Source organism: Coregonus clupeaformis, chromosome 18 (genome assembly GCF_020615455.1).
Source record: "Coregonus clupeaformis isolate EN_2021a chromosome 18, ASM2061545v1, whole genome shotgun sequence".
NCBI classification, from domain to species: domain Eukaryota; kingdom Metazoa; phylum Chordata; class Actinopteri; order Salmoniformes; family Salmonidae; genus Coregonus; species Coregonus clupeaformis.
Window position 1 is genome coordinate 52,206,815 of NC_059209.1, and position 70,387 is coordinate 52,277,201.

Below are 70,387 nucleotides of genomic sequence, written 5' to 3' on the forward strand. Positions count from 1 at the left end.
ACCTTACCGTGAAATGCTTACTTACAAGCCCTTAACCAACAATGCAGTTTTAAGGAAACAGAGTTAAGAAAATATTTATTAAATAAACTAAGGTAAAAATATAAAAATAAAAAGTAACACTATAAAATAACAATAATGAAGCTATATACAGGGGGTACCGGTACCGAGTCAATGTGCGGGGGTACAGGTTAGTCGAGGTAATTTGTACATGTAGGTACAGTGAGGAAAAAAGTATTTGATCCCCTACTGATTTTGTACATTTGCCCACTGACAAAGAAATGATCAGTTTATAATTTTAATGGTAGGTTTATTTGAACAGTGAGAGACAGAATAACAATAACAAAAATCCAGAAAAACGCATGTCAAAAATGTTATAAACTGATTTACATTTTAATGAGGGAAATAAGTATTTGACTCCCTCTCAATCAGAAAGATTTCTGGCTCCCAGGTGTCTTTTATACAGGTAACGAGCTGAGATTAGGAGCACACTCTTAAAGGGAGTGCTCCTAATCTCAGTTTGTTACCTGTATAAAAGACACCTGTCCACAGAAGCAATCAATCAATCAGATTCCAAACTCTCCACCATGGCCAAGACCAAAGAGCTCTCCAAGGATGTCAGGGACAAGATTGTAGACCTACACAAGGCTGGAATGTGAGAAGGTGACAACAGTTGGTGCGATTATTCGCAAATGGAAGAAACACAAAATAACAGTCAATCTCCCTCGGTCTGGGGCTCCATGCAAGATCTCACCTCGTGGAGTTGCAATGATCATGAGAACGGTGAGGAATCAGCCCAGAACTACACGGGAGGATCTTGTCAATGATCTCAAGGCAGCTGGGACCATAGTCATCAAAAAAACAATTGGTAACACACTACGCCGTGAAGGACTGAAATCCTGCAGCGCCCGCAAGGTCCCCCTGCTCAAGAAAGCACATATACAGGCCCGTCTGAAGTTTGCCAATGAACATCTGAATGATTCAGAGTAGAACTGGGTGAAAGTGTTGTGGTCAGATGAGACCAAAATGGAGCTCTTTGGCATCAACTCAACTCGCCGTGTTTGGAGGAGGAGGAATGCTGCCTATGACCCCAAGAACAACAACAAATACTTTTTTCCCCTCACTGTAGGGGTAAAGTAACTATGCATAGATAATAAACAGCGAGTAGGAGCAGTGTAAAAAAAAAGGGGGGGGTCAATGCAAATTATCTGGGTGGCCATTTTGATTAATTGTTCAGCAGTCTTATGGCTTGGGGGTAGAAGCTGTTAAGGAGCCTTTTGGACCTAGACTTGGCGCTTCGGTACCGCTTGCCATGCGGCAGCAGAGAGCACAGTCTATGACTTGGGTGACTGAAGTCTTTGACAATTATTTGGGCCTTCCTCTGACACCGCCTAGTATATAGGTCCTGGATGGCAGGAAGCTTGGCCCCAGTGATGTACTGGGCTGTACACACTACCCTCTGTAGCGCCTTACGGTCGGATACCAAGCAGTTGCCATACCAGGCAGTGATGCAACAGGTCAGGATGCTCTCGATGGTGCAGCTGTAGAACTTTGTGAGGATCTGGGGACCCATGCCAAATCTTTTCAGTCTCCTGAGGGGGAAAAGGCGTTGTTGTGCCCTCTTCACGACTTTCTTGGTGTGTTTGGACCGTGATAGTTTGTTGGTGATGTGGACACCAAGGAACTTGAAACTCTCGACCCGCTCCACTACAGCCATATTGATGTGAATGGGGGCGTGTTCGGCCCTCCTTTTCCTGTAGTCCACGATCATCTCCTTTGTCTTGCTCACGTTGAGGGAGAGGTTGTAGTCCTGGCACTACACTGCCAGGTCTCTGACCTCCTCCCTATAGGCTGTCTCATCGTTGTCGGTGTTCAGGCCTACCACTGTTGTGTCATCAGCAAACTTAATGATGGTGTTGGACTCCTGCTTGGCCACGCAGTCATGGGTGAACAGGGAGTACAGGAGGGGACTAAGCACGCACCCCTGAAGGGCCCCAGTGTTGAGGATCAGCGTGGCAGATGTGTTGTTGCCTACCCTTACAACCTGGGGGCGGCCCGTCAGGAAGTCCAGGATCCAGTTGTAGAGGGAGGTGTTAAGTCCCAGGGTTCTTAGCTTAGTGATGAGCTTTGTGGGCACTATGATATTGAACGCTGAGCTGTAGTCAATGAACAGCATTCTCACATAGGTGTTGCTTTTGTCCAGGTGGGAAAGGGCAGTGTGGAGTGCGATTGAGATTGCGTCATCTGTGGATCTGTTGGGGCGGTATGGGAATTGGAGTGGGTCTAGGGTTTCCGGGATGATGGTGTTGATGTGAGCCATGACCAGCCTTTCAAAGCACTTCATGGCTACTGACGTGAGTGCTACGAGGCAATAGTCATTTAGGCAGGTTACCTTCGCTTTCTTGGGCACAGGGACTATGGTGGTCTGCTTGAAACATGTAGGTATTACAGACTTAGTCAGGGAGAGGTTGAAAATGTCAGTGAAGACACCTGCCAACTGGTCAGCACATGCTCTGAGTACACGTCCTGGTAATCCGTCTGGCCCAGAACAGAACACAACTTGAGTGAGATAAAAAAATGGTAGATTAATAATATTATATTGTATTGTATTACACACTCTAAACTTACTCCACAGACCCCTTGGCCGAAATGTGTTTAATCTGTTGTTGTTAGTAATATTCATTAAAAAAAGTGAGATCTGGCCACGGACCCCCTGCAGTACCTTCGCGGGGACCCCACTTTGAGAACCCCTTTAATTAGGCATGTGGTCTGTTTTCGACACTGTCTCTCTTTCTCTCTCTCTACTTCTATGTATAGCCTACCTGCATATCTATAGTAGGATCTATATCTTTAGACTATATTTCTCACTACACAGAACCACTCCAGATAGCCTCAGAGGTGTGTGTGTGCGCATCAGTGGAGGCTGCTGAGGGGAGGACGGCTCATAATAATGACTGGAATGGAGTCAATGGAATGGTATCAAACACATCAAACACGTGGTTTCCATATGGTTGAGACCACTCCATTGACTCCATTCCAGACATTATTATGAGCCGTCCTCCCCTCAGCAGCCTCTACTGGTGTGCTTGCGTGCATTCATGTGTGCATTTGTGTGTGTGTGTGTGTGTGTGTGTGTGTGTGTTTATTTCTCCCATCTGACTAATGTCTGCTAACAAAGAGAGAAAAGTGTAATCTCGTGACTTGAAGCTGTAATATCACACTTGATATCACACATTTATCTGGGGACTGTGACACAGCTAATACAGGTAGGCGTGTTAAGTAACTATAACTGATCCTCACTGACTAGTCGCTACCTGTGATCCAGAGGGCAGTGTCATCTTCAGACTGCAGACAGTAAACAGCTCAGTGGTCACCTTGTTAGACTACATTACAACATCACAGGTGACAGATGGGACTGTTATTAACAGTCTTCTAATGTTGCTAATGGAAATACAGTGTACTGATCATATTGTGTTGAAGATGGTGAGACAGACGAGAGCAGAGCAGCAGGACCAGGAAAATGCATCTACAAATGCAAATGTGACACACACACACACACACATTGCCGTGAGCCAGATCCATTGGAGGGGAATAATAACAACACAGCAATGAAGGAAAGAGGAAGAAGGGTTGCAGCTGTATGTATTTTTGATGAGTGGATCGCATGCTAGAAACACACAGGCCACTCATGCATGGCGATGCCACACACTCGTACAGACACACCCACACACACATGCATACACACAAAGTTATTAATACTAATGTGGCTATGCTATTAGAATAAATGTGTGTTATCGAGGGTGACAGTATGAGGATGTGGAGATGGGGACTTCACACCCATTTAAACTCCACCAGACCTTTTACCAGCTGATGAATATTTGAAGGCATCCTCCATGTTCCTGACTCTCTGATTATCTGTGATTGTTTGTCGTTTCCTGTTCCATCCATCCCTGGGTCTCCCTCTGTCACTCTGCTGTCCCTTGGGAGAGGAGAGGAGGGGCAGACACCAGCACACATACACATCAACCTCAGCTTTCAGAGACACACATCACACATCTCAACCCCAGCTAGTGTGATGGCTGCACAAACACAATGTCTAAATCTGCAGTAACTAACGGAAAGTGTTGAAAAATAAAACAATGTTAAAAAAGATGCCTCACATGCTCCCCCTATCTCTCTCTCTCTCTCCACCCCTCACGCTCTCTCTCTCTCTCCATCCCTCACGCTCTCTCTCTCTCTCCATCCTTCTCTCCCCTACTGAGGGCAGGTGATAAACATTTAGATATCCATTATTAAAGGTCAACAGGACAGCCCAAACAGAGTGAGTACCTTCCTGATAGGAAGTCTGTGTTTATGGTAATGATGCTCTTTGGGCTCATCGATTAGTGATGAGAGACTATATTTGAGTGATGCCTGAAGTGTATGTGTGTGTGTGTGTGTGTTTGGGGAGGGGGGAGTAGGTGGAAAACAATTCGCTCCATGGCCAACAAAACGGGCGGTAAAGGGGAGGGTGTGTGTGTGCAGTGGGGGATGTGTGTATGGATGTGTGTAGAGGTGTGTGTATGCATTTATTTGTTTATTGATGTTTGTGTTGTGTATTAGTGTCTCTGCAGGGGTCTTGTTGGGCTGTTTGCCAACATCATGGAACACGGGTAACAACAAACCTGCAGGGAATACTGGGGGAACACTGGGGGAGGAGCCTTCTGCTGAAGGAGGGCCTGAGGCCTGGACGTTAAAGTCTCATCTGACATTGCTTTTAAACTTTAAACTTGCTTGACATGAGACGATATAACATAATTATAAAATTATATTAAGTCGCCCTCACTGATTTTTTAGATAATAGCAGTTTTGGTATAAACGTCTTTGGAATTTCAACAGATTTCAGTAGAACAAAATGCTTTCCACCCCACCCACCTTGTTTAAATGTAGAAATCAGGAGCTTTCTGAATAAGGAGTTGCTAATTCTTACTACAACCACGCCTTTTAAATATCCCAAATGTATGACACTTTACTACAGCTAGCTAAACAGTAACTCTGCAGGTGGTGAAAGGGGCTTGTGTGTGTGTGTGTGTGTGCGCGCGCGTGTGTGTGTATTGGTGGAAGGGGGTGGGTGGATTAGCGTGCCTCTCATCTCTCCTGTCTGTAATGAGACTGGACACTGGCTCCACGTCGACCCCCAACCCTCTAACTACTCACTGGGGGGTGCGTCTCTATTCCCGTTTCATGTGTGTATGCGCCTCGTTTGTGTGTGTGTGTGTGTGTGCATGTGTCTGTCTCTGTGTCTGTCTGTGCATTTGTTCCTGTGTGTATGAGAGGGGAGGGTGGGTTTCCTGGGTCTAGTAATAGTTGGTGTGAGTTTCTGGGCTGGTGAACAGGGCATGACTCTATTAGGTGGTTTGTCTTTTTGTGCAGCAGGGGGCCTCCTCACGGAGCTCCGCACTGGAGACATTCAGGCTAGTCACCGAGCCTCCTCACGGAGCTCCATACTGGAGACAGGCAGTCTGGTTACTGGGCCCCCTCACGGAGGTCCATGCTGCAGACGGACGGGGAGGTCAGGGAGGATCTCTGCCACCCACTTGAACAGCCTCTGACCCTCTCTGAACCTGCAGGATTAGGGTTGTTTAACGTATACAGGGATCTATACTGCAGACTGTATGGACTATATACAGCACTAGACCAGTGTTGAGGTAGGACGACAGCATTTCCAGATCCTCTAATCAGGTTAGTCTGACCTCTCTGACCTGTCTGCTGGTAGCTTGACCTACAACCCCTCCCATTGTCTTTGTGCTGCAGCCCACTGACCCGCTCACCAGTGTGTGTGTGTATGTGTGTGTGTGTGTGTTTTCATGTGAGTGATGAGGAAGACTAATGATGAGTTCAGAGCAATGATGATCTGTATTTATCTATCCCTTGCCCAATTTACCAGATCTTACCCCCACTGGTTTTTGTGTGTGTGGGATCCTGCTCACAAAACTCACACAGATAAGAGCTAGTGTATCAGCATCATGTAATGGAGCTAAAGCTTTGTTCACTCTGCACGTGACTGCAGCACTTAATGCTCAAATCAGATTTGTTTTCTAATTTGTTCTGGGAAGGCTGAGTATGCAAACAGTGACGAGATCAGATTCATAGAAATGGGTTATATTTCTATGATTGAACGTGTGTGTTCAGACAATAGGATTTGATAGGATTTGAGTCACTTCAAACTATCAGTCTGAACAGCTTTTTTAGTCTTAAAATTAAGTCCTGTTTCCCTGCTTCAGTCCACCTGCAGCATCAGTACAGGCTAACACTACGACTACAACACACATATGCCTGCTTGTACACTGCCAACTGCTCGTACGTACACCCACCCCTGTGCTCTTTGCCCTCTCTTATCCCTGACAGCCTTGTGTCCATATTAAGATCTACTCCAGAACAACCAAGACTATTTCAGCCATAAAGTCTCATTTGGGGTTATTAGCCTGAGTCTGGGGCTCATTACTGTGAACAGCTTAATGACATTACCACTCTTAGGGCTTTTAAACCATAGAATTAGAATTTATAGAACATACATTATCCTTCTAATCTTCCCTGGTGGGTGTACTGGCAGCCATATTTGATACATACCATTTGGAATGTTGAATCAAATAAAGAGGAACTGCCGTGGTCATGGTAAGTAAGCTATCATTGTTGCAGGCACCAGCTGTTGTAACTAACTGTAAATATGCGTAGCCATAGCTACTAGCTAACTAACTAGCCTAGTTTACAAAACTAGAGTGGCTAGAAGAGCATCAGACCACTCCACTGCTGTAAGTGACTGACTCCTAGGCCCTGCTTCTGTAAGTGGAACATAAACAGCTTTTTCAATCACACTTAATTTCTGATTGCTTATTTCCTCCAAATTATGTATGACCAAACATCACACAAATGCCTCACTGTGTTCTTAAAGGGGATGGGTAAAACTGTGGATATTTATGTCAGATTATAATTAGATCTAATACTTGTCTATTACCAAAACCAAGGAAGGAGGGAGAGGGGAGGGAGAGGGGAGGGAGAGGGGACGAAAGAGAGGAATGGAGGGAGGGAGAGAAGGGAAGACAGAGAGGGATGGAGGAGGGAGGGAGAGGGGAAGAAAGAGAGGGAGTGGAGGAGGGGGAGAGAGGGGAAGAAAGAGAGGGAGTGGAGGAGGGGGAGAGAGGGGAAGCAAGAGAGGGAGTGGAGGAGGGGGGAGAGGGGAAGAAAGAGAGGGAGTGGAGGAGGGAGGGGGTAGGGAGGCAGAGATAACAATAAGCACCACTTAGGCTCTTTGATCATATGGTTCATCCATCTCCCAGTTAGACCAGTGTGTTTAAGACAGTCTCCAGACTGAACACTCAGCTTTTGCAATGCACACACAAGCGCACGCGCACGTGCACACACACACACACACACACACACACACACACACACACACACACACACACACACACACACACAATATCCCCAGTCTGTTTGATAGTCTCAACCGTTACAGAGAGACATTTGTCATTCATAACCTGATTGTGTCATTTCTCTGTCTGAAGAACCCTGTTATATTATTACAGTAGTGTAACTGAACATTCCTCTAGGAGCGTGTGATTTATCTCCACTTTGTTTGTGTGACAGACGGATCAGGGGCCTCTCCCTCTCTCCTCTCCTCTTCGCTTCCCCTCTCCTCCTTTCAGTGCTCTCTAACACAGGAGAGAAAGGGTTAAGGAGAAACGGACCCTCAAAGGCACTGTCTGCTTAACCCCCGACCCCAGACACAGAGAGAGAGAGAGATACAGAGAGAAAAAAAGAGAGATAGAGGGAGAAAGAGGGACAGAGATGTAGAGAGTAAGAGTGTGTTTACATTTTGTCTGTGGCAAAGTCTTGGAGAGAAAGCTGGGGAAAGTCAAGCTGACACACACACACATGCACGCACACACACATTTCTCTACAAAGCACTGTGTCTGTCTGAGTGTCTGTGTGTGTGTCGTAACGGTCTCGTCTCTTCCCTGAGCTGTGAGCAGGTGTGCGTGTGAGGAGTCCTTAACCCCACTGAGGTGCAGAAACATGACACCTTAACGAGAAACACTACAGAGGAAAGAGAGAGGGAGAGTGAGATAGGGGACCACCAACAGTCATCATGGAGATGCCCGCTACACTCCAGCACAGCCAACCCCACTCTTCTCTGGGCAGTAGGTCATCTGTGTGATGGGGTCCAGCTGGAGGAGACTCGAGAGGCCAAACAACCTGTCACAGATAAACACACACACACACACACAGCTGCACTCGAACCCCAGTACTAGACTACTCTGTTTAACTTAAGCTCCTTTATCAACACTGACAGCTCAGGTCACCTCATAGGTGTTCTTTAACCTGCACTGTAGGAGTAACCCCCTACTCAACCTTAGTGTGCATATGTGCATGTTCATGTGTATGCGTGTGTGTTCTCATCCTGCTGTGGTCCATGGCCAGCAGCACACTCTTAGAAAAAAGGGTTCCAAAAGGTTTATTTGGCCAAATGGAACCAAAAAGGGTTCTACCTGGAACCAAAAATGGTTATTCAAAGGGTTCTCCTATGGGGACAACCGAAGAACCCTTTTAGGTTCTAGATAGTTTAAAAAAATTATACGAGTGTACTCCCTGTAGAGAGATGAGTAAGGAGAGTCTTCTTGAGAGTCTTCTACAGTATGTTGAAGTATATGATGCATGTCTCTTCAGAAGGAACATAAATATGACAACAAATATATTCCAAATTCTCTTCAAATTTATTTCAGTTCTGTATATAAATGTGTGTATATTTACATCAGAAGAACAGAAAAAGTAACAAGCCATTTATTACAACCATGTTAAACATTGTCTTCATAAGGAAATGACAGGAGATAGAAGACAGGAGGGAAAGCAACAAACAAATCTTCAATGAGAAACAAACAACTTGAACAATTCAACCAATAATGTGTCATTTCACGAACTTACAACAAAACCAGACAAAATCTCTATACCAATAAATACTATAGACAATTACAATACAATAAAGCAAAAACACTTCCCACTTGATCACAGGACGGCTCTTTTGAACTTATTTCTCAACTCTTACACACACTAACACACACACACACACACACACACACACAGGAATGACTCTCCCTCAGCACATACAGAGGGTACCTACTGATCCTCTGTGAACCAATAGGAACTATTCCTATGTTAGTGCAAATCACCTGGCCATCACCCAGTTCAAAATAATGCACCCACTGACTCATATGATGTTTATGTTTTAGTTGACCTTGTTGGCAAAACGTTGTAGTGGCCCCCCTCTTGAAGGCAGAGAGAACCTTTTTAAGTTTTAAAGTTCATTTCCTGCAATTCTACAAATTTTGCCATGGGGTGGAGAGAAATGTTGCAATTTTATAACACATTTCATGCAGTTTTACTAGTTTTGCCATGGGGCGGAGAGAAAAATGTGCAGTTTACCGCAAATTTCCTGAAATTCTACACATTTTGCCATGACATGCCATGATAATATGAAATCTTAGTGAGAGTGACTCACAATATCAATGAGGGCCCCCTGGAGTTCATGGCCCCTGTGCACGTGCCCTTCATGCCCGGTCGGTAATTCGGCCATGATTACTACAAGTTTAGATATCTGGATAGACTAACTTACCAATCAAAAATGTTTTTGCTGACATGGGCTTATTGAGTGACTGACATAACAAGAGGAATGATGCACAACTAGTTTTGATTGGTCAGTTCGGGGGAACAGAGTGTTGTTTGGTCATTTTGGGAGTAAAGGACATGGCAGCAGTGACAGCAGCATGATGATGAGATGTGTGAATACCCAAAATGCAATGGGAGTGTGTACAGGTCTTCTGCCCTGCGGCTGCCTCTAAACAAGATCTCTGTTTGTGTCAGCGTGTGTTCGAGTGTGTGTGTGTGTGTGTGTGTGTGTGTGTGCAGGCACGTGCACAGTACAGGAGGCTGCTGAGGGGAGGATGGCTCATAATAATGGCTGGAACGGAGCGAATGGAATGGCATCAAACACATGGAAACCATTTGTTTGATGTAATTGTTACTATTCAACTTATTCCACTCCAGCCATTACCACGAGCCCATCTTCCCCAATTAAGGTGCCAACAACCTCCTGTGGTGCACAGATAGAGCCCTAGGGGTGCTGGAGCACCTGCCATTTTGCCCTCCTATGAAAAAAGTGCCCTTTTGATTGGTGCCGTTTTTTAAAACAAATTATATTTAATTGCAGTAATTTTCTCTCTTCTAACTTCCAATGCAACACATTGTCCATCAAACTATATCATTTCTCTTAAACCTTGCAAAATGTCCCCTCCGCCACCCTTCTGCCACTGCGAGTGTGGCAGTGCGCTGCTGCAATCATCCTACATGCATGAGCTACCTACCAGTGCCGGGTGGTGAATTTGAAATGAATACTGCCAGTAGTAGGTTACTTTGGAGTTGCAAGCATGTGTTGTTTCACGGTCAGGGACATGGAAGGGGGCATCTGCAGTTTGACTGTTTGTCAGTAGCAGAACAAATTCAAATCAGGTAAACACTAGTTAGCTTGTTTTGACAGCATAGCCTTGCTAACTTGCTGATTCATAACCTACATTCTAGATGATCAGCTGATATAGCCCACCCCGGTAGTGGTTCTAGCAAAGATAGGCTACTTTTAACTAAATCCCTTTCATCTGTGGTTCTAGCTTTAATAGCCTACAATGTGTGATGAGTGAGTGTGTTTTTGCAGAGAATTAAGGCCTATGTAAAAAAAAAAAAAAAAAATACATGAGAATTTGGCTACAGGAGCAGTAGAAAACTATGAATGGATTTAAGTTAGAATGTTTTTTTTTGGGGGGGGGGGGGGTTATTTCACTTTGAGCACCTGCCCCACCAAAGATCTGTGCATGCCCCTGTGTGTGTGTGCGTGTGTATGTGTGTGTGTCCATGTGTGTCACGTCTTACTCCCTGCAGCCTGGTCTAAACTAACTGTTTATCTCTCTTCTGCTCTGCCTGTGGCCACTGCAGCCCCTCTCAGCCGACATTAACTCACAGCAGCTCTGATCTGAGCTGACACAAACACACACCAACTGGAAACCACGGCCACAGAGACACAGTCTCACTTCTTCAGGGGACTGATAGTTTACATAGTGCATTATTAAAAACAGTCTCAGGGATGATGCTCGGAACGCTGTAGTTGATGGTGTCATCTTCCTTCCTGTCCCTCCAGTTAGAGTGCTTATCCACCCGGTTCCGCTAACATCAGTTCCTTCCAGAGCGGTCCCAGTCAGAGGGGGATAGAATTCAATGTAACACAAAGACAATCCAAGGCTCAATCCACAGTACAGGGAAAGACACAATTGGCAAATTAAATCTCTTCACACATCAAAGGACAACACCTCACATAAATAGAACCCCCAGCCACCAATCAGAGTCTTTCCCCTACACCTGTGGTCCAATCAGGTGGGCTCGCTCCACTCTGGGACACCTCCCCTGATCTGTGTGTGTAGGGTGTGGTATTGGGGAGGAGATAGGGAGGAGGGGTAGCAGTGGTACTCTCTGAGGGGTGGGCTGGTGTGTTGGGGTGTCTGTGGTGGTCTGGAGTTCTGGGTCTGGTAGGGGCAGTGAGAGAGACAGTCCCCCAGAGGAGGAGAGCCCTGGTGGGCTACGGAGCTCAGCTGAGAGTAGGGCTGGTGGGGGAAGGTCATGTAGGGGTCAGTAGGGGTCATGGGGGTCATGGCAGGAGTCAAAGGGCAGCTGTAGGACCAGGATGTACAGCTGAGGTCATCCAGTCTGGGCTCAGATCCAGCAAACATACACGCCTGCCGCTGCCCCGTCTCTGACCTGTAGGGGGAGTCAGAGAGACCAGGGGCATGGGGATGGACAGCGGGAGGGAGAGGAGGTGGAGGGTAAGCAGATGGGTGATAGTAAGACTCAACATCGCTGGGAGAACTGTTGATGTAGGACTTCCTGTACTGGTGATGCTCTGTTGTAGGACAGCTATCATCCACTGTAGAGAGAGAGAGAGAGAGAGAGAGAGAGAGAGAGAGAGAGAGAGAGAGAGAGAGAGAGAGAGAGAGAGAGAGAGAGAGAGAGAGAGAGAGAGAGAGATGGAGAAGGAGGTGTAAGATTGAGGAATACACTATGAAAGGGACTGCCCAGCAAGCACATTTGGTTCCTTGGAAGTTGTGGGAACGTACATTTTTGGTTCCCCGTTGGTTCTAGTAATGAAGCCTTAAGTTCCCTGACTGACAAAACTGAATGTTTTTTTTAAACATTCTGAGAACGGAAGTGAAAATGTCTCCTGTTCTGGGAAAGATCATTTTTAGGTTGCAGGGAGGTTCTGAGAGCGTTTTACTGTGGTTCCCTGAAAGTTTTCCTGGAAGGTTTTATTAACATTCTGAGAACAGAAATTTTAGGTTATTTTGAGGTTTGTTAATCTTCCTTAAAACATTCACTGAATGTTTCAATAAGTATTTTAATAACAATGATAGCTTGCATTAACTGTTTTGAATTCGAAGCACAGATAGGACACATGGAAATTAATTTGCTTAGGCATTAATCAAGCAAATACATTAATTTTTTTATTGTGGCACGGCGTCAGTGAGATTCAAACCTATGATCTTCTGGTCTATATCCATGGAATTAGTCCACTGCGCCACCAGGATGTAGCTAGCATGCCATGTTTTTTAAAGCTCATACAAAGCTGTTCAATTTAGTCTATTCAAACAGATCCCATTTCAAAGGAAACAAGCACTCATTAAGATCAGGTGTGGCCAATAAGTGGGCGTGACACTTAATAAGATAGAAAAGAGAGTTTTGTTGATGCTGAGACGGAATGTAAACATTTTTCAATAACATTACTAATGTGTTTATGGAAAGTTTTCTTGAAATAGAATCTTGAGAAAACCTGCAGAAAACGTTATGCTTAAATACTGAAATTCCTACAAAAGAACGTTGTTTCTTAACGTTCTGAGAACGTTACTTTAAATAGAATCACAAGGAAACCTGTAGGAAACGTTATGCTGAAGTATTGAAATTCCCACAGGAGAACGTTGTTTCTTAATGTTCTCTGAACTATTTGAGAACATTCCCAATGTCAAACTAGTTGGAGAATGTTCCTAGAATTAATTGTAACCATGTTTGAACCTTTAGGAAACGTTCTGTTAAAGTAATGAAATATCAAGAAAATAACATTATTTTGTCAAGTTCCTTAAATGTGATGAGAATATTCCAAAGCCAAGCAACTATCCTGCACCATTCTTAGAACGTTGTGGGTAGGTTGTATGCAAAATAACCATAGGACAAACAAGCTCTCATTAAGCTCTAAGAAACATATGGTTCTGAGAATGCTATGTGCTAGCTGGGTGGTCTTCCACTAGCAACGACAATCACAGAAACAAAACATGCCAGAGACAAGGAGGCACAACAAACTGATCCAGTGTCTAGAGCAGGGGTGTCAAACTAATTTTGCCATGGGGGTCTTCAACAAGGTCTTTTCGATGCTCCCTGATCTGTCTAGCTTTCATTTAGGTGATTATTCAACAAGTTCTGAATGACATCAGAATGAGACGTTCATTCATGTTTCTCATTCGACAATTTCGAGGTTGTTCCAAAGTCAAATTTCAAAGTGTTTAAGGGTAAGTTTAGGCATTAACTCCAAATTCTTAAGGTTAGGCATTAACTCCGAATGGTTAAGGTAACGGTTAAAGTTTGGGATAAGCTTAAAACAAAAATATTATTACAACTTTCTATTATTGGATTTGAACTTGCAGATGATTACGCCCATCCGCCATCCTAGCAAAACCAAAACCTACTTGAAGGTAACAGCGCTCACTGTTGTCCCTAGTGGCTGGCTTCCACGTCAACTCCCAACGTCCTCAGACATGAATGGATGTCGAATAATGACTTGTATAAAGGGTTATCTGGCTGGATTATTAACGAGCTGGACACAGTCAGGAAACTGTATGAATGTAAGTCCATTATAATTTCTACACAGTTTTGATTTGGTTTTAGTCATTTGAAAGTATATTGAAAAAAACTAAAAAACAAATCTAAAATCTAAAAAGAAATACTCAAACCACCCGTGGGCCGGATGTTTGACACCCCTGGTCTAGAGTGAATTGTTAGCGGACAAATGCAGCGTTGCGTACCTTTGCTCTTGTTGCAGTGGTACACCTGCATGTGTTTTTGTGGGTCTGGTTGGGGGAAGGTGTAGGGGGCTGGAGGGGGGTGAGGAGGTCCTGGGTGGTGCTGCTCACCCCATTCTCACAGGAATAGGGGTGTGAACCCAACCCCCCCGCTTCCCCCCCAAACGGACTCACACTAGGACACACCCTCTGACGCACTGAGCTACGAGGAACCACCGGATACTCCTTACTGAGAGAGAGAGAGAGAGAGAGAGAGAGAGAGAGAGAGAGAGAGAGAGAGAGAGTCCAAACACAGTAATGAGACAGACCTCCAGTCACTGCAGATATATGAGTATATTTTAGGCCAAACCATCTAATTAACATACAGTACAGTGGGGAAAAAAAGTATTTAGTCAGCCACCAATTGTGCAAGTTCTCCCACTTAAAAAGATGAGAGAGGCCTGTAATTTTCATCATAGGTACATGTCAACTATGACAGACAAAATGAGGAAAGAAATTCCAGAAAATCACATTGTAGGATTTTTTATGAATTTATTTGCAAATAATGGTGGAAAATACGTATTTGGTCAATAACAAAAGTTTCTCAATACTTTGTTATATACCCCTTGTTGGCAATGACACAGGTCAAACGTTTTCTGTAAGTCTTCACAAGGTTTTCACACACTGTTGCTGGTATTTTGGCCCATTCCTCCATGCAGATCTCCTCTAGAGCAGTGATGTTTTGGGGCTGTCCATGGGCAACACGGACTTTCAACTCCCTTCAAAGATTTTCTATGGGGTTGAGATCTGGAGACTGGCTAGGCCACTCCAGGACTTTGAAATGCTTCTTACGAAGCCACTCCTTTGTTGCCCGGGCGGTGTGTTTGGGATCATTGTCATGCTGAAAGACCCAGCCACGTTTCATCTTCAATGCCCTTGCTGATGGAAGGAGGTTTTCACTCAAAATCTCACGATACATGGCCCCATTCATTCTTTCCTTTACACGGATCAGTCGTCCTGGTCCCTTTGCAGAAAAACAGCCCCAAAGCATGAAGTTTCCACCGCCATGCTTCACAGTAGGTATGGTGTTCTTTGGATGCAACTCAGCATTCTTTGTCCTCCAAACACAATGAGTTGAGTTTTTACCAAAAAGTTATATTTTGGTTTCATCTGACCATATGACATTCTCCCAATCCTCTTCTGGATCATCAAAATGCACTCTAGCAAACTTCAGACGGGCCTGGACATGTACTGGCTTAAGCAGGGGGACACGTCTGGCAATGCAGGATTTGAGTCCCTGGCGGAGTAGTGTGTTACTGATGGTAGGCTTTGTTACTTTGGTCCCAGCTCTCTGCAGGTCATTCACTAGGTCCCCCCGTGTGGTTCTGGGATTTTTGCTCACCGTTCTTGTGATCATTTTGACCCCACAGGGTGAGATCTTGCGTGGAGCCCCAGATCGAGGGAGATTATCAGTGGTCTTGTATGTCTTCCATTTCCTAATAATTGCTCCCACAGTTGATTTCTTCAAACCAAGCTGCTTACCAATTGCAGATTCAGTCTTCCCAGCCTGGTGCAGGTCTACAATTTTGTTTCTGGTGTCCTTTGACAGCTCTTTGGTCTTGACCATAGTGGAGTTTGGAGTGTGACTGTTTGAGGTTGTGGACAGGTGTCTTTTATACTGATAACAAGTTCAAACAGGTGCCATTAATACAGGTAACGAGTGGAGGACAGAGGAGCCTCTTAAAGAAGAAGTTACAGGTCTGTGAGAGCCAGAAATCTTGCTTGTTTGTAGGTGACCAAATACTTATTTTCCACCATAATTTGCAAATAAATTCATAAAAAATCCTACAATGTGATTTTCTGGATTTTTTTTCCTCAATTTGTCTGTCATAGTTGACGTGTACCTATGATGAAAATGACAGGCCTCTCTCATCTTTTTAAGTGGGAGAACTTGCACAATTGGTGGCTGACTAAATACTTTTTTCCCCCACTGTATATGTGAAAATATTGTCTAAGCTGCTTGCATTACACAAGAATTTACTTCAATCTGTTCTTAGATTTACTGTATATTTCCATACTTGTGTCTACCCCTTCAGAATCAAACAACTCAATTACACACTCAGTATTTGATTCTTTTTGTACTCTCACTCCCAGTTTCATCATTCTTTTTCTATTATAGACTTGCATTTTATGAAGTATTTGCCTGCTGTACAGCAAATATCCACTGTGAAAAACTACATATTTTATTCTCTCTAATCACTTTTCCTCCACTCTCTCTCCCTCTCTCTCACTTTCTTTTTACAAAATCTTGCCTGCAATATTATCACTTAAGTTAAAGGAAAACGCTTGTCGGTCTCATACATTTTGTTTCTGATTCATTGAGGGGACTTATAGTGAAGATGTGAATGCATAGCCCTGTCTCTCTCTGGTTTTAATTTAATAATTTCTGATTGTTTCCGAGAGGGGGGAAAAAACGGTATTTTTATGTATTTTAAGTTAGTTCAATTTATTTTACACAGGCCTCTCAGCGACCTCAGTGTTATGTAGGGGACAGTGGGCTGTGTCTCTCTACCTCTCATCCTGCTGTGACACACACACAAACACACACATACGTATGCACACACACACTGTGCTGAGAGATAATATACTTCTCTAAAAATAAACTCTCAGCCACATGCCACTTCAGATTCTCTCCTCTCACCCTCGTCTCTCCCTCTCTCTAACACCCCAGTCCACCCCCTTTCTTCTTTCCCCCTCCCTTTCTCCTCACCTAGAGCAGTCTAGTGACTAAGGAAACACCTTTTCAGTCCTCCCTCCTCATCCTCTCTCCCGCTCTCCTCCTTCTCCTAATCTACAGTCTCTCTCTCTGAGAGGACATAGAACATTTAACCCCTTAAACTGCTGACACAAAACAGACTGTCCCTTTCAGACATCTGAGGCTATGTACTTCAGCACTTTGGATTTGAAATGATACAATTACTCCGAGGTTAAAGGGTAGACTGTCAGCTTGAATTTGAGGGTATTTTCATTCATATTGGGTGAACCGTTTAGAAATTATAGCACTTTCTGTACATAGTCCACCCGTTTTAGGGGACCAAAAGTATTGGGACAAATTCACTTATATGTGTATTAAAGTAGTCAAAAGTGTAGTATTTGGTCCCATATTCCTAGAACGCAATGATTACATCAAGCTTGTGACTCTACAAACTTGTTGGATGCATTTGCTGATTGTTTTGGTTGTGTTTCAGATTATTTTGTTCCCAATAGAAATGAATGGTAAATAATGTATTGTGTCATTTTGGAGTCACTTTATTGTAAAAAAGAATAGAATATGTTTCTAAACACTTCTACATTAATGTGGATATTACCATGACTACAGAGAGTACTGAATTAATCGTAAATAATATTAAGTGAGAAAGTTACAGATGCACATATACAGTGGCAAGAAAAAGTATGTGAACCCTTTGGAATTACCTGGATTTCTGCAAAATTGGTAATATAATGTGATCTGATCTTCATCTAAATCACAACAATAGACAAACACAGTCTGCTTAAACTAATAACATACAAATTATTGTATTTTTCTTGTCTATATTGAATACATCATTTAAACATTCACAGTGTAGGTTGGAAAAAGTATGTGAACCCCTAGGCTAATGACTTCTCCAAAAGCTAATTGGAGTCAGGAGTCAGCTAACCTGGAGTCCAATCAATGAGACGAGATTGGAGATGTTGGTTAGAGCTGCCCTGCCCTATAAAACAATGTGAGTTTGCTATTCACAAGAAGCATTGCCTGATGTGAACCATGCCTCGATACGAAAGAGATCTCAGAAGACCTAAGATTAACAATTGTTGACTTGCATAAAGCTGGAAAGGGATACAAAAGTATCTCTACAAGCCTTGATGTTCATCAGTCCACAGTAAGACAAATAGTCTATAAATGGAGAAAGTTCAGCACTGTTGCTACTCTCCCTAGGAGTGGCCGTCCTGCAAAGATGACTGCAAGAGGCCTCCTGTAGCTCAGTTGGTAGAGCATGGCGCTTGCAATGCCAGGGTTGTGGGTTCGTTTCCCATGGGGGGCCAGTATGAAAAAAAATTTATGCACTCACTACCTGTAAGTCGCTCTGGATAAGAGCGTCTGCTAAATTACTAAAATGTAAAAATGTAAAAAAAGAGCACAGCGCAGAATGCTCAATGAGGTTAAGAAGAATCCTAGAGTGTCAGCTAAAGACTTATAGAAATCTCTGGAACATGTTAACATCTCTGTGGACTAGTCTACGATACGTAAAACACTAAACAAGAATGGTGTTCATGGGAGGACACCACGGAAGAAGCCACTGCTGTCCAAAAAAAACATTGCTGCACATCTGAAGTTTGCAAAAGAGCACCTGGATGTTCCACAGTGCTACTGGCAAAATATTCTGTGGACAGACTAAAGTTGAGTTGTTTGTCAGTTCCCGAGGGAGATTGCAGAACGGCGCAAAGTTCTGTACCCAATCTTCAAGGAAAATAGATTAAAAGGGAAGCGTGTTGCTCTCGTAGTCGATAACTGTATATTGACAACCAAATGTTCCGCAACACAAAGACTACTCCATGGCTATTCTGAAAGTTCTAATAGAGGAATCGAATAATGGAACACCCAATACTAGCCATGGTAGGGATTGTAATAATAAAACACATTTATAGTATTTTATAAAGGGATAAGACGGCATTACAAGAAAGAATAACAAGTGAATTAATACATTTTCAAATATTACTAATTAGAACACAAGTACTCAATCAACATAGTGGAGATAAAAACATAGCAAACAGAAGACATAGAAGGCACAGTATGTGGGTATGTGTGGATGTATTGTGATGGAAGGTGTGGTGTGCGTTTTTGTGTTTGGAAAAGTGTGGCGTTAAGTGAGTGAGAAAGGAAATGGTTGCATATCCTAGAACCAATATATGTCTGTGAGCAGGGGTTGTGAGAGAGAGCTTTCAATTTTGTGCAGATGAGGGATATACATTTTAAAATAAAGTATACATCTAATTAATTTTTTATTGTCCAATCAGGATGGAACGGTCCCCAACCCTATAGCCTAGACATCCACCTGAGCGACCCATACACCAAAGACAAGTCCCCATCTGTTTTATGGCCCTGCTGTGAGTTGCCTATCTGCAGCCAAAACAGAAAGATAAATGCGGTCAGAGACCTACTAGAGCAGCACTGCCCCCTCAAGATTCTGAGCCTGCCTGGCAGGGTTGGTCCTACAAAGCCAGAGCCCCCTGATGGGAGAGCATAATATACAAGGAAATTCTCAAAGCTGCTAATGAGAACCTTGACAACCTTGTACCTAGCCGGTGGGGATTCCAGTGGGGTAACCCCACCCAGGTAGTGGTAGTTCTGGCAACACTGGCTGCAGTAACCCATGGGGAGGGGGTCACACTCGGACAATCAGAGAGGGGGCATATTATTGTGGCCCTGGTGGCACAAAATAATCAAAGGTCTGACTGCACGGAGATGCTTGGGGAAAATGGTTACAACGGGGGACCAGAGTGTTTGTGTTTCAGGGGAAGAGGTTGGATCTGATCTCCATCACCTAGGACTTGACATAGGTTAATCAAATTTCAAATTTTGCATTCTTTCTCAAACAGCTGTAACTGTATATGCATTCGTAAATCAGGTCCTTTCTTGACTTGGGCTCTGGGATGTAACAACCGTTGAGCATCTGAGTTTATGGTTGATTGTGGAGGAAAGGGGTTGAGTGTGTAAGAGTATGTGTGTATGTGTGTGTGTGTGTGTATCCCACATCTGTTGCAAGGATGTTAGGGAGAATATAGGATGAACTACAATAATTGTTTGCTAAAATAATAATTGCTTGACAAAAATGTAATGTAATACAATGGTAATCCGGGTTATAGGTAACAATCCTCTGCATGAACTGCCTACATTATTACGCATATTAATTGCTAATGATGGAAATTAAGATATGCAAGATATTTGAATAGGTATATATTTTTAATAGCTATACAGTGGGGAGAACAAGTATTTGATACACTGCCAATTTTGCAGGTTTTCCTACTTACAAAGCATGTAGAGGTCTGTAATTTTTTATCATAGGTACACTTCAACTGTGAGAGACGAAATATAAAACAAAAATCCAGAAAATCACATTGCATGATTTTTAAGTAATTAACTTGCATTTTATTGCATGACATAAGTATTTGATACATCAGAAAAGCAGAACTTAATATTTGGTACAGAAACCTTTGTTTGCAATTACAGAGATCATACGTTTCCTGTAGGTCTTGACCAGGTTTGCACACAATGCAGCAGGGATTTTGGCCCACTCCTCCATACAGACCTTCTCCAGATCCTTCAGGTTTCGGGCTGTCGCTGGGCAATATGGCATTCAGCTCCCTCCAAATATTTTCTATTGGGTTCAGGTCTGGAGACTGGCTAGGCCACTCCAGGACCTTGAGATGCTTCTTACGGAGCCACTCCTTAGTTGCCCTGGCTGTGTGTTTCGGGTCGTTGTCATCTTCAATGCTCTTACTGAGGGAAGGGGGTTGTTGGCCAAGATCACGCGATACATGGCCCCATCCATCCTCCCCTCAATACGGTGCAGTCGTCCTGTCCCCTTTGCAGAAAAGCATCCCCAAAGAATGATGTTTCCACCTCCATGCTTCACATTGGGATGGTGTTCTTGGGGTTGTACTCATCCTTTTTCTTCCTCCAAACACGGCGAGTGGAGTTTAGACCAAAAAGCTCTATTGATCTCTGTAATTGCAAACAAAGGTTTCTGTACCAAATATTAAGTTCTGCTTTTCTGATGTATCAAACACCTATGTCATGCAATAAAATGCAAGTTAATTACTTAAAAATCATGCAATGTGATTTTCTTGATGTTTGTTTTAGATTCCGTCTCTCACAGTTGAAGTGTACCTATGATACAAATTACAGACCTCCACATGCTTTGTAAGTAGGAAAACCTGAAAAATGGGCAGTGTATCAAATACTTGTTCTCCCCACTGTATACAGTGGGGAAAGAAAGTATTTAGTCAGCCACCAATTGTGCAAGTTCTCCCACTTAAAAAGATGAGAGAGGCCTGTAATTTTCATCATAGGTACACGTCAACTATGACAGACAAAATGAGCATTTTTTTCCCAGAAAATCACATTGTAGGATTTTTAATGAATTTATTTGCAAATTATGGTGGAAAATAAGTATTTGGTCAATAACAAAAGTTTCTCAATACTTTGTTATACACCCTTTGTTGGCAATGACACAGGTCAAACGTTTTCTGTAAGTCTTCACAAGGTTTTCACACACTGTTGCTGGTATTTTGGCCCATTCCTCCATGCAGATCTCCTCTAGAGCAGTGATGTTTTGGGGCTGTCGCTGGGCAACACAGACTTTCAACTCCCTCCAAAGATTTTCTATGGGGTTGAGATCTGGAGACTGGCTAGGCCACTCCAGGACCTTGAAATGCTTCTTATGAAGCCACTCCTTCGTTGCCCGGGCGGTGTGTTTGGGATCATTGTCATGCTGAAAGACCCAGCCACGTTTCATCTTCAATGCCCTTGCTGATGTATGGAGGTTTTCCCTCAAAATCTCACGATACATGGCCCCATTCATTCTTTCCTTTACACGGATCAGTCGTCCTGGTCCCTTTGCAGAAAAACGGCCCCAAAGCATGATGTTTCCACCCCCATGCTTCACAGTAGGTATGGTGTTCTTTGGATGCAACTCAGCATTCTTTGTCCTCCAAACACGACGAGTTGAGTTTTTACCAAAAAGTTCTATTTTGGTTTCATCTGACCATATGACATTCTCCCAATCCTCTTCTGGATCATCCAAATGCACTCTAGCAAACTTCAGACTGGCCTGGACATGTACTGGCTTAAGCAGGGGGACACGTCTGGCACTGCAGGATTTGAGTCCCTGGCGGCGTAGTGTGTTACTGATGGTAGGCTTTGTTACTTTGGTCCCAGCTCTCTGCAGGTCATTCACTAGGTCCCCCCCGTGTGGTTCTGGGATTTTTGCTCACCGTTCTTGTGATCATTTTGACCCCACGGGGTGAGATCTTGCGTGGAGCCCCAGATCGAGGGAGATTATCAGTGGTCTTGTATGTCTTCCATTTCCTAATAATTGCTCCCACAGTTGATTTCTTCAAACCAAGCTGCTTACCTATTGCAGATTCAGTCTTCCCAGCCTGGTGCAGGTCTACAATTTTGTTTCTGGTGTCCTTTGACAGCTCTTTGGTCTTGGCCATAGTGTAGTTTGGAGTGTGACTGTTTGAGGTTGTGGACAGGTGTCTTTTATACTGATAACGAGTTCAAACAGGTGCCATTAATACAGGTAACGAGTGGAGGACAGAGGAGCCTCTTAAAGAAGAAGTTACAGGTCTGTGAGAGCCAGAAATCTTGCTTGTTTGTAGGTGACCAAATACTTATTTTCCACCATAATTTGCAAATAAATTCATTAAAAATCCTACAATGTGATTTTCTGGAATTTTTTTCCCTCAATTTGTCTGTCATAGTTGACGTGTACCTATGATGAAAATTACAGGCCTCTCTCATCTTTTTAAGTGGGAGAACTTGCACAATTGGTGGCTGACTAAATACTTTTTTCCCCCACTGTATATTGAGGTGAGAGCACTGGAAATGCTTTTGGCGGTTGACCTGCTTCTGTTTTGTGGGTGGCACTGTGTGCTGTTTTCGAAGGATGGGTCCTGGCCTCTCGGGGGGCCTAGGGATCCGGGGGGACGGGGGTGGTATGCCGATCACTGGGATGACAACCCAACTTGGAATGGGGAAGGGCTTTAGCGGGGGGAATAGTGGAGAACAATTGGAGGGTTACTTAGTAGCAATGCAAATATCATGGTACAGCTATATGGACACTCAATCACTATGGTATTTTTGTATTGGTAAATTTACAAACATATATTATGATACATAGATTTGAAACTTGTATATCTTTATGGTAAGTGGTGAAATAAGTATAGCCAGTTATAATTGTCATGGCTTAGCAGATAATAACAAAAGAATAACAATATTCACATGGCTCAAAGAGAAGTAATATAATATCGATTGTTTACACGAAACTCATTCAACAATTCTAGATGAAGTTGTGTGGAAAAAGGACTGGGGGCGCGAAATATACTTCTCCCATGGGCAAAGAAATTCAAAAGGGGTGATGATATTAATTAACAGTAATTTTGAATGTGCAAATTGTCCAAACAGATCTGCAAGGTAGATGGATGATTTTAAATATGTTATTGGACCATAAACAGATATGGCTCATTAACCTTCACGGACCAAATAATGATGATCCACACTTCTTTGACAATATATATATATATATATATATTGTGACGTCACGAGAGGCTACACAGCTTTCAGCGGGATTGCTCAAGTAGTGCAAGGAGACAAGGTTCAAACAAAACAAGGATTTTATTATAGGTCTTGGGAAATTAACGAAAATATAACAAAATTCTGTTCTCTTGTGGCTCTTTAAGGGTTAACAGTTCAGGGATGTCTCTTTCACATCCAAAATCATAATTCTCACTCGCTCAGATAACTTTTCCCCAGCCTTACTGTAGTCCACGTTGCAGCTAGTGGCCAACCCAGCAAAAAGTCCTTCCAAATGTCTCTCACGTATTTCCACAGGTGCATATATCCAAAGGTGAGTATTTCCCAAAGGTAAGTATCTCCAAATCCTTATATTCCTCATGGAAGTGGACGTGCAGCACTCTTGTCCTCCAGAGAGCCCAGGTTGGAGACTGTGTCTCTTCACCCCCCCACACACTCCCCTCAGTGTGTCTCTTCCCTTCCCAAACCTTCAGCTCATCAGCTCCTCATTTGTTTCAGCTGCGTGGGAAGATTGGCCATAGAGGGGTGGAGTTCCCGACCATACCAGCAGATGGAGCCATAGCTGTCTGGGTTTGCAGCCACCTCAGGGGATGTAACGTCCCTCCAGGACACAGCCTCTCGTGACATCACACATCCCCCCTCCTCGGGACCGACGTCCTCGTCGGGGTAAAGGCAGCGAAGAAGGCATCACGCCGGGAGAGGGCGTCCGCATTGCCGTGGTGCTTGCCAGACGGCTCTCTCTTCAACTCCTCCAACTCTAGGACCAGGGACTCAGCCTCCTGTTGTCTCTCCTTGAGTTTCTTACTGAACGCATCAGCCGTGGTTTTAGCAGAGTTTAGCTTCTGTTGAGCAGCTTTCAGTTCCTTCTCTCTCTCTGCCTCCGCATTCTTCATCTTGTTCTCCAACACCTTGTACTTCTCCTCTGCCTTCTTCTGGACCTCCTTACTACTGCGCAGGGTCTCCTCACACTCCTCGATGGTCCTGCGCAGCCTCTCCAGCTCCTCCTGTTGCTTAGGGAAGGAGCTCTGTTGGAGTTTAGCCTGGAGGATATCTAACTCTTCTGTCTTCATGTCTAACTGTTGCTTTAACAAACGATACCTCTCAGCGGTCCCCTTCAGACCAGACAGTTCTTTGTCCAGATTCTGTAGCTCCGTCTCTGTGTCGGTCTGGGCACCTGCCATCCCTATCAGAGCCCGGGCGGGAGTGAGTAACTCGGAGGATTGCACCGGAGCCTTCCCAGGATGAGTCTTGCCTCTCCGTTTCCGAGGTACTCGGGTTATCCTCTCCTGAGACTCTCTCCAGAGTGGGTAAAAGGCTGGGCAGTCTCGTCCAATTAGGACAGGGACGGGGAGGGAATCAACCACCCCCGCCGTCGTGTGTATGGTTCCCCGTGTGCTGGTCATTGTAAGTTCAGTAATGGGGTATTCTCTGGTGTCCCCATGGACACAGGAAACTGGGAGGACTTTCCCCGGGGTCAGACACGTTGGGCCCACCAAATCCTTACGCACCAGGGTGGCCCGGCTACCAGAATCCAGTAAGGCCTCCACATCATGGTGATTCACAGTTACCGGGCAGGTGGGGGGGTCGATCTGGGCCGCCATCTACGACTCCCAAGAGCGAGGCAAAACGGTGTGTGGGTGCTGAGCTGGAGGACTCCGCAGTGGGCATAGGTTCCTCGGCTGGTTTCCCACACTGCCAGGAGATATGTCCCATCTCCCCACACCGGTAACACTGTCGAGTTTCCCCCCTCCTGGTGTACTCTTCTTGGACCCGCCTGGTTTCTGGCTCCCCCTGGAGCCGGGATAAGTCCTGACGTGGCTGGGTTCGAGACCTTGGGGTCCTTTGGACGGGTTCTTCCCATTTGTGGTGGGGCCGCACTCCTGGGGTCTTTTCGGGAAGCATTCAGCATCTCCGCTGTGGCCTGGTACTTTTCCACAGCTTCCACGTCAGATCAGCCGTGGTCAAGGCCTGTTGACTGATGAACCGTTTTGCCTCATAAGGCAGGGCGCGTAGGTAACGATCCACCACAACGGCCTCCACCACCGCCGCTGCTGTATTCCTCTGCGGATCCAGCCATTTCCTTGCGATTCGGACAAGTTCATGCATCTGCGCCCGAGGAGGTTGGTCTGGTTGGAAGGTCCAGCCGTGAAAGCGCTGGGCCATACCAAACTTTGTGAGTCCATATCTGCTGAGGATCTCAGACTTCAGGGCATCATAGTCAGTAACCTGGTCAGGGCCCAGGTCCCGGACAGCATTCAGCGATTCCCCGGTTAGAAAGGGGGGCTAACAGACCAACCCACTGTTGCTTGGGCCAGGCTTCCCTAGTGGCCGTGGCCTCAAATGCATGCAGGTATGCCTCAATGTCATCGGTAGCTCCCATCTTAGATATAAAGTCACTTGCCTTTGTTGGGCGGGTATTTTGGACCACCCTCTGTCTCTGCAACTGCAATTCCTCTGCCTTCAGAAGGTTGGCTTTCTTTTGCTCCTCCAAGAGAGCCACGTTTGCTTGCATCTGGGCTTGCTGGCCAGCAACAAGGGCTTTCAATATGTCCTCCATTTCAGTCGGCGGGGAGCCTACGGCCAACTTGGAAAACTGGGTGATCAAACCTTCGGTATCCTCCTCTGACATGCACTATTAACGCTTGAGCGTGCCCGCATTCTCCACCATCTGTGACGTCACGAGAGGCTACACAGCTTTCAGCGGGATTGCTCAAGTAGTGCAAGGAGACAAGGTTCAAACAAAACAAGGATTTTATTATAGGTCTTGGGAAATTAACGAAAATATAACAAAATTCTGTTCTCTTGTGGCTCTTTAAGGGTTAACAGTTCAGGGATGTCTCTTCCACATCCAAAATCATAATTCTCACTCGCTCAGATAACTTTTCCCCAGCCTTACTGTAGTCCACGTTGCAGCTAGTGGCCAACCCAGCAAAAAGTCCTTCCAAATGTCTCTCACGTATTTCCACAGGTGCATATATCCAAAGGTGAGTATTTCCCAAAGGTAAGTATCTCCAAATCCTTATATTCCTCATGGAAGTGGACGTGCAGCACTCTTGTCCTCCAGAGAGCCCAGGTTGGAGACTGTGTCTCTTCACCCCCCCCCACACACTCCCTCAGTGTGTCTCTTCCCTTCCCAAACCTTCAGCTCATCAGCTCCTCATTTGTTTCAGCTGCGTGGGAAGATTGGCCATAGAGGGGTGGAGTTCCCGACCATACCAGCAGATGGAGCCATAGCTGTCTGGGTTTGCAGCCACCTCAGGGGGATGTAACGTCCCTCCAGGACACAGCCTCTCGTGACATCACAATATATATATATTTTTTTAGTCATTTAGCAGACACTCTTATCCAGAGCGACTTACAGGAGCAATTAGGGTTAAGTGCCTTGCTCAAAGGCACATCGACAGATTTTTCACCTAGTCGGCTCGGGGATTAGTAACAGCGACCTTTCATCATACATTATCAACCCTGCAAGCAATACAATACTCTATTATTATGGTGGGAGATTATAATACTGTTTTAAATAGCTCAATGGACCGTAAAAGAAATCACACTACAAACTATCACCCTCATGCTCTTAAGGAAATCATGAATGTCATGGATACATTAGAACTAGTAGATATATGGAGGCTTAAATATCCTGACCTAGTGAGATATACATGGCAGAGACTCAATCAAGCTAGTCATCTTGACTTCTTTCTTATGTCATTCTCGTTGGCACCAAAAGTTTAAAAAGTGTGGATAAGGGACAGAATGCGGTCGGACCATCATATAATTGGCATTTACATTACTCTTACTGAATTTCCACGTGGGCGAGGATATTGGAAATGTAATCAAAGCCTATTGATGACAACTCGTTTTTGACTAGGACAGCAAATCCCCTTATTGTATGGGACACTTTTAAATGTGCCTTTAGAGGCCATGCAATTCAGTACTCATCTCGAAAACAAAAGCAATTTAGGTCAAAAGAGTCCATACTAACAAAGGAAATAGAAGGTCTAACAGAACAGATAGATAGCAATAAAAACTGTAACATAGAGGCTCAGAATAAATTAGAGGAAAAACTAAAATAAATGGAGAAACTTATTCAAGAAAGATCAAGTGTAATATATTATAAAAATAAAGCAAACTGTATGGAATATGGGGAAAAATGCACCAAATACTTTTTAAATCTTCAACATAGAAATGCTACAAAAAAGAATTTACTGAAACTGGTTACAAATGACGGAGTCACCCTTGATTCACCAAATTATATTTTGAAGGAGGAAGCAAAGTACTTTAAGCATATGTTTTCATTTCAGTCGCCTACGTCTCCTATAACTGAAGCTAATTGTAGGGATTTTTTTTCTATTGATAATGTTAAATTAACAGCCATACAAAAATACTCATGTGAAGGTGAAATTACAGAGGAGGAACTTCTGGATGCAATTAAAGACTTTAAGTCCGGGAAAACTCCAGGGTTGGATGGCATACCAGTCGAGGTATACCAAACCTTTTTTGATATGCTCAGAGGACCGTTACTAGCATGTTTTAACCACTCCTGTGTAAATGGTAGATTATCAGACACTCAAGAAGAAGGTCTGATTTCATTATTACTGAAACAGGAGAAAAGTGTGAAATATAAAGATCCAGTCCATTAAAGAAATTGGAGGCCACTTACACTTCAGTGTTGTGATGCAAAAATTCTAGCAAAATGTATAGTGCATAGAATTAAAAAGGTATTGTCTGACATTATTCATTCTAATCAGACAGGTTTTATACATGGACGATACATTGGAGATAATATACAGTGAGGGAAAAAAGTATTTGATCCCCTGCTGATTTTGTATGTTTGCCCACAGACAAAGAAATTATCAGTCTATAATTTTAATGATGGTTTATTTGAACAGTGAGAGACAGAATAACAACAAAACAAATCCAGAAAAACGCATGTAAAAAATGTTATAAATTGATTTGTATTTTAATGAGGGAAATAAGTATTTGACCCCCTCTCAATCAGAAAGATTTCTGGCTCCCAGGTGTCTTTTATACAGGTAACGAGCTGAGATTAGGACCACACTCTTAAAGGGAGTGCTCCTAATCTCAGCTTGTTACCTGTATAAAAGACACCTGTCCACAGAAGCAATCAATCAATCAGATTCCAAACTCTCCACCATGGCCAAAACCAAAGAGCTCTCCAAGGATGTCAGGGACAAGATTGTAGACCTACATGGGCTACAAGACCATCGGCAAGCAGCTTGGTGAGAAGGTGACAACAGTTGGTGCGATTATTCGCAAATGGAAGAAACACAAAATAACTGTCAATCTCCCTCGGCCTGGGGCTCCATGCAAGATCTCATCTCATGGAGTTGCAATGATCATGAGAACGGTGAGGAATCAGCCCAGAACTACACGGGAGGATCTTGTCAATGATCTCAAGGCAGCTGGGACCATAGTCACCAAGAAAACAATTGGTAACACACTACGCCGTGAAGGACTGAAATCCTGCAGCGCCCACAAGGTCCCCCTGCTCAAGAAAGCACATATACAGGCCCGTCTGAAGTCTGCCAATGAACATCTGAATGATTCAGAGGAGAACTGGGTGAAAGTGTTGTGGTCAGATGAGTCCAAAATCGAGCTCTTTGGCATCAACTCAACTCGCTGTGTTTGGAGGAGGAGGAATTCTGCCTATGACCCGAAGAACACCATCCCCACCGTCAAACATGGAGGTGGAAACATTATGATTTGGGCGTGTTTTTCTGCTAAGGGGACAGGACAACTTCACCGCATCAAAGGGACGATGGACGGGGCCATGTACCGTCAAATCTTGGGTGAGAACCTCCTTCCCTCAGCCAGGGCATTGAAAATGGGTCGTGGATGGGTATTCCAGCATGACAATGACCCAAAACACACAGCCAAGGCAACAAAGGAGTGGCTCAAGAAGAATCACATTAAGGTCCTGGAGTGGCCTAGCCAGTCTCCAGACCTTAATCCCATAGAAAATCTGTGGAGGGAGCTGAAGGTTTGAGTTGCCAAACGTCAGCCTCAAAACCTTAATGACTTGGAGAAGATCTGCAAAGAGGAGTGGAACAAAATCCCTCCTGAGATGTGTGCAAACCTGGTGGCCAACTACAAGAAACGTCTGACCTCTGTGATTGCCAACAAGGGTTTTGCCACCAAGTAGTAAGTCATGTTTTGCAGAGGGGTCAAATACTTATTTCCCTCATTAAAATGCAAATCAATTTATAACATTTTTGACATGCGTTTTTCTGGATTTTTTTGTTGTTATTCTGTCTCTCACTGTTCAAATAAACCTACCATTAAAATTATATACTGATCATGTCTTTGTCAGTGGGCAAACGTACAAAATCAGCAGGGGATCAAATACTTAATTCCCTCACTGTAAGGCAAGTACTGGAAACAATAGAACACTATGAAAAATCTGGGAAACCAGGCCTGCTATTCATAGCAGACTTTGAAAAGGCACTTGATAAAGTACGACTGGGGTTTATATATAAATGCCTGGAGCATTTCAATTTTGGAGAATCTCTTTTAAAATGGGTTAAAATCATGCATAGTAACCCTAGGTGTAAATAATGGCTATTTCTCCAAAAGTTTTAAACTGTCAAGAGGAGTAAAACAAAGTTGTCCACTATCGGCATATCTATTTATTATGGCCATCGAAATGTTAGCTATTAAAATCAGATCCAACAATAATATCAAGGGATTAGAAATCCAGGGCTTAAAAACAAAGGTGTCATTGTACGCTGATGATTCATGTTTTCTTTTAAATCCACAACTTGAATCCCTCCACAGCCTCATAGAGGATCTAGATACATTTTCTAACATTTTTTACATTTACATTTCTAACCTCTCTGGATTACAACCAAATTATGATAAATGTACAATATTACGTATTGGATCACTAAAAAATACAATTTTTACATTACCATGTAGTTTACCAATAAAATGGTCTGATGCTGATGTGGATATACTCGGAATACATATCCAAAATGAAATAAATGATCTCACTCCAATACATTTTAATAGAAAGTTAGCAAAAATAGATAAGATCTTGCTACCATGGAAAGGTAAATACCTGTCTATTTGTGGAAAAATCACCCTGATTAACTCTTTAGTATTATCCCAGTTGACCTATTTGCTTATGGTCTTGCTATGCCTAGCGAACAGTTTTTGAAATTATATGACAAAAAAATATTCCATTTGATTTGGAACGGCAAGCCAGACAAAATAAAACGGGCCTATTTATATAATGAATATGAATTCGGAGGACAGAAATGATTAAATATTAAAGCATTAGACCTATCACTAAACGCTTCAGTCATATAAAAGTTATACTTAAATCCGAAATGTTTCTCTAGCAAATTAGTAAGATTGTCTCACCCAATGTTCAAGAATGGACTTTTTCCCTTTATTCAGATTACAACCTCTCACTTTCAGTTATTTGAAAAGGAAATAATCTCCCAATTCCCAAATATCACTATTTCTAAAACAAGTCATAGAAAGTTGGTTGCAATTTCAATTTAATCCTCCAGAAACGACAGAACAAATAATGCAACAAATATTGTGGTTAAACTCAAATATACTAATTGATCAAAATCTTTATTTTTTGAATAATAATTAAAAAAAAGGTATAATCTTCGTAAATTATATCATAGGTAGGACTGGTGGAGTTGTCGCACATGCAGCTAACAAAACCATATGGAAATGTCTGCTCTACCACAAATTACAACCAAATAATTGCAGCATTATTACCACAAGAATCAAGAATGGAAGAGGAAAGTGGAAGGGGGAAAAGTAAGGAACTTGTCTGTCAGCCCTGCATTAAAGAACGTAATTGGTTAAAGAAATGTGTGATAAATAAAAAAGTATACCAGTTTAATTTAAGGACCAAAGGATTGACAGCCATCCAATATAGATTGCAAAATAGTTGGGAAGAGATTTTTGACATACCGATTCCATGGCACAGTGTTTATGAACTGATATGCAAAACGACACCGGAACGACGCCGAATTCAATTTAAATTATTATACAAAATTCTTGCTACCAATAGAATGTTATTTATATGGGGGATACAATCTTCCCAGCTCTGCAGATTTTGCTGCGAAGGGACAGAATCATTTGATCATTTGTTTTGGTACTGTCCATTTGTAGCTTGTTTTTGGTCACAGGTCCAGGAATGGCTGAAGGATTGCAATATTTACCTGGAGCTAACCCTGCAGATAGCACTACTGGGTGATCTGAAAAGTCATAGTCAATCGATCAATAATATAATAATACTTTTAGCAAAAATGTTTATTTTCAATTTACAATCTGTAGAAACAATGAGAAGGGTTCAGAACTTTAGTGAAACATCACAGTGCAGTTGAAGAATATATGGCAAATAGAAATCCAATATGGATGGTGTTAAGAGATAGATGGGAGGTGTTGAAGGGAGCTGAAGGATGGGACTAATAACAACTAACAACAACTAATAACTCATGTAAAGCATACTATGTCCATAATAAGTATATAGGTTATAGGTTGAGAGCTTTTGTGAAAGAGCACAGTTAGAAAGATATGGCATATACAGTGGGGAAAAAAGTATTTAGTCAGCCACCAATTGTGCAAGTTCTCCCACTTAAAAAGATGAGAGAGGCCTGTAATTTCCATCATAGGTACACGTCAACTATGACAGACAAATTGAGAGAAAAAAATCCAGAAAATCACATTGTAGGATTTTTAATGAATTTATTTGCAAATTATGGTGGAAAATAAGTATTTGGTCACCTACAAACAAGCAAGATTTCTGGCTCTCACAGGCCTGTAACTTCTTCTTTAAGAGGCTCCTCTGTCCTCCACTCGTTACCTGTATTAATGGCACCTGTTTGAACTTGTTATCAGTATAAAAGACACCTGTCCACAATCTCAAACAGTCACACTCCAAACTCCACTATGGCCAAGACCAAAGAGCTGTCAAAGGACACCAGAAACACAATTGTAGACCTGCACCAGGCTGGGAAGACTGAATCTGCAATAGGTAAGCAGCTTGGTTTGAAGAAATCAACTGTGGGAGCAATTATTAGGAAATGGAAGACATACAAGACCACTGATAATCTCCCTCGATCTGGGGCTCCACGCAAGATCTCACCCCGTGGGGTCAAAATGATCACAAGAACGGTGAGCAAAAATCCCAGAACCACACGGGGGGGCCTATTGAATGACCTGCAGAGAGCTGGGACCAAAGTAAGAAAGCCTACCATCAGTAACACACTACGCCGCTAGGGACTCAAATCCTGCAGTGCCAGACGTGTCCCCCTGCTTAAGCCAGTACATGTCCAGGCCCGTCTGAAGTTTGCTAGAGTGCATTTGGATGATCCAGAAGAGGATTGGGAGAATGTCATATGTTCAGATGAAACCAAAATATAACTTTTTGGTAAAAACTCAACTCGTCGTGTTTGGAGGACAAAGAATGCTGAGTTGCATCCAAAGAACACCATACCTACTGTGAAGCATGGGGGTGGAAACATCATGCTTTGGGGCTGTTTTTCTGCAAAGGGACCAGGACGACTGATCCGTGTAAAGGAAAGAATGAATGGGGCCATGTATCGTGAGATTTTGAGTGAAAACCTCCTTCCATCAGCAAGGGCATTGAAGATGAAACGTGGCTGGGTCTTTCAGCATGACAATGATCCCAAACACACCGCCCGGGCAACGAAGGAGTGGCTTCGTAAGAAGCATTTCAAGGTCCTGGAGTGGCCTAGCCAGTCTCCAGATCTCCCCATAGAAAATCTTTGGAGGGAGTTGAAAGTCTGTGTTGCCCAGCGACAGCCCCAAAACATCACTGCTCTAGAGGAATGGGCCAAAATACCAGCAACAGTGTGTGAAAACCTTGTGAAGACTTACAGAAAATGTTTGACCTGTGTCATTGCCAACAAAGGGTATATAACAAAGTATTGAGAAACTTTTGTTATTGACCAAATACTTATTTTCCACCATAATTTGCAAATAAATTCATTAAAAATCCTACAATGTGATTTTCTGGAGAAAAAAAATCTAATTTTGTCTGTCATAGTTGACGTGTACCTATGATGAAAATTACAGGCCTCTCTCATCTTTTTAAGTGGGAGAACTTGCACAATTGGTGGCTGACTAAATACTTTTTTTCCCCACTGTAGAAGCAAACCGGATGGACATCATGAAAATGATCGGAGAGGTTGAGGGTAGAGGAAGTTCAGGAGTAAAAACAAACAAAATAGAATTATTGTAAGATTGACTGTGTCCATAAAATGTACACTGCTCAAAAAAATTAAGGGAACACTAAAATAACACATCCTAGATCTGAATGAATGAAATAATATTTTTAAATACTTTTTTCTTTACATAGTTGAATGTGCTGACAACAAAATCACACAAAAATGATCAATGGAAATCAAATGTATCAACCCATGGAGGTCTGGATTTGGAGTCACCCTCAAAATTAAAGTGGAAAACCACACTACAGGCTGATCCAACTTTGATGTAATGTCCTTAAAACAAGTCAAAATGAGGCTCAGTAGTGTGTGTGGCCTCCACGTGCCTGTATGACCTTCCTACAACGCCTGGGCATGCTCCTGATGAGGTGGCGGATGGTCTCCTGAGGGATCTCCTCCCAGACCTGGACTAAAGCATCCGCCAACTCCTGGACAGTCTGTGGTGCAACGTGGCGTTGGTGGATGGAGCGAGACATGATGTCCCAGATGTGCTCAATTGGATTCAGGTCTGGGGAACGGGCGGGCCAGTCCATAGCATCTATGCCTTCCTCTTGCAGGAACTGCTGACACACTCCAGCCACATGAGGTCTAGCATTGTCTTGCATTAGGAGGAACCCAGGGCCAACCGCACCAGCATATGGTCTCACAAGGGGTCTGAGGATCTCATCTCGGTACCTAATGGCAGTCAGGCTACCTCTGGCGAGCACATGGAGGGCTGTGCGGCCCCCTAAAGAAATGCCACCCCACACCATGACTGACCCACCGCCAAACCGGTCATGCTGGAGGATGTTGCAGGCAGCAGAACGTTCTCCACGGCGTCTCCAGACTCTGTCACGTCTGTCACATGTGCTCAGTGTGAACTTGCTTTCATCTGTGAAGAGCACAGGGCGCCAGTGGCGAATTTGCCAATCTTGGTGTTCTCTGGCAAATGCCAAACGTCCTGCACGGTGTTGGGCTGTAAGCACAACCCCCACCTGTGGACGTCGGGCCCTCATACCACCCTCATGGAGTCTGTTTCTGACCGTTTGAGCAGACACATGCACATTTGTGGTCTGCTGGAGGTCATTTTGCAGTGCTCTGGCAGTGCTCCTCCTGCTCCTCCTTGCACAAAGGCGGAGGTAGCGGTCCTGCTGCTGGGTTGTTGCCCTCCTACGGCCTCCTCCACGTCTCCTGATGTACTGGCCTGTCTCCTGGTAGCGCCTCCATGCTCTGGACACTACGCTGACAGACACAGCAAACCTTCTTGCCACAGCTCGCATTGATGTGCCATCCTGGATGAGCTGCACTACCTGAGCCACTTGTGTGGGTTGTAGACTCCGTCTCATGCTACCACTAGAGTGAAAGCACCGCCAGCATTCAAAAGTGACCAAAACATCAGCCAGGAAGCATAGGAACTGAGAAGTGGTCTGTGGTCACCACCTGCAGAACCACTCCTTTATTGGGGGTGTCTTGCTAATTGCCTATAATGTCCACCTGTTGTCTATTCCATTTGCACAACAGCATGTGAAATGTATTGTCAATCAGTGTTGCTTCCTAAGTGGACAGTTTGATTTCACAGAAGTGTGATTGACTTGGAGTTACATTGTGTTGTTTAAGTGTTCCCTTTATTTTTTTGAGCAGTGTATATAGTATGTACAGTGGGGAGAACAAGTATTTGATACACTGCCGATTTTGCAGGTTTTCCTACTTACAAAGTATGTAGAGGTCTGTAATTTGTATCATAGGTACACTTCAACTGTGAGAGACGGAATCTAAAACAAAAATCCAGAAAATCACATTGTATGATTTTTAAGTAATTCATTTGCATTTTATTGCATGACATAAGTATTTGTTACATCAGAAAAGCAGAACTTAATATTTGGTACAGAAACCTTTGTTTGCAATTACAGAGATCATACATTTCCTGTAGGTCTTGACCAGGTTTGCACACAATGCAGCAGGGATTTTGGCCCACTCCTCCATACAGACCTTCTCCAGATCCTTCAGGTTTCGGGGCTGTCGCTGGGCAATACGGACTTTCAGCTCCCTCCAAATACGGTGTAGTGTGTTACTAATGGTTTTCTTTGAGACTGTGGTCCCAGCTCTCTTCAGGTCATTGACCAGGTCCTGCCGTGTAGTTCTGGGCTGATCCCTCACCTTCCTCATGATCATTGATGCCCCACGAGGTGAGATCTTGCATGCAGCCCCAGACCGAGGGTGATTGACCGTCATCTTGAACTTCTTCCATTTTCTAATAATTGCGGCAACAGTTGTTGCCTTCTCACCAAGCTGCTTGCCTATTGTCCTGTAGCCCATCCCAGCCTTGTGCAGGTCTACAATTTTATCCCTGATGTCCTTACACAGCTCTCTGGTCTTGGCCATTTTGGAGAGGTTGGAGTCTGTTTGATTGAGTGTGTGGACAGGTGTCTTTTATACAGGTAACGAGTTCAAACAGGTGCAGTTAATACAGGTAATGAGTGGAGAACAGGAGGGCTTCTAAAAGAAAAACTAACAGGTCTGTGAGAGCCGGAATTCTTACTGGTTAGTAGGTGATCAAATACATATGTCATGCAATAAAATGCAAATTAATTACTTAAAAATCATACAATGTGATTTTCTGGATTTTTGTTTTAGATTCCGTCTCTCACAGTTGAAGTGTACCTATGATAAAAATTACAGACCTCTACATGCTTTGTAAGTAGGAAAACCTGCAAAATCGGCAGTGTATCAAATACTTGTTCTCCCCACTGTATAAGCTGGAAGTAGAGGTCTAAGCGTTGTTTTTCACTAGTTTACTCCAATTAGGGAAGAGGTGGTGGGGTTGGAAAGTAATAAAGGGAAATATATTTAAAAAAAGGATATGAATATACAGTGGGGGAAAAAAGTATTTAGTCAGCCACCAATTGTGCAAGTTCTCCCACTTAAAAAGTTGAGAGAGGCCTGTAATTTTCATCATAGTTACACGTCAACTATGACAGACAAAATGAGAAAATTCTTTCCAGAAAATCACATTGTAGGATTTTTAATGAATTTATTTGCAAATTATGGTGGAAAATAAGTATTTGGTCAATAACAAAGGTTTCTCAATACTTTGTTATATACCCTTTGTTGGCAATGACACAGGTCAAACGTTTTCTGTAAGTCTTCACAAGGTTTTCACACACTGTTGCTGGTATTTTGGCCCATTCCTCCATGCAGATCTCCTCTAGAGCAGTGATGTTTTGGGGCTGTCGCTGAGCAACACGGACTTTCAACTCCCTCCAAAGATTTTCTATGGGGTTGAGATCTGGAGACTGGCTAGGCCACTCCAGGACCTTGAAATGCTTCTTACGAAGCCACTCCTTCGTTGCCCGGGCAGTGTGTTTGGGATCATTGTCATGATGAAAGACCCAGCCACGTTTAATCTTCAATGCCCTTGCTGATGGAAGGTTTTCACTCAAAATCTCACGATACATGGCCCCATTCATTCTTTCCTTTACACGGATCAGTCGTCCTGGTCCCTTTGCAGAAAAACAGCCCCAAAGCATGATGTTTCCACCCCCATGCTTCACAGTAGGTATGGTGTTCTTTGGATGCAACTCAGCATTCTTTGTCCTCCAAACACGACGAGTTGAGTTTTTACCAAAAAATTCTATTTTGGTTTCATCTGACCATATGACATTCTCCCAATCCTCTTCTGGATCATCCAAATGCACTCTAGCAAACTTCAGACAGGCCTGGACATGTACTGGCTTAAGCAGGGGGACACGTCTGGCACTGCAGGATTTGAGTCCCTGGCGGCGTAGTGTGTTACTGATGGTAGGCTTTGTTACTTTGGTCCCAGCTCTCTGCAGGTCATTCACTAGGTCCCCCCGTGTGGTTCTGGGATTTTTGCTCACCGTTCTTGTGATCATTTTGACCCCACGGGGTGAGATCTTGCGTGGAGCCCCAGATCGAGGGAGATTATCAGTGGTCTTGTATGTCTTCCATTTCCTAATAATTGCTCCCACAGTTGATTTCTTCAAACCAAGCTGCTTACCTATTGCAGATTCAGTCTTCCCAGCCTGGTGCTGGTCTACAATTTTGTTTCTGGTGTCCTTTGACAGCTCTTTGGTCTTGGCCATAGTGGAGTTTGGAGTGTGACTGTTTGAGGTTGTGGACAGGTGTCTTTTATACTGATAACAAGTTCAAACAGGTGCCATTAATACAGGTAACGAGTGGAGGACAGAGGAGCCTCTTAAAGAAGAAGTTACAGGTCTGTGAGAGCCAGAAATCTTGCTTGTTTGTAGGTGACCAAATACTTATTTTCCACCATAATTTGCAAATAAATTCATTAAAAATCATACAATGTGATCTTCTGGATTTTTTTTTCCTCAATAAAGACATGAACATTTATAATTGTTTGTGTGTTATTAGTTTAAGCAGACTGTGTTTGTCTATTGTTGTGATTTAGATTAAGATCAGATCATATTATATTACCCATTTCTGCAAAAATCTAGGTAATTCCAAAGGGTTCACATACTTTTTCTTGCCACTGTATCATACACACCCCCCCCCCAAAAAAAATATTCAGACCCCTTTACTTTTTCCACATTTTGTTACGTTACAGCCTTATTCTAAAATTGATTAAATTGTTTTCCCCCCTCATCAATCTACACACAATAACCCATAATGACAAAGCAAAAACAGATTTTTAGAAATTTTTGGTAATTAAAAAAAATATATATATCACATTTACATAAGTATTCAGACCCTTTACTCAGTATTTTGTTGAAACACATTTGGCAGCGATTACAGCATCAAGTCTTCTTGGGTATGACGCTACAAGCTTGGCACACCTGTATTTGGGGAGTTTCTCCCATTGTTCTCTGCAGATCCTCTCAAGCTCTGTCAGGTTGCATGGGGAGCGTTGCTGCACAGCTATTTTCAGGTCTCTCCAGAGATGTTCGATCGGGTTCAAGTCCGGGCTCTGGCTGGGCCACTCAAGGACATTCAGAGACTTGTCCCGAAGCCACTCCTGCGTTGTCTTGGCCGTGTGCTTAGGGTCGTTGTCCTGTTGGAAGGTGAACCTTTTCCCCAGTCTGAGGTCCTGAGCGCTCTGGAGCAAGTTTTCATCAAGAATCTCTCTGTACTTTGCTCTGTTCATCTTTGCCTCGATCCTGACTAGTCTCCCAGTCCCTGCCGCTGAAAAGCATCCCCACAGCATGATGTTGCCCCCACCATGCTTCACCGTAGGGATGGTGCCAGGTTTCTTCCAGACATGACGCTTGGCATTCAGGCCAAAGAGTTCAATCTTGGTTTCATCAGACCAGAGAATCTTGTTTCTCATGGTCTGAGAGTCTTTAGGTGCCTTTTGGCAAACTCCAAGTGGGCTGTCATGTGTATTTTACTGAGGAGTGGCTTCCGTCTGGCCACTCTACCATAAAGGCCTGATTGGTGGAGTGCTGCAGAGATGGTTGTCCTTCTGGAAGGTTCTCCCATCTCCACAGAGGAACTCTGGAGCTCTGTCAGAGTGACCATCAGGTTCTTGGTCACCTCCCTGACTAAGGCCCTTCTCCCCCGATTGCTCAGTTTGGCTGGGCGGCCAGCTCTAGGAAGAGTCTTGGTGGTTCCAAACATTTTCCATTTAAGAATGATGGAGGCCACTGTGTTCTTGGGGACCTTCAATGCTGCAGACATTTTTTGGTACCCTTCCCCAGATCTGTGCCTCGACACAATCCTGTCTCGGAGCTCTACAGACAATTCCTTCGACCTCATGGCTTGGTTTTTGCTCTGACATGCACTGTCAACTGTGGGACCTTATATAGACAGGTTTGTGCCTTTCCAAATCATGTCCAATCAATTTAATTTACCACAAGTGGACTCCAATCAAGTTGTAGAAACATCTCCAGGATGATCAATGGAAACAGGATGCACCTGAGCTCAATTTCGAGTCTCATAGCAAATGGGCTGAATACCTACGTAAAAATAAGGTATTAAATTTTTTATTTTTTTTAATTGCTAAACAAAATTCTAATACCTGTTTTCGCTTTGTCATTATGGGGTATTGTGTGTAGATTGCTGAGGATTTTCATTTATTTAATCAATTTTAGAATAAGGCTGCAACATAACAAAATGTGGAAAAAGTCAAGGGGTCTGAATACTTTCCAAATGCACTGTATACCCTGGCCCGCCAACGTACAGTATAGGTCCAGAGTCAGCCCAAACCCTAGGCCTGTACACCACCCACCCAGGACAGGACAGAAAACAACCCTACCAGCCTGGAACAAGAAAAAAATAGATGCTTCACTGTCTCCTCCTCCCCACAGAATCCTCCACTGTAGATCAGCAGAGAGAGAGAGAGAGAGAGAGAGAGAGAGAGAGAGAGAGAGAGAGAGAGAGAGAGAGAGAGAGAGAGAGAGAGAGAGAGAGAGAGAGAGAGAGAGAGAGAGAGAGAGAGAGAGAGAGAGAGAGAGAGAGAGAGAGAGAGGCTGTACTCACCCCTGTATCTTAGCCATGCGGTGCAGCTCCATGTCATCACTGCCTCTGAAGCCCTTAGCGAACGGGTTGTTCTCTATCTTCAGCTGAGTGATCTGACAGGGACACAACATACTGCCTTAGATCACGAAACACCCTGCCCAGTCCTGTGTTTTACTGTATCCTACTGATCCATAAGAAATGTTGAATCTGGACCTGAACAGGGGTGGATTTGGGGATTCTGGAACGTAACATGGACATTTCACAGAACCTGACCACATTCTTAGAAAAAAAGGTGCTATCTAGAACCTAAAACGGTTCTTTGGCTATCCCCATAGGAGAACCCTTTGAATAACCTTTTGTGGTTCCTGGTAAGACCACAGAGGGTTCTACATGGAACCCAAAAGGGTTCTATCTGGAACCCAAAAGGTTTCTACCTGGAACCAGAAAGTGTACTCCTATGGGGACAGCTGAAGAACCCTTTTGGAACCCTTTTTTCTAAGAGTGCATGTTCTGACATAATACATTTTTTTACCAGCAGAAGATCCCAGTGTAAACTGTTTCCCTAAATACATCAAGCCAAATATACTGGTTCTTGGAACATTTGGGTTGAAAAATATTTATTTTCACTGTCAACGTCACGGTGGGGTTGGTTTGTGTTTTTCTTCTTAGGCACGGGGATGTGTTTATCACAGTACACGTGGGCTTTCACTATGGAGCTATAATTAATGTTGTATTGCAGAAATGTTGAAATTAAACGCATACATTGAATTTGTATTTCATGTCTTTGTGTGTGTGTGTGTGTGTGTGTGTGTGTGTGTGTGTGTGTGTGTGTGTGTGTGTGTGTGTGTGTGTGTGTGTGTGTGTGTGTGTGTGTGTGTGTGTGTGTGTGTGAGAGCGAGAGAGAGATGCAAAAATATCCTCTGTGTACAATGTAAAACACCAAATAATGCATGCAGAGCAGAATTAGGCCGATACCTGCTAATGATCAAAATCCAGAAAAGAGACGTTAAATTCTACAACCACCAAAATTGAAGCGATTCCCAAACCTTCCATAACAAAGCCATCACCTACAGAGAAATGAACCTGGAGAAGAGCCCCCTAAGCAACCTGGTCCTGGTGCTCTGTTCACAAACACAAACAGACCCCACAGAGCCCCAGGACAGCAACACAATTAGACCCAACCAAATCATGAGAAAACTACAAGATAATTACTTGACACATTGGAAAAATTTGACAAAAAAAACAGAGCAAACTAGAATGCTATTTGGCCCTAAACAGAGAGTACACAGTGGCAGAATACCTGACCACTGTGACTGACCCAAAATTAAGGAAATCTTTGACTATATACAGACTCATAGCATAGCCTTGCTATTGAGGCAGACCTGGCAGACCTGGCTCTCAAGAGAAGACAGGCTATGTGCACACTGCCCACAAAATGAGGTGGAAACTGAGCTGCACTTCCTAACTTCCTGCCAAATGTATGACCATATTAGAGACACATATTTCCCTCAGATTACACAGACCCGCAAAGAATTTTAAAACAAATCAAATGTTGATAAACTCCCATACCTATAGGGTGAAATACCACAGTGTGCCATCACAGCAGCAAGATTTGTGACCTGTTGCCACAAGAAAAGGGCAACCAGTGAAGAACAAACACCAGAGAAGAACTATGTGTGTGAGAGGGATTGCTCTCTGGTGCTGGAACCATAACAGATATGATCAAAGAAAGGAACAGGTCAGATCTGAACATGTTGAATTGAGAACAGTGACCCTGGGGAATAATGCACTGATTCACATGGCTAAACATATATACCCATAAGACAACTCTGGCCTGCTTTGGCAACTCGTTTAAATAATCTGCACAACAGGACCTGGATTATTTTATTTAATCTATGACAAAATAATCCAGAAATATCTGATAAAATAAGATGAACAAAAATGTGACTTTTTGAAGGAAAATAAATAATAATTACTTTGTGTTCTGTGTTTCAGTACCTTGTGGTTCTGGTATGATGTCACGGCGATGAAGGCGGTCTCTGAGAACATGTGCGTGCAGAAGGCGGTGTTCTTGGAACCAAACCCATTGTGTTCATCTGCTTTGACGATGTGGAGGCGGGGTTGGTATTTATGCATTGAGTTTAATATGATCTGCAATACAGCAAAAACAGAGACATACAGTAAACAGTAAAACATTGAATGCTCTAGCACCATCCCACTTGTAGAATGATATTCAATAGGCCTATCTACAAAATTGCCCTTCTGTCTACTCTGGACCCATGCTAAATTGTTATTTTCCTTATCTGTCTCTTTATGTACCAATGTACTGTGTGTATCTTTGTTGTGTCAGTGACTGTGCTCCCTCTCTAGTGTCTGTGTGTGTGTGTGTGTGTGTGTGTGTGTGTGTGTGTGTGTGTGTGTGTGTGTGTGTGTGTGTGTGTGTGTGTGTGTGTGTGTGTGTGTGTGTGTGTGTGTGTGTGTGTGTGTGTGTGTGTATGTATTATTTGAGAGGCCTAATCCTAATTGATGTGACGGTCCCACCAGGCATGGGTATGAGGCATGAGCTAATGGCCCTTAACGTCATTAACATCATAATTGTGGTTACCACTATTTTAGCAGTGCCACAGCAGACAGCAGCGATATCCATCCTCACATACACACACACACACACTCACACACACACACACATAGGTAGAGAGAGGTAAAGGACTGACGTGTCCAAAGGGGTCCAGGTGGTTGTTAGTGAGTTTGAGTTTCTGGAAGGAGACAAGCTGGCGTGTCCAGTGGCTTCCAGTAGCTGGAGAGTCAGGGTGGACGTACAACCTCCCTGGCATGGCCGGCTCCGCCTTCCCCGAAACAGACCTGACACACACACACGCACACTGAATTCACACGTTGACAACTCAACCAAATATCAATCACAATTGGACGCTGATGTGAGTGTCAGATGGCCTTGGTTTGACCCAGCCCTGCCCTTTTCTGCCACCCCTTGTACTGTGTGTCTCTCTCTCTCTCTCTCTCACACGGTCTGACCCGGCCATGCTTTATACTGGTCCTCTACTGTCACACTGGGACAGGAAACACACAGATCTGACATGCCACAATGGCTGGCTGTATCTATTATTATCTATTATTTTTATTAGACCAACATCCTCCTCACATTTAAACTGCTTTCAGTATGAAGAGAGACACAGTTGGCCCCCATCAGTTACATCAGGATATGTTAATACCAATACAGGTGTTAATGAGAGCGATGGATGACGTACAGGCAAATCACAGCTATGTGAGCATGAAACATGTTTCCAAAAACAATTGTCCTTGTAGGACAATAAACTAATCTGATCTATTTCAAAACAGACAAAATGTTCTGGTTCATATTAAATACAATAGGACAGGGAACTGACGGAGCACCGCTGATATTTACAAACAAATAACCTCCCTTAGAGATCTACCCACACAAAACAGTGTTCACATTAAACATTAACATAGTTCCTTGTCCTAAACATCACTGAAAATGGGCCATCTGCCTCCCATTGGGCCAGTGGGATCAGCTGAATGAATCGTCCTTTAGGGTGCCACAGGGCATCATCACATGACCAGGGAGAGGATGACAGACTCACGCAGCACAAGAGGGTTTAGAGCTCCCCTGCAGCCTCGTGCTGGTGCGGACCTCAGTGAGACCCGGCATTTAATCTGCCCGCCATATGAACCCATGGTGCTGAGACTGAACCGGCGGTCAGGGACAAGGGGTGGGGCGCGCAGCCAGCAGGCACACACAGGGAACTAGGCCACAGGGCACAGGGCACGGGGTAGGACTGGGACATGACTGCAGCGTTTTAGTAGGGCTATACATCCACGGCTCTGCTCTGCGTTATGTTTCTCTCTCTATGATGTTGTTAAAATACAGTATATAGCATTGTATCATGGGCGGCAGGTAGCCTAGCGGTTAAGAACGATGGGCCAGTAAGCGAAAGGTTGCTGGTTTGAATCCCAGAGCTGACTAGGTGAAATCTGTCGATGTTCCCTTGAGCAAGGCACTTAATCCTAATTGCTCCTGTAAATCGCTCTGGATAAGAGCATCTGCTAAATGACTAAAACATCAAATGTAAATGTAATTCTTATCAGCATAGTCTTATTGGTATAAGTCTAGCTCTTGGTTTTCTGATACTTTGAAGCTTGAAACCTGACTATGGGTTATTGAGTGTGTTGAGTCAATTGTAGGCTACTATGCCCATTTCAAGTATTTATTTCAGAATCTAAGGTAGCTGTGTATATGCCTTGTGACATACCCTCCTTTAAGCCAAGGCATTAGCAGGTCAACACTATAACAATAATGTATCCCTACATAAAAAATAAAAAAACATCACATTACATTTAAAACAAACAATTCACATCACATACCACAGGCTATTTAAATATGCAAAGATGTGATATGAAGCTTGCCATTTATTATCAGCGAACTTGTAGCGGTGCTCATCTGCTGGCACGATATCCATGAGGAGGATGTACTTGCTTTTAGGGTTGAGGCCCGTCACCTTCACCTTGTAGCAGGGGAACATCCGCCTGGCGAGAAAGGAACCCCACAGACAGTAAGGAACATAGCCAAAAAATTGGAATATCATTAGGCCTATCACTGAGGCATAGCAAACATTGTTGCAGTTGTGAGCAAAAACCTAAACAAAACATACTTGTGATAATTGTAGGCTAAATAAAAATGTCAGGCTACAAACATTCATCACAAAAATGTGACTAAATATTTTAAGGTTTAACAGGTCTATAGGCCTAGTAGATGAGTTTTTATATTTTCCTAAATGCTCCTTGGTAATTAACGGAAGTTAAAATATATATATATATAGCCTAAGCCAACGTAAAAAGATAGAAAAAAAACGTGTTTGCAAGTTTATAGGGACACGATTTTTCATTCTCACCTAATGCAAAAATACATTCAGCAAAGAATATGCTACATTTACTTTTTGAAGATAAAAATGAAGAGTTCAACATAGGCTATTTTACCTTCCCGCCTTAGTGATGATCATCTCCGTTCCGACCTCGTGGAATTTATCCCACAGCTCCCGCTCTTGCGTGTACACTTTTATTCCATCCATCCCCTGAAAATAGAGAGAACAGAGGAGATAATAAATATATTAAACAATTAAACCAAAGACCCACTCCCTCCGCCATGAATATCCTACCGATAGGCCTACACAAACTTGTTCTTTGAACATTGTAAAAACAATAAATAAATACAAACAAAAAAATATGTAGGCCTATACAGCCTGGCCATTTATATTGTATTTGATCTTAATGAGACTAGGTCGTATTATTGGAACAGGTTGATTAAAATGACAATACTTTACATTAATAACAATAACTATTGTAAGCCTATTTATTAGATGCTGCATAGGCCTACACTGTTTAACAGGCTACTGAAGGTTTCAAATGTATCACTCAAGCACGATATTTTTACTAACGCAGTTTGACACAGATTTGACCAGAGAGAAGCAGTCAGTCAGTCAGTCAGTGTTGCTCTGGGCATGTTCTAGGTAACCAACCGACAGTTTAGAAACCAAATCTAGGTCATATTCAGCTCCTGCATTCCTATAAAACTGATTGTTTGTTTCTGCTTTGACATGACATGGACTCCTACTTAGCTGACTTTAGTTATTATATTGGGGAAATTAGCTAATCGTCTAAATTAGTGGCCTAGGCCTATATTATTCAGGGGAAAAAATAATTTATATCCGATATGCTACACTACCGTAGATTATTAGCCTAATAATGACATTATTCTCAATAATAATTTTTCCATATCACTTAAGGAGAGAAAATCATGCAATTACGGTGCATACATAAATCGTGATCACCCACAATTTAAAAATAAATGGAAGTGCATCATTTTTATGTTTTTAACAATTAAACACACACACACACGGGAAATTACCTGATGTGTGCACGTGGTCTGCGGTGAAGGTGGCGAGCTCAGGGAGCGAGTGTGATTCTCCGGTTTGTTCTCATTCGGTGAGTCCGTGTCGGTGTCCACGCGCTCTGGGATGGCGTTAGCCATGACACTGCCTGATACCGACGAACACACTGACGGGATAGACACAACACACACACACTATTATCTGATAGGCTAATAATAAAGTATTGACTGATAATATGCCTATTAGACCTACTGCATAGGCTATAATTCCATATTCCATTAGGCTAATAGCCAAAGGACGATAGGCCTATATGAATGCTGTATTTTCAGAATCATCGGCCTAGGCCTACACTGTACACTGTGTGTAGAAAACATTAAGAACACCTTCCTAATGTTAAGTCAAACCTCAGAACAGCCTCAATTCGTCGGGGCATGGACTCTACAAGGTGTCGAAAGCGTTCCGCAGGGATGCGGGCCCATGTTGACTCCAATGCTTCCCACAGTTGTGTCAAGTTGGCTGGATGTCCTTCGGGTGGTGGACCGTTCTTAATACACACGGGAAACTGTTGAGCGTGAAAAACCCAGCAGCGTTGAAGTTCTTGATACAACCGGTAGCACCTACTACCATACCCCGTTCAAAGGCACTTAAATATTTTGTTTGCCCATTCACCCTCTGAATGGCACACACACAATCCATTTCTCCATTGTCTCAAGGCTTAAAAATCCTTCTTTAACCTGTCTCCCCCCCTTCATCTACGCTGAAGTGGACTTAACAAGTGACATAAATAAGGGATTATAGCTTTCACCTAGATTCACCTGGTCAGTCAGTCTATGTCACGGAAAGAGAATGTGTTCTTAATGTTTTGTACACTCAGTGTATATCCGGATTCAATTATAAGCTTAGTCTATCATCCAAATGAAAAGCGTTCACTAAAGTGTGCATTATAGGCTACATTGAAACGTTACAAAATAAAGCAAATATGATCTCCACTAATATATGAATATGTTGATTGTAGAGCTGATACTATTGACTTGAATTCAATGTACACCTCAGTCTCATTTCACAGAAAATATGACAAAATAATGATGCAATTCAAACTAAAACTATATTACCAAATAATCTGGGTTACGACTTTTAAAACACGTCAAGAAATATGCTAATGCACAAATTGTCTAGATAATCAAATGAAACAAATTAAGAAATAAAATATCAGTAGGCTAAGGCTTTGTGACAAACTTCAATTATGCTACATTGAAAATAATATCATGATTATGTCACATGGTGTGCATATTAACAACGTAATAATAACAATAATAATAATAATAATAATAATAATAACAACAACAAAAACAATCATCACCATCGTCATCATAATCATAATCTAATAACACTCTAATAATTAATAATGTAGCTTAGGCATACATGAATTTAGGCCTATAAATAATGTATCAATAATAACCTAAGAATAACAATATTTTAGGCTACTAGTAATCAGATATGCTATTAGTAAGCTAGACGATGATATGATGCTATAAGCTGTGAAAGATCAGGGCCCACTGGTAAAATAAATAAACAATGTTTTCAATAAATTATTGACTATAACATTTCTAGTGACACTAAAAACTCTATTCAATCTGTAAAACTGACGCGTTACAGATTCCGCTGTAAAGGTAATTTCCGATTGAGCCGAAATATGCAGCGTTTACCGTGAATGCGGTCTCCGCTAAAGCAGGAACATTGCCTTTAAATTTCAATCACGCTGTAAAGCTGAATTTACGCGATGAGATTGAATAGAGCCCAAAATCTAAACAGTGTTTCTAGACGACCGATGAGAGGTCCAGTTTGATTTATTGTAGGTAAAATCCCAGACTGCACATGAATCTCTCTCACTAAACAGCACCGGGTTCAAATACATAGCCTACGTGTGGTAGCCTACTTATTTTTCTGTGTATTTGAGTATTTTCAAATAACGTGGCCAAATCAGCTACTTCTATTTGAAGTGGTCTATTTGATAGTATTTTCAAACAACTTCCTATAAATAGCTGAAACTATTTTCAAATACTTGTTTCCAAAAATACATTATTTCAAATACCTATAGGACCAAACAGACCTGGGATCAAATGTATAGAGTATTTAAATATTTGTATTTAAAATTACACTTTGTGTATTTAAGTATTTTCACATGCCAATATTTTATTTTCAAATAAAAAATATCCAAATACTTAGCCTACTTCGAAATGTCTTTTAAGTAATGGAAATCCCTACCCTAAATAGTATTTGAACCCAGGTCTGCACTATACATCAACTCTGGACGTCATGGAGCCCGCGATCTAAAGCCAAGCCGCTGAGACTAAACAACACATTCAGCCGCACACATTCATACTCAAACACTCCTCACTCTTTGGGTGTAGGCCGCCTACCTCATGCGCTGTTCTGTTTCGTCCCTGGAGACCACAGTTCAACGGTCATCCTGGTGTGTGTGTGTGTGTTAAATCAGTGTCCTGAGTCGCTGTGTCACCTATATTCCGAAATTCCCACGGGCCCAGACCCATGCACATAAGTAACCGAATTAATTAGAACACTCCGTGAGCAGACCTCCGTCAGTAACGCATAATACCGTGAATTTCCCACTGGACGAAGGTTATACACGTCTTAGTATTTTAAAACTGGATTGTAGCCTATGTCTGGACAAACTTTCCTCCACTCTGACTCTGACCGTTGTCGCAGCAGCCTGGTAGACCCTCAAGAGACCCCCGGCTCTCTCTCTCTCTCTCTCTCTCTCTCTCTCTCTCTCTCTCTCTCTTCTCTCTCTCTCTCTCCTCTCTCTCTCTCTCTCTCTCTCTCTCTCTCTCTCTCTCTTCTCTCTCTCTCTCTCTCTCTCCCCCCCCCCCCCCCCCCCCTCTCTCCCTCTCTCTCTCTCTCTCCTCTCTCTCTCTCTCTCTCTCTCTCTCTCTCTCTCTCTCTCTCTCTCTCTCTCTCTCTCTCTCTCTCTCTCTCTCTCTCTCTCTCTCTCTCTCTCTCTCTCTCTCTCTCTCTCTCTCTCTCTCTCTCTCTCTCTCTCTCTCTCTCTGCAGCGGAGCTCTCAGTTTGTCCCTGAAATCAGCAATGATCAGTTTCAAGGAATTCCCTTCGTTTTTCAGCCCCACCCCCATCATACAGTCGCGTCATAGCCTATACTACCCCCCCTCCTCTCGCTTTCCCAATCTCTTCCCATATTTAGGATGCCCTAAATATCAGGGGACAACTCGATCAATGTAGGCCTATCACAATCATCCATTTATCAGTCACTGAAAGAATGGATCATAAGATCTCTCTCTCTCTCACACACACACACACACACACAAAGAGAGAGAGAGAGAACAAAATATGTAAATAGGGGGTCGTCGTTTTATGAGGATTTGGTTTGGTTTAAAGAGCATGAAAGTAGGCTACCTAATCCCTATTGAAGAGAGGAGCAACAATAAATAAATACATTAATGCATTATCTCAGAATATAAATAACCTATTAGGCTAAGTTATAGCTAGGCTAGCCTATACATGTATATTATCTCATAGGCTACCAATTTGGTGCAGTGCGCGCACGTCTGTCTGGATTACTGACAATCGAGATAATCAACTGGTTGCGCGCATTACCGTGCAGCTCTCGACCAGAGTCAACCGGAGTTGAAAGTTGAAGGGGTCAGCGCGAGGTAAACTGGCGCTCGTTTGGACTCGGCTCTCTCCGTTTGGAAATGAACTTGACCCTGATTTCCATTAAATAATGAATCCGCAATCACACACACTGAAATAGTATAGGCAGGGCTACATTGCAGAGGTAGTCTATTATAATAGCCAAATTGTGTGAAATTATAGACCTACCCATTATGCATTTGTGTAAGAAATTGGCATTGTGTAGGCCTAAATATTTATAGCATATAGAATATTTTATGTGCTTTTCTCACATTTTCTTGGCTTCGACTCATAGGCTACCGATAATGACTTCATATCCTTGACATTCTTCTTTGATATTTGTTCATGTTCTTCAAAACGGTCATTTGTGAAGGTAATAAACTCGTTATTTCAAGATTCTCACCAGAATTTGGGCTGTAACGCATGCAGTGTCCCGCGCGATCCAACGCGCAAGTTTCCCTTCAACCCAACAATTATTTTCTGAAATAATAGCCAAGCAGATCATTTAATAATAGTCCTATATTAATATTCTTATATTATATGCTTTAATAAATATATGCTAAGTAGGATAGATCTCTATTTTTATCACAAATAAAAAGACAAACAACTATAGCCTGTAGGTCATGCACCTCTCCAAAACAGACCAGGTTATTTAAACAATTGTTGTGTCTTACCGTGTTCAGATGTCAGTTCAGCGCTGGGACATTGATGGTCTATTCGGTCTGTAGCCTACTAGTCTGTCAACAGTCCTCGACGGTCTCATATGAAGCAGTCCATACGTCTGTGCGTTGGGGAATTCACATAGAGAATGTGCTGTCATGGAGTGACATTGGGATTGTGGCTGTTGTGGCGTGGAGATGGTGTGTGTTGTGTTGGGGGGGGATGCTCTAATAACGGTTTCCGTCGCCACGTACACCACACACGTCACCGCGCTCACACGATTGACCCCCGCGGACCCGCACGGTTTGGTTACACTGTTAATGATCACAGAGATAGGCCTATAGAGTCAATGTTGACTCTATAGTAGACATTAGGCCTAGTCTACTGCTACCAATCTGTGGTGTTATAAGCATTTCAACTGCCAGATAAATTAATGATGGACAAATATCAACCTGCTATTGATAACTAGGCGATGTGAGGGTGTTTAGCGAATATCAGACAGCGACTGTTTCTAAACTTCATGTGCAGTGTTCCGCAGGCCCCCACCTCTCCTCTCTCTCCTTGCGCCCTCTGACCTGTAGGTGTTCTCTTTCCTCTATGGGGCCCTGGGGGAGAGAGAGAGAGAGAGAGAGAGATAGAGATAGAGATAGAGATAGCGATATAGAGAGATAGAGAGATAGAGAGAGAGAGCACGATAGACCCCTCAACGTCTCAAATCCTTATCCTGCGATAAGAAACAGCAGCCTTAGTTGGTGTGAGATATAAAACACATTGTTCTCGAAATATTTGATAAAAATGTGTAGAAGATTTAGAATTCCGTTAAACAATCGTTTCAAGATAATTGGCCTACACTCGCAGTATATTTATTGAATAGGCCTATTTCATTTTTAACTGTAAAGTGATTGTCGTCTTCTTTGGCTGCGTAAGTGAACATGTAGGCCTATAATTCACACAATTCAGATGAAATAAAGTCTGATGCTTTCTCACTCAATACGCCTACTGTCAAGGAAAATAGTTATGTCAATGCAAACTCAAGGCCGACTGTTTTAGTTGCTTGCTATAATTGTATGTGTCATCTTTTCAATGAATAGGAACGAACACACTACGCTGCATTCATTACGAACAGCAACTGTTCATGAGAAAACGTGTTTGGTTCGATGGTTTGACAGGCGCGTCGGCCGAGGTGCGTGTAGGCCTGAAGGACGCGCATTTCCAATTCACCTTTTTAATAATTCATATTTGATCACACAACTGTTAGGCAATATTACACATATATCATATTGTTATAAACGAATGTAGGGGCCTATCACTAAATAGTTAGCCTATTAAATTAGGATTTTTAATCAGGTCCGTGGGTCAAGTGCGGTATATATTAATGGTAGGCAATATTTTAAGTTTGTATACATTAATGCAATTGGTTAATTTAATCCATCTTAAACTGACTGTCAGGGAGTAAAATATCCCATAACCAAATCTTAAAAAATTGAGAAATGTTTAGCATATTAATTGGAATGTCACATTTTTGACAACCATTTTTACAGACCTATGTCTTTTTCCCCCATCTTTGAGTTTTCTAATACTCATTGAGTATTGTTTCATAAAATGTAGTCGTCTTGAGCAATATCTGAAAGACCATGATTTTAAAGAGATGTTAGTTAGGCCAAATGCATTAATAATTGCAGATAACATAGGCTATCCTACATTTCGTCTCTGTTTGAAGCAATCTAATAAAGTAGACTACACAGTTTTAGTCAATCAACGATTTATTGACTTGTTCTCACAAAGATTAATCACAAACTCAAGTTGATTGTTTGCTTGGGCTAGGAAAAACTCGGCAAACTCTCAACACTTGAATATCTGAAAATGCTTCATAGCATTATGAGTTATACAAAATAATCTCAGTCGGAATTGAAGGGGCAATCAGCAGTTGATACATCCATTTTTGGACTTATAAATCAATTATATGTATCCATTGAAAACTATAATTTATAAATGCTTCATGAGCTTAGTTAATTTGTCCTACCCTATCAGACCCCAAAATATAAGCTTGTTTTACTCCAATGTTTTTAAACAAAGTAAATGTAAACAAACACTATGGAGAGCTTGAAGTTCAATGTCCACATCACTAAGGAATTAACATGGTCCACACACACCAACACAGTCATGAAGAAGGCACAACAACGCCACTTCCCTCTCAAGAGGCTGAAAAGATTTGGCATGGACCCTCAGATCCTCAAAAGGTTCTACAGCTGCACCACTGAGAGCATCCTGACTGGCTGCATCACTGCTTGGTATGGCAACTGCTTGGCAGCCGACTGTAAGGCGCTAAAGAGGGTAGTGCGTACAGCCCAGTACATCACTGGGGCCGAGCTCTCTGCCATCCAGGACCTCTATACCAGGCAGTGTCTGAGGAACGCCCTAAACATTTTCAAAGACTCCAGCCACCCAAGTCATAGACTGTTCTTTCTGCTACCGCACGGCAAGCGGTACCAATGCACCAAGTCTGCAACCAACAGGACCCTGAACAGCTTCTACCCCCAAGCCATTTTGACTCATCACATACGCTGCTGCTACTGTTTATGATCTCTCCTGTTGCCTAGTCACTTTATCCCTACCTATATGCACAGTTGAAGTCGGAAGTATACATACACTTAGGTTGGAATCATTAAAACTTGTTTTTCAACCACTCCACAAATGTCTTGTTAACAAACTATAGTTTTGGCAAGTCGGTTAGGACATCTACTTTGTGCATGACACAAGTAATTTTTCCAACAATTGTTTACAGACAGATTATTTCACTTATAATTCACTGTATCACAATTCCAGTGGGTCAGAAGTTTACATACACTAAGTTGACTGTGCCTTTAAACAGCTTGGAAAATTCCAGAAAATGATGTCATGGCTTTAGAAGCTTCTGATAGGCTAATTGACATCATTTTGTCACGATCGTCAAAAGGAGCGGACCAAGGCGCAGTGTGATATGAGTACATACTTTTATTTTAGTACTTTCAAATACACAAAACAACAAAACGATACGTGAAGTCCTCGGTAACATACACAAACCTACACGGAACAAGATCCCACGAATAACAAGTGCACACAAGGCTGCCTAAGTATGGTTCCCAATCAGAGACAACAAGCAACAGCTGATTCTCGTTGCCTCTGATTGAGAACCACCCCGGCCAACACAGAAACACATAACCTAGAACATTCCATAGAAACACGAAACATAGACTCTACACAACTAAACTAACACCCTGGCTCAACATACAAGAGTCCCCAGAGCCAGGGCGTGACACATTTGAGTCAATTGGAGGTGTACCTGTGACGATCCCGGCTGTCTGAGTCGGGTCCTGTCTGGTGACTAGTGTTCCTGCTCGTATTCTCCAGTTTCCCGAGGGTTCGGGAACGCTCCGGGGAGCGCTCTGGTTTTCCGCACCTGCATCCCATCAGCAATCTGCACACCTGGTCCTGATCATCACCCTTCTTAGGCTCTGGCCCAACATCCAGTTCCTGCCGGATCGTTAGCCATGAACAGTATGTTGTCAGCGTATCAGTCTCTGAGCCAGTAGTGTTAGTTTTGTTGTTTTGCACCTTTTTGACTTACTGTGTACTGACCTCCGTTTTGTTCTGTCTGCAGTCTCTCACCCGGAACCTTCACCCAACCTCTGCCTGATGGTCGGCGGCTGCCGAGCCAGTACCGGACCAACCACTGCACCCTCAACAACCCATCCACGCCACCCGCTCTGTTCCCTGGATTATTCAGCTTCACTCGGACTCTATTAATAAACACTCACCTTTGTCTCACGTACCGTGTCCTGGTCTGCTTCTGGGTTCTGGCTTAGTTAACCGTGACAGAACGATCCGGCCAGTAATGAACCCAGCGGACCTGGACTCTGTTCGCCATGCTATTACCCAGCAGGAGAAGATGTTGGGCCATCATAGCACGGTACTACAGGAGATCGCGTTGTCAGTTCGGAACCTTTCTACCGGTCTGACGGAGGTCCAGAACCAACGCAAGTGTCCGGTGGAGGATCCACTACCGGTTTCACCCATCTCGCCTGCCGCTTCTGAAGCTGTGTCCATCCGTGAGCCCAAGGTTCCGACGCCGGATAAGTATGAGGGAGAGCTGGGGAAGATGCCGTTCCTTCCTTATGCAGTGTGGACTAGTGTTCGATCTACAGCCCTACTCTTATGCCACAGACAAGGCTAGGATAGCCTTTGTGATTGAGTTGCTGCGTGGTCGAGCGCTGGAGTGGGCTTCAGCCGTTTGGGAACGACAGGATCCCTGCATGGCTTCATACCAGGGGTTCACGGCCGAGATGAGGAAGCTCTTCGACCATTCCGTCCGAGGGAGGGACGCAGCTAGGCGCCTGTTTTCGCTTCGCCAAGGAACTCGCAGCGTGGCCGACTTCGTGATCGAGTTCAAGACGTTGGCTGTGGAGAGTGGGTGGAACGAGGAGTCTCTGCAAGCGGCCTTTTACCAGGGTCTGTCGGAGCAGCTCAAGGATGAGCTGATCTCCTATCCGGAGCCTAGTGACCTGGACAGCTTGGTAGCTTTGTCTATTCGGGTGGATGATCGAGTCCGAGAGCGAAGGAGGGAGAAGCAATGGGTTCCGTCCAACCGATCAGCTTCTCAGGATCCAGTCGGGTCGTCAAACTGCGCGGCTCGCTAAAGTTGGGAGGACTTTTAGCGAGCCAGTTTCGACCTCTCAATACCTCTGTCAGACCCCGTTTCCCGGCTACCCTTATGAACAGGAATCAGAGCTTAGCGATTAACGCTTTTATCGATTCAGGTGCCGATGGAAGCTTTCTAGATGCCGAGTTGGTGGAACAGCTGGGGCTTTCCAAGGAGCAATTGCCGGAAGCCATTGAAGCTACCACTCTGAACGGCAGTAGTCTGGCACGTATCACGATGAGGACTGAACCGGTTAAGATGCGGTTGTCGGGGAATCATTCTGAGATGATTTCATTCTTCATTCTGCCGTCTTCCCATGTTCCTCTGGTCCTTGGATACCCCTGGCTGAAGGAACACAATCCCACGTTCGATTGGGTGACGGGCAAGGTAACGAGTTGGAGCCTTGATTGTCATGCTAACTGTCTCAAGACTGCCTGCCCCCATTCGGTTCCCAGTCAGGTGATTGAGGCTAAACCCCCAGATTTGTCCCTGGTTCCCGAGACATATCACGATTTGGGGGAAGTTTTCAGTAAGCAGAAGGCTCTGTCACTCCCTCCCCACCGACCATATGATTGTGCCATCAACCTGGTCCCTGGAGCTGTCTACCCCAAGGGAAGGTTATACAGTATCTCCCGACCTGAACGTGAGGCGTTGGAGACCTACATCAAGGAGTCCCTAGCTGCTGGTCTCGTTCGTCCCTCGTCATCACCCCCTGGGGGCAGGATTCTTCTTTGTGGGTAAGAAGGATGGCTCTCTTCGACCGTGTATTGATTATCGGGGTTGAATGACATCACGGTCAAGAACAAGTATCCCCTGCCCTTGATGAGTTCTGCCTTCGACTCCTTACAGGGTGCTACGGTGTTCACCAAGCTAGACCTACGCAATGCGTATCACCTGGTCCGGATCAGAGAGGGGGACGAGTGGTTGACGGGTTTCAATACACCGATGGGTCACTTCGAGTATCAGGTGATGCCGTTTGGACTGACCAATGCTCCAGCGGTATTCCAGAGTATGGTGAACGACGTCCTGAGAGATATGATCGGTCTCTTTGTGTTTGTTTACCTGGATGACATTCTGATCTTCTCGAAGGAACCTTCCGACCACGTCCAGCATGTCCGGCAGGTTCTGCAGCGATTGTTGGAGAATCGCCTGTTTGTGAAGGCCGAGAAGTGCGAGTTTCACGCCCACACGACATCCTTTCTCGGGTACATCATCTCCAGGGGAGAGATTAGGATGGACCAGGAGAAGGTTAGAGCGGTTCTGGAATGGGCCCAGCCCGGTACGAGATTGCAGCTCCAGAGATTTTTGGGGTTTGCGAATTTCTACCGCAGATTCATCCGGGATTACAGCCGTGTGGCCGCTCCGTTAACTGCCTTGACTTCCAGCATCAGGACCTTCAAGTGGAATCCGGAGGCGGATCGAGCGTTTCTGGATTTGAAGAGGCGATTCACCAACGCACCGATTCTCTCTCAACCGGACACGGCCCGTCAGTTCGTCGTTGAAGTGGACGCGTCTGATGTGGGAGTTGGCGCCATCCTGTCGCAGCGATGCTCCACGGACAGTAAACTCCATCCCTGCGCCTACTACTCTCGTCGCCTTTCGCCTGCGGAGAGGAATTACGATGTGGGTAACCGGGAGCTTCTCGCGGTGAAACTTGCCTTGGAGGAGTGGCGCCACTGGTTGGAGGGGCGGAGCAACCGTTTATTGTCTGGACGGACCACAAGAATCTTGCTTACGTGCAATCGGCTAAAGCGTCTCAACTCCCGTCAGGCCAGGTGGGCGTTGTTTTTCGGACGATTCAAGTTTGCCCTGACGTTCCGACCTGGATCTAAGAACGGCAAGGCGGACGCCTTGTCCCGGATGTTCTCCAAGACGGAGGAGAGTGGGTCCAAGACCGAGACAATCCTCCCCCGGAACTGCGTCGTGGGGAGCAGTTATGTGGAAGATTGAGGAGGAGGTGCTGGCGGCCCTTCGGACTCAGCCCGGTCCCGGTAACGGTCCACCCGGTCGGTTGTTTGTGCCTGAGTCGGTTCGTCCTGCTGTCCTCAAATGGTCCCACGCCAGCAAGATGGCTTGTCACCCTGGCGTGGCTCGGACTATGGCGTTTCTTCGCAGACGTTTTTGGTGGCCTGCCATGGCCGAGGATACTCGGGGTTTTGTTGCTGCCTGTCCAGTGTGTGCGCAGAATAAGAGTACCAATCGGCCCAGCTCTGGACTACTTCACCCCCTTCCTATTCCCCGGCGACCATGGTCGCATCTGGCCCTGGACTTCGTCACGGGGTTGCCCGCTTCTGAGGGGAACACGGTCGTTCTGACTATCGTGGACAGATTCAGCAAGTTCGCCCACTTTGTGCCAATTGCCAAGCTTCCCTCTGCCTCGGAGACGTCCGAGATCCTGGTTAGGGAGGTTTTCAGGGTCCACGGTTTGCCCAGTGATATCGTTTCCGACCGTGGCCCTCAGTTTACCTCTGCTGTCTGGAAGTCCTTCTGTTTGGCCATTGGAGCTACGGTCAGTCTCACATCTGGTTTTCACCCCCAATCCAATGGTCAGGCGGAGAGAGCCAACCAGAAGATGGAATCAACGCTACGCTGTCTGGTCTCTTCCAACCCCACCTCCTGGGTCTCTCAGTTGCCTTGGGTTGAGTATGCCCACAATACTCTTCCTACATCTGCCACTGGGATGTCTCCCTTCCAGTGCCTGTATGGCTACCAACCTCCCCTGTTTCCTTCTCAGGAGAAGGAGCTCTCAGTGCCTTCTGTTCAGGCCCATATTCGGCGTTGCCACCGGACCTGGCATCGGGCCAGAAAGGCACTCCTTAGAGTTTCGGACCGGTATCAGCTCCAGGCGAATCGTCGCCGGATTCCCGCTCCCACCTATACCATCGGAGATAGGGTTTGGTTGGCCACACGGGATCTTCCGTTACGGACTGAGTCTAGGAAGTTGTTACCGAAGTTCATTGGTCCGTTTGTGGTGGAGAAGGTGATCAATCCAGTGGCAGTTCGACTCAAACTACCGAGGACGCTCAGAGTCCATCCCACCTTTCATGTCTCCTGCCTCAAGCCTGTCTTCCTCAGTCCTCTGTTGCCTCCTCCGCCTCCTCCTCCTCCTCCTCGGATGATCGGAGGTGGTCCTGCCTACACGGTGCGTCGCATCATGGATTCCAGACGGCGGGGCCGGGGTTTCCAGTATCTCGTGGACTGGGAGGGTATGGCCCTGAAGAGAGGAGTTGGATTCCGCGGCGACAGGTCCTAGACGCAGACCTCATCAGTGACTTCTACCGCCTCCATCCTGGCGCTCCGGGAAGTCCGCCCGGTGGCGTTCGTCGGAGGGGGGTACTGTGACGATCCCGGCTGTCTGAGTCGGGTCCTGTCTGGTGACTAGTGTTCCTGCTCGTATTCTCCAGTTTCCCGAGGGTTCGGGAACGCTCCGGGAGCGCTCTGGTTTTCCGCACCTGCATCCCATCAGCAATCTGCACACCTGGTCCTGATCATCACCCTTCTTAGGCTCTGGCCCAACATCCAGTTCCTGCCGGATGCGTTAGCCATGAACAGTATGTTGTCAGCGTATCAGTCTCTGAGCCAGTAGTGTTAGTTTTGTTGTTTTGCACCTTTTTGACTTACTGTGTACTGACCTCCGTTTTGTTCTGTCTGCAGTCTCTCACCCGGAACCTTCACCCAACCTCTGCCTGATGGTCGGCGGCTGCCGAGCCAGTACCGGACCAACCACTGCACCCTCAACAACCCATCCACGCCACCCGCTCTGTTCCCTGGATTATTCAGCTTCACTCGGACTCTATTAATAAACACTCACCTTTGTCTCACGTACCGTGTCCTGGTCTGCTTCTGGGTTCTGGCTTAGTTAACCGTGACAGTACCTGTGGATGTATTTCAAGGCCTACCTTCAAACTCAGTGCCTCTTTGCTTGACATCATGGGAAAATCAAAAGAAATCAGCCAAGAACTCAGAAAAGAAAGTAGACCTCCACAAGTCTGGTTCATCCTTGGGAGCAATTTCCAAACGCCTGAAGGTACCGCGTTCATCTGTACAAACAATAGTACGCAAGTATAAACACCATGGGACCACGCAGCCGTCATACCGCTCAGGAAGGAGACGCGTTCTGTCTCCTAGAGATGAACGTACTTTGGTGCGAAAAGTGCAAATCAATCCCAGAACAACAGCAAAGGACCTTGTGAAGATGCTGTAGTAGACAGGTACAAAAGTATCTACAGTGGGGAGAACAAGTATTTGATACACTGCCGATTTTGCAGGTTTTCCTACTTACAAAGCATGTAGAGGTCTGTAATTTTTATCATAGGTACACTTCAACTGTGAGAGGCGGAATCTAAAACAAAAATCCAGAAAATACTTGTTCTCCCCACTGTATATCCACAGTAAACCGAGTCCTATATCGACATAACCTGAAAGGCCGCTCAGCAAGGAAGAAGCCACTGCTCCAAAACCGCCATAAAAACTACGCTTTGCAACTGCACATGGGGACAAAGATCGTACGTTTTGGAGAAATGTCCTCTGGTCTGATGAAACAAAAATAGAACTGTTTGGCCATAATGACCATCGTTATGTTTGGAGGAAAAGGGGGGTGACTTGCAAGCCAAAGAACACCATCCCAACCGTGAAGCACGGGGGTGGCAGCATCATGCTATGGGGTGCTTTGCTGCAGGAGGGACTGGTGCAATTCACAAAATAGATGGCATCATGAGGAAGTAAAATTATGTGGATATATTGAAGCAACATCTCAAGACATCAGTCAGGAAGTTAAAGCTTGGTCGCAAAAGGGTCTTCCAAATGGACAATGACCCCAAGCCTACTTCCAATGTTGTGGCAAAATGGCTTAAGGACAACAAAGTCAAGGTATTGGACTGGCCATCACAAAGCCCTGACCTTAATCCTATAGAAAATTTGTGGGCAGAACTGAAAAAGCGTGTGCGAGCAAGGAGGCCTACAAACCTGACTCAGTTACACCAGCTCTGTCAGGAGGAATGGGCCAAAATTCACCCAACTTATTGTGGGAAGCTTGTGGAAGGCTACCCGAAACGTTTGATCCAAGTTAAACTATTTAAAGGCAACGCTACCAAATACTAATTGAGTGTATGTAAACTTCTGACCCACTGGGAATGTGATGAAATAAATAAAAGCTGAAATAAATCATTCTCTCTACTATTATTCTGACATTTCACATTCTTAAAATAAAGTGGTGATCCTAACTGATCTAAGACAGGGAATTTTTACTAGGATTAAATGTCAGGAATTGTGAAAAACTGAGTTTAAATGTATTTGGCTAAGGTGTATGTAAACTTCCGACTTCAACTGTATCTACCTGAATTACCTCGTACCCCTGCACAGACTCAGTACTGGTAACCCGTGTATATGCAAGTTATTGTTGTCCATTGTGTATTTATTCCTCGTGTTATTATTTTTCTATTATTTTTCTTTTTTTGTCTCTGAATTATTGGGAAGGGCCCTAAGTAAGCATTTCACTGTTAGTCTACACCTGTTGTTTTATGAAGCATGTTACAAATAACATTTTATTTTATTTGAGCCTCAAAACATGGTTCAAACTATAATTTTGATATCATGGATGGTCAGTCCTTGCATCCATAGCTCTGTCTATGAATTTGAGTGGTTACATTTGTCAAGCCCCATCCCTCAGCTTTTTACAGAAACAGGGGCGGGGAGTTTGCTTTGTTATTGTTTCTACTGCTGATTGCTGCTTAAAGAATGAAGAGTTCTAAAATATAATCTCAGGTGATAAAGAGAAGCAACAGGGAGAGTAGAGAAGCTAAAAAACCAAACTAACTACACCTCCGGCTCCATGTTAGAACTAACTTCAAGAAGCTGAGAGACAGAAACAGGTGAAAGACGTCTTTTTGTGGCCATGGTTGCACTACAGACTGTCCCATCCTTACTTCTACAGTCCATCCTTATTTATACAGTTCTTCTATCAACTCCATCAGGTCTGATAGTAGTGGTTCCCAGAGCTCCAGCACTCAGCAGCCTTATCCCAAACACCTACAGCCAGGCCAGAGGGAGTGTGTATGTGTGTGTATGTGTGTGGCAGCAAGGGGCAAGGTCAACCAATTTCTCTGTAAACAATCAGATCACACAGGGTAAGTCACATTCCTACCCCCCCTTTCTCCCTCTCTCCACCCCCTTTAGTCAGGTGGTCTCTCTCAGGTCCTGTTGTGTGGAAAAGAGAGGGCTGTCCACATCATAGACTACATAAAGAATGACTGTAGGTTGTCCTGATTGGATTTCAATGAGAGACGCCGAATGGCACAGAGAATCAAGGAAGGTTGTTTCACTATGTTGCTACTTTATATTTGGGTTGGAATGCAGGACATAGCTTTCTGGCACCAGATCTCAGGCTGCAATACACACTCTGTTAGCACACTCTACTGTCTAGTAATCCACACTACACACAGGGCAACATTACTATTGTTCACTATCACTAAGTAGGCTAACTAGGTACTTGGCAACGTCTGCAGCAGTAAAACATAATTACTGTAAATGCCAGAGGGTGTGCCACTCTCCGAGGGTGTCTCAGGGGGAGTGAGATATGCAATAAACACATTTCTATTTCACACCACCCACTTGTACAGGTTTCACACTAAGTGTGAAACAGGACAAATACAAGAACCCCCTATTTGACCTTTGTGCGTGTGTGTTTTCCCCAGGCAGGGCTAGTCTCTTCTAGGGTCGCTGTCCTGATGGGGAGCGGTGTCTGGCCTATATTCCCCTCTAGTGTTGGCCCTCTGCTCTGACAGACACACAGCAGAACATGGATTCAAGTTACAATAGCACAGAGAAACACTGAGCTCAAATTCTCTGAGGAGTTGCAAACCTGTCAGGTCACACACTCCAAAACTCTTCTTAACACGCGCATATACACAGACGGCAGTGTTTCTCTGCAGAAAAGTGCCCATTATTCTATCCGCTGGCATTTGACCAATGAGGTCGCGGGTGCAGAGTTTGAGTGCACAGGGGACAGAGAGGGTTTTGGGTTAGGGTGAGAGGGGCACAGAGGTGTCCATGTGGGAACATTAACATTTGGGGGACCAGCGTCTGTGCCTGGGTGTATGTGCCCTGAGAGGAACTCGTCACTCACAGGCGTCACTCTGGTGTTACTAAACACAGGTGACCTTCACGCACTGGTTGCCACTCACACACACACGTGAGGGAGAGAGAATGCGAGAGAAAAAGAGTGGCTTAGAACTGCATCAGAACAGGGTTATCTCAAGTTGAACTACTTTATGCAGCAAGACATATATCCCATATACAGCCCCTAGGCTAAGCCTAGACATCATCACCTCTTCACCTAGACATCACCTTCTCTCCTCCTCACCTACACATCATCACTCCTCACCTCCTCTAGACGTCGTCACCTCCTCTAGACTTCATCACCTCCTCTGGACTTCATCACCTTCTCACCTAGACATCATTATAACCTCCTCACCCCAACTTCTTTTCAACCTTCCTCTTCCTCCTCCTTCCTCAGTCAGTCCTGTTTAAGTGCTGCCTTTAAAAAGCTTCTTCCAGTTGGACACCTTATCACCTCAGGGATGTCAGTCTTTAAAGGCTGAAAACTCACGTCAACACAGCTGACATTTGTGATGCTCTGAGGCCCTTTACTGTGGCATTTACTGTGGCTCACACCTTTCACCATGGTGCAGAGCTCAGGAGGCCTGGCCCCAGGTGGGGTGGCCTGGGTTAGTGTTGGGTCACAGGTTTCAGCGCTGTATATGTGTGAAACATTTCACTTAACACAGCCTCTGGCTGGGCCAGCCAGGGTGGCGGTTCTGAGGTCACTTCATCCCACCTCTAGGATAGAGAGAGAGGAGATAGGAATAAGAGGAGAGAGAGGAGGAGATACAATAGGAGAGACAAAGAGTCTGTCTCTTTCTGACACAGTCTGTTCAGTTTTTGTGCTGCTTGTATCTAGCACTACAGTGACACTGCCAGATCCCAGGATGACAAACAGTTACTACTACAGCAGGACTATGTAGATCATACACTCACTTCACATTGAAAGTACTAGCCAATATGAGATGGGTTTCAAATCAGACGCCTTTACAACAGAACTGAAAAGCTTCTCTTATTATTTAATGTGCTTACTTACAAGTAAAAAAAGCAACACCATTAGATCAGGCAGGTGAGTGAACACCAGGTACCAGATACAATACATCTGCAATACCACAGAAATGAATCAGAGAAAACAGTAACCAGAAGAGAAAAATACATTAAATCGCACATTAGCATTTAACCATTCTCTTTTCTGGAATGACAGTACAGAATTTTTTTGAAAAGATGCTTACCTTAAAAACAAACATTAGGTGTATGTTTATACATGGTGTAAATAAAAAAATGCATAATCTTGTTTCTAAAATGTTTGGCCAGGCAGTCAACCATGATGAGAACACACACACGTTTGTGATTAATAACAGGAGTCTATATATAGAATCATAAACATGAAATGTTTGGCTTTGAAGAGACGGGGAAAGCATACCTAGACCGGGTTGGTGAGGTGCAGGCAGGTAAAACATAAGATGTGACACAATACCATGGGCGATTCCACGCAAGCTGAAAATATTTTTGGTATCTCAGATTGTTCTGGCATTTCTCACATAGTAACTTCATTGGGAGGAAGGATGTTTGTTTTGACATTTTTATCACAAACTATTTTTGAGAAAATCATGATGAAACTGGCAATTTTAGGCCCTTTTTAGACCTATACATGCCTCCTGTAAGACCCTATGATCTGTGAACCGTGCATGATACAGACAACATCTGGGTGTTATTATACTCCTTATAGAGTGAGGGAAAAAAGTATTTGATCCCCTGCTGATTTTGTCCGTTTGCCCACTGACATAAATTATCAGTCTGTAATTTTAATGGTAGGTTTATTTGAACAGTGAGAGACAGAATAACAACAACAAAAATCCAGAAAAACACATGTCAAAAATGTTATATATTGATTTGTATTTTAATGAGGGAAATACATATTTGACCCCTCTGCAAAACATGATTTAGTACTTGGTGGCAAAACCCTTGTTGGCAATCACAGAGGTCAGACGTTTCTTGTAGTTGGCCACCAGGTTTGCACACATCTCAGGAGGGATTTTGTCCCACTCCTCTTTGCAGATCTTCTCCAAGTCATTAAGGTTGAGGCTGACGTTTGGCAACTCGAACCTTCAGCTCCCTCAACAGATTTTCTATGGGATTAAGGTCTGGAGACTGGCTAGGCCACTCCAGGACCTTAAATGTGCTTTTTCTTGAGCCACTCCTTTGTTGCCTTGGCCGTGTGTTTTGGCTCATTGTCATGCTGGAATACCCATCCATGACCCATTTTCAATACCCTGGCTGAGGGAAGGAGGTTCAGATGGCCCTGTATATGTGCTTTCTTGAGCAGGGGGACCTTGCGGAAGCTGCAGGATTTCAGTCCTTCACGGCGTAGTGTGTTGCTCAAGAAAGCACATATACAGGGCCGTCTGAAGTTTGCCAATGAACATCTGAATGATTCAGAGGAGAACTGGGTGAAAGTGTTGTGGTCAGATGAGACCAAAATCGAGCTCTTTGGCATCAACTCAATTCGCCGTGTTTGGAGGAGGAAGAATGCTGCCTATGACCCCAAGAACACCATCCCCACCGCCAAACATGGAGGTGGAAACATTATGCTTTGGGGGTGTTTTTATGCTAAGGGAACTGGACAACTTCACCGCATCAAAGGGACGATGGACGGGGCCATGTACCTTCAAATCTTGGGTGAGAACTTCCTTCCCTCAGCCAGGGCATTGAAAATGGGTCGTGGATGGGTATTCCAGCATGACAATGAGCCAAAACACACGGCCAAGGCAACAAAGGAGTGGCTCAAGAAGAAGCACATTAAGGTCCTGGAGTGGCCTAACCAGTCTCCAGACCTTAATCCCATAGAAAATCTGTGGAGGGAGCTGAAGGTTCGAGTTGCCAAACGTCAGCCTCGAAACCTTAATGACTTGGAGAAGACCTGCAAAGAGGAGTGGGACAAAATCCCTCCTGAGATGTGTGCAAACCTGGTGGCCAACTACAAGAAACGTCTAACCTCTGTGATTGCCAACAAGGGTTTTGCCACCAAGTAGTAAGCCATGTTTTGCAGAGGGGTCAAATACTTATTTCCCTCATTAAAATGCAAATCAATTCATAACATTTTTGACGTGTTTTTCTGGATTTTGTTGTTGATATTCTGTCTCTCACTGTTCAAATAAACCTACCATTAAAATTATAGACTGATCATGTCTTTGTCAGTGGGCAAACGTACAAAATCAACAGGGGATCAAATACTTTTTTCCCTCACTGTATATGTGCTTTCTTGAGCAGGGGGACCTTGCGGGCACTGCAGGATTTCAGTCCTTCACGGCGTAGTGTGTTACCAATTGTTTTCTTGGTGACTATGGTCCCAGCTGCCTTGAGATCATTGACAAGATCCTCCCGTGTAGTTCTGGGCTGATTCCTCATCGTTCTCATGATCATTGCAACTCCACGAGGTGAGATCTTGCATGGAGCCCCAGGCCGAGGGAGATTGACAGTTATTTTGTGTTTCTTCCATTTGCGAATAAATGCACCAACTGTTGTCACCTTCTCACCAAGCTGCTTGGCGATGGTCTTGTAGCCCATTCCAGCCTTGTGTAGGTCTACAATCTTGTCCCTGACATCCTAGGAGAGCTCTTTGGTCTTGGCCACGGTGGAGAGTTTGGAATCTGATTGATTGATTGCTTCTGTGGACAGGTGTCTTTTATACAGGTAACAAACTGAGATTAGGAGCACTCCCTTTAAGAGTGTGCTCCTAATCTCAGCTTGTTACCTGTATAAAAGACACCTGGGAGCCAGAAATCTTTCTGATTGAGAGGGGGTCAAATACTTATTTCCCTCATTAAAATGCAAATTAATTTATAACATTTTTCACGTGTTTTTCTGGATTGTTTTGTTGTTATTCTATCTCTCACTGTTCAAATAAACCTACCATTAAAATGATAGACTGATCATTTCTTTGTCAGTGGGCAAATGTACAAAATCAGCAGGGGATCAAATACTTTAGTGTGCTCTAAAATATGGAGTATGTTTTGATTCTGAAATAAAAATGTTCACGTTCATTTATTCAACATAAAAAATATGAATCTCAAAACTACCCTTTTAGATTTTGTTCATTTTAAGACACATTGTTTGGAACAACACTCTACAACAGCGGTTCCCAACTTTTTTCCCCAGGGTCCCCCTTTTCACATTTGAGAAATGTAACCCCCCCCACCCCAGGAAAATGTTGTTGTTTTTAAGTTAATTTCCTTAAATTCTACGTAGTTTAGCAAAGACCCATGACATCTTTTAGGTAGGTTATTTCATGATGATAATAGTAATAATAATAATAATAATAATAATAAAATAAATAAATAAATAATAGGAAAATAAAGTCTAGACCCGATTTATTCAAAATGTTATTCCACTACGAAATAAGTTTTATTATGATAAACCCTCAACTTAATTATACACAGAGTATACAAAACATTAAGAACACCTGCTCTTTCCATGACATAGACTGACCAGGTGAATCCAGGTGAAAGCTATGATCCCTTATTGTCACTTGTTAAATCCACTTCAAATCAGTGTAGATGAAGGGGAGGAGACAGGTTAAAGAAGGATTTTTAAGCCTTGAGACATGCATTGTGTATCTGTGCCATTCAGAGGTGAATTGGCAAGACAAAAGATTGAAGTGCCTTTGAACAGGGTATGGTAGTAGGTGCCAGGCGCACCAGTTTGTGTCAAGAACTGCAACTCTGCTGGGTTTTTCATGTGCAACAGTTTCCCGTGTGTATCAAGAATGGTCCACCACTCAAAGGACATCCAGACTACTTGACACAACTGTGGGAAGTATTGGAGTCAACATGGGCCAGCATTCCTGTGGAACGCTTTCGACACCTTGTAGAGTCCATGCCCCGACGAATTGAGTCTGTATCAATACACAATATTAGGAAGGTGTTCCTAATGTTTGGCATACTCAGTCAAACATTGTATAAGATTACCTTCCAAGCAAAGTCCAATTTCTTTGACTCCTTGACTTTATAAGGTCGTAGCTCATGTGCATCAGAGTCGCGTCGTCCTCTGGCATTTTACCGCTTGTTTCTAGCCTAAAGCATTGCGGATTTATGAGTCGTTTTAGATCGGTATAAACAATCACGAATTGTAAAGAAAAAAACAATACAAATGTGCCCTTTAAATCAAGCAAGGTCCCGCGCACCCTAGTTTGGGAACACCTGCTTTGCAAGTAAATCAAATTTCCATAGTGGGCTCTCTGATAACTTTGAAGGTATGATAACATTTTATGAGCACCACCAACACAGTGAATGGGAAAATCGATTCAAACTGAACTTCCTCTGCTGGTGACTTGCTGAATACGCAATCCTATAGTAGGGCTGTGATTGGTTAATGACCTATAATGTCAATTTCTATGTATAAAATGGGTCATATAATTAAAAGTACTAGAAATTGTTAATGTTCCTTGTTTGAAGTGTGTCACAAACAATATGTCTAAAAATAAGCAAAATCAAAAACTGTCGTTTTGAGATGAATATTTTTTATGTTGAATAAATGAATGTGACATACTCCACATTTGAGAGAAAACTATAAGGAGTATAATGACACCCAGATGTTGTCTGTATCATGTACGGTTCACAGATCATAGGGTCTTACTGGAGGCATGTATAGCAGGGCAGTATCGTGATATTTCGTCTATGGCAAAAATGTAAACACGAAGCAGACCAAACTCTTCGGTCCTTTAAAAACCTGCTGTATGTAAAATAGTTTGCTTCAGCTTGGAAAATAAATAACTGTGACTCTGGATGACAACATGATGTTTGTTTCCTTCCTTAGGGCTGTTTTCCTAAAGAAGTTAAATCCCCTTCGTATTTTGTTTCCTTGCCACGCTATTAATGAGTTTCGCAATACTGGTATCATCCCAGCCCTAATGTATAGGTCTAAAAATGGCCACTTATCCTGATTTTCAAAAAAAATAGTTTGTGATACAAATGTAAAGCATATCAAACATCCTTCCTCCAAATGAAGTTACTGTGTGAGAATTGCTAGAACAATCTGGGACACACAAAATATTTTCCACTCCCGCTGGAATGGTAAATAATTTGCATTCGAGCAAGAGAATGCGGCTAGTGGAAGAGTGTGCAGAAATACAATAAAAGCGCATATATATATAAAATGTGTTGCTGATGTAGCAATTTAATGCAATTGGATATAGTCTAACAAGGGAACAAGATTGTCTACAGAGACAAGCAGAGCCACAGACACTAACATCGCCACTATTCCATGACCAGGTTATGGATTGAATGGGACTCTTGCGTTGCGTCCCAATTGGCAGTGGCACCATATTCATTATATTAGTGTAATACTTTTGACCAGTGCCCATAATGATCTGGTCAAAAGTACTGCACGACATAGTGAATTAGGGTGCCAATTGGGACATAGCCTTGGTTAATACAGGTAAAAGACCAGCTGACTAATACTATTGGAGGGTATTTGGAAGACAGACCAGGCTCTACCACAACACAAACCTTCCTTCATCTCAGTACATGGGAGAACTACATTCAGGTTAAGAGGAAATCGTACAATAACACATAACGTACCCCTTCGCAGTTCACCAGACACTCCAACACTGATAACCCCTCCCAGTCTCCCCAACACTGCTCTCTCCAAGACACCCTTTATGCCAGAAGCCCACAGCCACTAACACACCCCTCATTGAGAGAACACATCCAGGAACCCCAGTTTGCATCACTACCCTCCCATACCAGCAGGGGGCCACAGGCCTCCAGAGAGAGAGGGGGAGTGGGCTACTTCAGCAAACAGACCCCCAGCAGACGCAGCTACAGCAGCAGGCCTATGGAACTCTCAGAGGAGAGGGGGTGGGGGAGGGAAGGTTTAGTCTTTCAAAGGGAAAAGCACTCAAACAAGTGTCATTGTTGCTCTAGATTTTGGTTCTAGGTGTTGGTGGTTCTACATATTGTTGGATCCTGAGTTATGTTGGTTCTAGACGTCGGTGGTGCGGATGCCATCGTGGTCCAGGCTGAAAGGGAAGCTGCGGTCTGTGGGGGGCTGAGGCTGAGAGCGGTGTCTCCTCCGGCTGCTGGAGGGGCCTGGGGCTATGGTGCCTGGGCAGGCTGGGACCCCCACACCACTGGCTGGAGCTGGGACCCCCTGTGGGGTGGGAGTGGAGAGGGAGGATAAAGATGAGGAGGTGGAGGAGGAGGTGGAGAGAGAGAGAGAGGAGAGACTGGGCAGCAGAGAGCTAAAGGGACCGTCCTTTTCTAGTGTGCTCAGTGCGGGAGCCTCTCTTTGTGGTACGGGGGTCCAGGGCTGCCACCCCGGGGCCACGGAACATGACTTCACTAGTGGGGATCTCTTGTCATCTCCCTGACGACCACGGAGCACAGAGGGTGGGTGTGAGGAGTTACCAGGGCGATACAGAGAGGAGGCACGTGTGAATGCAGAGCCCTGAGAGGGAAAGAAAGAGACACCATTTTGTGATTCCCCCACTGAATCAGAATTTCTCATCTCCCTGATGTGCTATGACACTTGTATGGGCGCGCCATCAGGACCACTAATAGTACTGGTCGGAACTGTTAGTGGCATTTAAATCCACCTTTACCTTGCCAGGGCCTCTGAAGTCCTGTATCTTCCCCTCAATGTCTCTGATCCAGCCCTGCATGTCCTCTGGAGTGTCTGTCTGCAACAAAACCAGCACACGCTTACACATTACGCTTAAACAACAAAGTAAGCACACACAGTTACCTCTCTCTGATCTAAGGCCCCTGCCCCTAGTCAGCTGTTCTCCCATGGGGGGACAAGAGATGTTGTTGTTTTATGGTTAGTGTTTGCACAAACCTTCCGTTTGTCCAAAAACAGAACTAAGGCCACACATGAGCAACAGAGCATGAAGCCAGAGAGTAGTCAACACAGAGGGAAGCCCAGCTGATGACAATACATGCGCACGAACACACACAGCTTTATTTTCGTGAAATTTCAGGACTTGTTTGACCATTCAAAATGCTATTTTCTTTAACCCCAGGCAGGTAGCCTAGCAGTTAGAGCGTTGGGCCAGTAACTGAAAGGTTGCTGGTTCAAATAACCGAGTTGACAAGATGAAAAATCTGTCGATGTGCCCTTGAGCAAAGCACTTAACCCTAATTTGCTCCAGCGGTGCCATACTACTATGGCTGACCCTTTAAAACAACAAATTTCACCACACTTATCCAGTGTTTTTAGCCATAAAACACAATTATTCT

General features: G+C 43.9%; 1 protein-coding gene and 1 pseudogene across 2 annotated transcripts in view; both read right to left on the reverse strand.

Annotated features, from left to right (window-relative positions):
- Positions 1 to 10,205: 10,205 nt before the first annotated feature.
- On the reverse strand, positions 10,206 to 50,565 carry LOC121573825 (annotated as a pseudogene).
- Positions 50,566 to 68,295: 17,730 nt separating this feature from the next.
- The window catches only part of LOC121573811 (pleckstrin homology domain-containing family A member 2), a 13,048-nt gene continuing 10,956 nt past the window's right edge, over positions 68,296 to 70,387 (reverse strand). For both annotated transcript variants that reach the window (XM_041886132.2, XM_041886123.2), the window contains exons 11-12: positions 69,751 to 69,828; positions 68,296 to 69,596 (exon numbers count right to left, since the gene is read on the reverse strand). In XM_041886132.2, the coding sequence (XP_041742066.1) occupies positions 69,132 to 69,596; positions 69,751 to 69,828 (543 nt within the window). In that variant the 3' untranslated portion in view covers positions 68,296 to 69,131. The remainder of the gene's footprint in view (positions 69,597 to 69,750; positions 69,829 to 70,387) is intronic.